A 64,301-nucleotide genomic window follows, 5' to 3' on the forward strand; every position below is an offset into this window, starting at 1 on the left:
AATTATGTCCGTTATGGCGGTGTTATGATTCCAAGTAAGGAGTCAGTAAAATTCCTAGGTGTCATTTTAGATCACAAAATGTCTGGCATTTCACATCACAAGTATATAATAGGTAAGTGTGAAAAAAATATCAATATTCTGCGAGCATTGTCAGGTGTTTGGTGGGGCTCACATCCATACTGTCAGAAGCTACTCTACAATGCCATCATACGCAGTCATATAGACTATGGGTCATTTTTAATGGAACCTTGCAATAAGGATGGACTAGGTAAATTAGATCTCATACAAGCTAAATGTTTGAGGATCATACTCGGAGCTATGCGTTCTTCTCCCAAGAACGCCATGCAGGTGGAAGGTGTTGAGCCTCCTTTGCCTCTCCGCAGACAATATCTTGCCGATAGATTTTTAATCAAAGCCAGTTCTTACTACAATCATTTGCTGCTTCCACGTTTGCGGTCACTTGCACTGGAACTCACTGAAAACCAATATTGGACACATAAAACTTCTCCTAAAATAATGATATCTTTTTCAAAATTAATTAATATTTACCCAAGTTTATATACATATAAGACAATTCTCAGGACTTATTAGGAATCAACCAAAATAAACGTATTGTGTTGCTCTGTAAACAAAGAAACGACATTTAAAGTCTATTAATTGGCATGTCGATTCCCACGTCACGATACAAAATAATAATTTAGATTTATCTCTGGCTTCATAACATAACCACAACACTTTCCGCCATCTTTAATGAACAAGTCCTGTTTTACCGACACAGTCCGGCAATGGAGGTGACAGCGCCATCTGTGGATCTTGTTAAGTGAACTTCTGCTTTACCGACAGAGTCATAGACTGTACAATAATAGATAGTCCATTCAAAGAAATCTTATTTCTTTATATCTCCCCTCCACGGGAAGAAAATTTTCTATCACTGAAAATTTTCAAACACGCTAGGATTCGTATCCTGACTCTTCACTTATGCAGAAACTGGAATGAGTTTCGTGATATGAAAAAGATTTGACTCCAACTTCTTGTGGCCTGTATTAATTCTATATATAGAATTTGATATTTTTTCCTTAATTTCAAAAGGTCCAATCTTCAACTCATCCAGTTTTCTTCTATTTAATTTGTGTCCGTTTTCTACATATACCATATCACCTGTATTGAATTCATGATATTTTCTAGCTTTATCATATATCATTTTGTTATAGTTGTGAGACTTGATTGAATTTTCGAATGCAGTTTTTTTATTTTTAATCCAGTCATCTATTGCTTTATCTGGTTTTAATTCGTTTGGCAGTAATGGATCATCTGAGCCATCCAAGAGATATCTTGGTGTGAAACCAGTGACTGAGTGTTCAGTGTTGTTATATTTATTCACACAGTCATGAGCAATTGTTGTCCACGCAGTCATATTGACTTTTTCATTTATTTTACATCTTATTTTGTTCACAAGATTTTGATTAAGTCTTTCATTCAAACCGTTCGAGAATGGTGCATTTACTGCAGTGAAAACCAGCTGTATTGATTTTTCATTTAAAAAATCTTTGAATTCCTTGGAGTTTATTCCTGGATATTGGTCAGACAGAACCATATTAATTTCATAATCCTTTGTTACCTTATTGATTAGTCTTATGAAGTCCTTTGCACTCTGCGTCTTCGAGGTTATTATATACGCATATCGCGTGAAATGGTCCACTAAAAGGTGAAGGTATCTTTTTGTCGATCGCGATCCACCAAATCCGCCAATTGTGTCTATAGAGACGATTTCTAATGGCTTAGTGGCGGGACCTAAATGCGACATTAAACCATATTTAACATGTCCTCTTGTTTTATTTTTTATACATACCTCGCAGTTTTTACATATATTAATGATATTTTTAGTCATATTTCTTGCCGTATATTGTTTTCCGATTTTCATTTGCATTTGTTTTATACCGATGTGACACATATTTTCATGTACTTTTTGAATTAGTTTTATACTGAATTCTTCTGACAATACGATTTTTTCTCGTTTTCTGTTTTTTTTATAATATATATTGTCTCTATGTATTAATTTTTTTTTATAGTAATGAATGTCCTTATTTTTTTCTTGATCTGTGAGTATATCCTGTAATTGTATTAAATTTACTATTTTTAATTGTTCGACTAAATCTTCATTGGCTTCTATTACTGGATTCCTGCTTAAGCAGTCTGCCTCTAAATTATCCTTACCCGGTGCATATTTTATTCTGAAATCGTATTGTGATAAATAATAAGTTAATTCTCCCAAGTCTTCATCGGGTCTAGATTTGATATTCAAATTTTCTAACGGCTTATGGTCAGAATATACTATGAATGACTTGTCTATTAGCCAATATTGCCAATATTTTATGGCTTCTTTAATGGCCAAGCATTCCAAATATATCGCTTTTTTTCTTCTTTGAACATCATTCAATTTTTTTGAAAAGTAAGCTACCGGCTTTTCTTCTCCGTTTGGCTGTGTTTGTTTCAAGACCGCACCGATTCCCTCTAGTGATGCATCTGTGTATATTTTTATTGGTAAATCTTTATCAAAAATTTCCAGGATTGGTTGTGAACACATTTTCTTTTTTATTTCTTCAAATGAATTTTGGCAGTCAGCCGACCAAACAAATTTTTGATTTTTCCTTAGTAGGTTATGAAGTGGTTCTAAAATTATAGAGCTGTTCGGTATGTATTCCCGATAAAAATTAATTTTTCCTAAAAACTGTCGAATGTTTTTCTGAGTTTTCGGTATTGGGAATTCTCTTATTGAAACTAAGTTATCTGTCACTGGTCGAACTGTGTTATTCTGTATTACATGACCAAGATATTTTACTGAACTTGATGCAAATGTACACTTAGTGAACTTTAGCCTGAAACCTTCTTTTTTTATTGCCTCTAATAACTGCGTCAAATGGTTGATATGTTCAGTATAAGAATTAGAAAATACCAAGATATCATCTATATAGTTAACGGTAAAGTCAGTTAATCTATGCTTTCTTAGTATGTTGCTCAATATTCTTTGAAATATCGCAGGCGAGGTCTTCAATCCATACGGTAAGCAGGTCCATTGAAAATGGCCTTCTTGTGTGACAAAGCCAGTCTTCTTTCTGTCTTCAATCCGCAGTGGTATAGACCAGAATGCCGAATTAATATCCAATGTTGAGAAATATTTGCAGTTCCTTGTCTTTATTACTAAGTCCTCAATTAATGGAAATGGCTGTGCTTGCGGAACAACTATTTTATTTAGATCTCTAAAGTCAATGCACAATCTGGATCTTCTTTTATCCTCTTTTTTAAAAGCTAAGGTCACTGGTGCCGCAAAAGGACTGTATGATTCCTCTATGAGATTCTTCTGAAGTAATTTTCCTATTTGTTCTTCTATTTCTTTTTTATCTTGTATACAACATTTGTAAGGACGTTTGCTACAATATTTATCCACAAGCAGGTCTATTCGCGCTTCATAGTCTCTCACTGTTCCAATATCATATTTATCTTTGGCAAAGCTTGATTTATACTTTTCAATTAGTCTATTTATTTCAGATTTTTGCTGTTCACTTAAATGACTCATATTTGTGTTAAAATTTTCCTTCATGTGTTCATTGAAATTCACAGTATGTACCTTTATTTCAGTATTGAGCACTTTAGAAGTAGCTTTTTCATGTTTTTCCTTTTCCATTGACCGTTTTTCTGTTTTTTGACTGATTTCCAAATGTTCATCCTGAGCCAACTTAAATTCTTTTATTATGTCCAGTCCTATTAGGAAATCATACTTAAATTCTTTTCCATCCACTATGTACACATCCATGTGTTCTTCTATTTCCATAATTTTTATTTTTAAGTTTGTCAAACCTTTTGTTCTTTTTACACCATTAATTGTTACTAACTTTGCATTTTTATCATAATTTTTTTCTGATTTCTTTAGCTTTAATAATTTGGAATTAACTAGGGATACATTAGAGCCTGGATCATATATACCCAATACTTCCAATTTTTCGTTTAATATTAGTTTGACTTTAATCAATGGTGTAATTACTCGTTTTTTTGGTCATCATCACTCAATTCAACATCTAGCACAACATTGTTCACATTCTTGTAATTTTTCTTGTTGTCACGATCCCCTGTCTGCTTAAACCAGCATTTTTCCTCAGGGTGGAAACGGGTACCTTTGTTTAATTTCTCACAGATTTTGCAGGGTTTGATCTTATCGGCTGCACCTTTAGCGTCAAAGGTGTTTCTTTTTGTTTTATTGTAAGTCTTTTTATTTATTATATGCTCATATTTCCCAAGTTCATTGTAAAGACTTGTGGTGGATGTTATTTTTCCCTTATCGATCTTGTCCATTATGAAATCTGGTAGACCCATTACGATGAGATGAATCATTGTCTGCGAGTCAGTCTGTTTATTTACTTCTAGTAGTAGCCTTTCCTTCTTTGTGGCATATTCTATTAATGAGCCCGCTTGGTATTTAAATGTAAATGCATATTTAATCTGAGACCAGCCTTTATTTCCATATGACTCACATAGATTATTTTTCCAAATCATCCAGTCTGAATCTATGGTAAATTTTATTACCATGCTGTTGTACCAATCTAAGCATTGTTTATCCATTAAATGTTTTAACATTTCAATTTTTTTTGTATCCTGTACCATTTCAAATCTTTTACATTCACTCTCAAATTCCTTGATCCACTGCTCAACGTTTGTCGTTTTTCCTGAAAATTTCTCCAGTAAAAACCGTTCAGCTATTTTCCCCAAATTTTTACTTACAGGTTCTGTGTTATTACTATTATTAGTTGATTGTGTTGTTTCACTTATAATTTCGTCTAGATATTGGTCACCGAACTGTACATTTTCACCTTCGTCCAAGTAGATTTTTCTCAACCCTTCAGTTAATGGGATCCATAATTTTCGTGTTTGATGTCTTTTTTTCAGAGAATTTTTGACTTTCGTAAATACTTCCGTAGTAGTTATACCCGTGTGTTTACTGGCAGGTTTCAGATCGTCCGGAACTTCAAAAACACGACCATCAGGTACCTCGATTGAGGTTATGCACATTGTATTTGTTTTTCCTTCCGGGCCCGTCGCTAATATTGCGAACGTAAATCTTAATTTTTCCATCTTCTTTTTTTACTAGAAATGTCGTTTTATAAGACAATTCTCAGGACTTATTAGGAATCAACCAAAATAAACGTATTGTGTTGCTCTGTAAACAAAGAAACGACATTTAAAGTCTATTAATTGGCATGTCGATTCCCACGTCACGATACAAAATAATAATTTAGATTTATCTCTGGCTTCATAACATAACCACAACACTTTCCGCCATCTTTAATGAACAAGTCCTGTTTTACCGACACAGTCCGGCAATGGAGGTGACAGCGCCATCTGTGGATCTTGTTAAGTGAACTTCTGCTTTACCGACAGAGTCATAGACTGTACAATAATAGATAGTCCATTCAAAGAAATCTTATTTCTTTATATACATCCGGCACTAATCCTTTATTTGAAGCGGCATTTGAAACCCTAATATATACCCCTAAAGTTATATTAGACATAGGAATTTTCAAAAATGATCCTGCAGCAAACAACAAATTTAATAAATTTTTAGATAAATGGCAAGATTATTTACCGGTTTATACTGACGCTTCAAAGGTAGATCCTGCAAGATGTGTGGGAGCAGCAGTGTGGATTCCTCGGTACAATATTGTCCTCTCATTTAGGTGTCCTCCTCAAGCGTCGATTTTCACAGGTGAAGCAGTTGCTATTCTTGAAGCTGCCAAATATGCAGAGACCCATAGTATTAAAAAAACTATTATCTTCTCTGATAGTAGAAGCTGCCTACAGGCTATTGTAGGCAACCAATTCAAACTTAGAGCCAAATTTCCTTTGATTTTAGAAATCAAAGCTGTACTGCGTAGGTGTGAATTAGGGGGCCTAAATATTGTTCTCGGATGGGTTCCAAGCCACTGTGGTATTAGCGGCAATGAGATGGCTGATACATGGGCAAAACGAGCTATTGACATTGGATTAATAAAAGAGGATATTTACAGTACAGACCTTCTGAGTGGTTCACTGTCGGATCTATTTAATACATGGCAGGAGCAATGGGATACCTCGAGATTAGTGACAGGTAGACATTATGGCTGTATACAACCTCGTATATCTCGAAAACCGTGGTTCTATCGATTCCGTACGTCTCCGAAATGGGTAATATCCACCATCTGTCGCTTACGTTTGGGCAAAGTATGTACTCCGTTATTTCTGGCTATGATAGGTGTTCGTGCGAACTCATTGTGTGATTGTGGGCTTGATGAGGGCAACTTGGACCACATTTTCTTTGCATGCTCAAAGTGTAGCTACTCACTGTACGATGTATTGCCCGATAATGTTCCACGACCTATATGCTTCAGCTCGCTACTTTGTTACATGGATCCTATTCTAACTTCTATCCTAATTAAATATTTACAAGCAAATAACATTAAACTATAAATAAAGTATTATCTTTTCAGACCTAATTATATATCTTTAATTTTATACATACTCTACATTATACATTTATATGGTTTTCTTCTCTCTCACTTCCTTCATGTTGGCACCATTAACGTTCTGTCATCCGCTTCCCGCTTATTTGCTAACAATTGTATACGTCATGTGTTCGTTTGTGATGTCCATAACAATTATTTGTTTTTTAGGTTCTCCCTACCACATCCTTCCACAAGCTCAAAATATTACCGAACACTCTCCTCTCGTGTGAAAGTCAACACCGACATTGGCGAATTCACCCTGTGCAAATTGGCAGGGAGTAAAAGCCAGAAGAATAAAAAAAAAAAAAAAAAAAAAAGTGCCATTTGTCTTTGTGACAGCTATGCTAACATAGATATAAACTAAAAAGATATCTTAACGCCTCTAGATATGTAAAAATAACAACTGAAACCGTAATAATCATTAAGCTGTGAAAATGTTACTTTCAAATTTTATTGAATTAAATGAAATAATAATATCCGGCTGCTTTTAATACGCGTTCGGCTAATCTTCTACCAAAACTAACGCGTTTAGTCTATGGATGCCAACAAGAGAGTTCGTATACTTCGGAATTTGACAACCAGCCAGTCACAATCACTTCAACTGCAGCTGGGGCCTACCGAGAGTCGAGACTCCGGTTCGGGACCGTTTCGAAGTTTCTCGTCAAGCTGAAGGTATCCAAGACGTCGGACCAGATGGCGTCGCCTCAAACACGACGCCGTTTAAACCTCATCCGCTCTCAAGACAACAACCATGTAAGTAAAAACCCCGTAATATTATTACGAGTATTTATTCGCGGCAGTCAGCATGTTTTCTTGGGTTTCAGAAATGTTTCGAGTGCGACACTTCGAATCCCCAATGGGTGTCGGTGACGTACGGAATTTGGATCTGCCTGGAGTGCTCGGGTGTGCATCGCAGCCTCGGCGTGCACATATCCTTCGTGCGATCAGTGACCATGGACAAGTGGAAGGAAAACGAGATTGAAAAAATGCAAGTGAGTGCACCCCATTACAGCACGATTGCGAAATTGGCCATGGTATTTTTTTTTAACTCTGGCTGCTTGTTTTTAAGTGAATGGTTTTATTGCGAAATGAAACAGGAAATAGGTGATTAGGATATATCAAACATTTATTTTTATATGCTATCAAAGAAGTTTCATAAGTACATGTTTAAGAGATGTTCTCTAAGGCACAAATGCACAGCGAAATTAGCATTAGCAATATTTCAGAACAAATTATTATTTGTCAAGATTTAAAATGAGTACAATGTTGACCAAGGGTCTGGGGTATGGTAATTATAGCTATCCTAATACATCCGTCATGGAATACCACATAATATTATATTACAGAAACTACACATTGATCATTATTTCAGAAACTACACATAAAAATTACTAGCCTTTTTGCCATAATTTTTTTCCCTCAGTATTGAGTACACTTGTGTTTATGAATTTGCTATTTAATTTCGTTTATTTAATCTAAAACCAGTTGTTTTTGTCTAAATTCATTGTTAATTGTGTTGTTTGAGTCTGAGTCTTGGGACATTGTTATCTCTGCGAACTAACAAGTGACTTTTCGGATAGTGATAAATTAGAACTTAACCTATAAACATTCAAAATGGCATCCTGCTTCCAGTGTAGTGTGGTCGTAGCCGTTGATGAAAAGAACCCTTAAATAATTTGCCATGATTGTGAAAGACAAATATGTGTCACGTGTAGTGGGTTGCTAGCTGCCGAGTTGAGAGTTAAACAGTAGCAGTCTTCTACACTGAAATACTTGTGCCTAGAATGTGTCTTGGGGGTTAGTCAGCTCCATTAGTGTCCGAAAATGAAAATAAAAAAATTGTATTGAAAACTTAATTTGCTTAACAAACATAACGAAGACAACAAATCACCAAGCGGGAACTATGCATCATAATAATTACAATTTCACAGATGTAGGCCTCGTATCGTATCATTTCTCACAGCCGTCCATCGCCACGCATACAGGTCGCACTCGGGTGCTGATTCCAAGAAACCACTTAAAATTGCGCAAAATAAAATCATCAAAACGCTTTTTCATTACGACTATTAACTTGGTCAGGTCGTAAGTTCTGTCAAAAAGGTTTTGACTGATTAAATAGCTATAGGTTAAGATCCCTTAATATTCATATATATGGGTTAAAAGCTAACGCTGAATTACTTACATTATAATTAAACTTAGTTTGCTGATTCAGTTTTGCACAATTCTATGTAATATTCAGAAATGTGTTCAAGGTGATTTTGATCCCTAGTTATTTATTTTTCTTGTTTACATGGTCGAAACTTATATAAAATAAAAGTTGTATCTTTTACCTTTCTTAAAATATATAATTCATGTGTATTGGTATTGCCAACCTGCAACTGTACGTCTTTTACCAAACGTACTCAAAATTTTGCGTATCATTAAAAAATATCCTATGTTTAAAGGGTATTAGCTGAAGTACAGACTTGTCGGAAAACTAATTGCAGGTGATAAAATAACGTTCTAATAAAGTTGGTTCATACAAATAAACGATTGTACCTATTTATTAATGCGCCACCGATTTTTACTCCCTTTGGTAAAGTATAATTTTTCACAATCTAGCCGCGCATTTGCGTCTAACGTCAATCCCAAAGTAAATAAGTAGTAAAACAAGACGCCATCTAAATTTTAAACTTATTATATTGCGTTTTGATCAGTACCCCTAGTGTACATTTTATCGACATCATAACGTGACGAACGCGTTTGCGTTAAGTCTCATTTTGTATAGGATTTTGAGTTTCCAAAACGTCCCGCTTGGCGTGCTGTTTCTAAATCCAATACAAAATGAGACTAAACGCAAACGCGTACGTCACGTTTCGAAATCGAATTTATTTACACTAGGGGTACAGTATAAAACAAGCTTTCAATTCATGACAAACTTTTTTTTATTAAAAGCTTTGTATTACCTTGTATCAGTCAAAACCTTTGTGGCAGAACTTATGACACAACTAAGTATCACCCATTAAACAAATTTAAAAGGAAACAAAACTTATGAATATTAAACAACTACAGTACAGTCAGCATCAAAAGTAGCGGATGAAACAACGCGCCAAAAGTATCTGATATTCCGGATAACTTTTCCAAATATAGATTAATTTCTAAAATTCGTACTCAAAAGTATATCTTTTACAGTCTTAGTTGTTCTATATTAAGGACATCACTTTTTGTTAAGCTGTTACAGAATGGTAGATACTTATGAAACGTTATTTGATCCGCTACTTTTGATGCTGACTGTACATGTATACTAATAAAAAAAATCTAAGCTATATGATTCATAGTCAAATCAAATTTATTAAAAAACCGGACAAGTGCGAGTCGGTCTCGCCCACCGAGGGTTCCGTACTTTTTAGTATTTGTTGTTATAGCGGCATCAGAAATACATCATCTGTGAAAATTTCAACTAGCTATCACGGATCATGAGATACAGCTTGGTGACAGACGGACGGACAGCGGAGTCTTAGTAATAGGGTCCCGTTTTACCCTTTGGGTACGGAACCCTAAAAACACCTAATATCCAAACGCAATAGCCGAAGAAAGAATCACATTGTTTTGCCACAAATAAAAAGCGCTCAGGATAAACGAATAGTAACTTTTGCAGGAGTACAGTTATATAATAAATTACCTGATACTATAAAAAACCGGCCAAGAGCATGTCGGGCCACGCTCAGTGTAGGGTTCCGTAGTATTCCGGGTTCCGTATCGAAATCAATATTAAATTCATAAATTGTTAACCAAGGGATGAAACGAAAAAAAAATTGACCCCCAATTTACGTGTAGGGGAGGTACCCTAAAAGAAATTAAATTTGTAGATTTTATTGTACGACTTTGTCGGCTTTATTGATTTATATATCCATGCCAAATTTCAGCTTTCTAGCACTAACGACCACGGAGCAAAGCCTCGGACAGACAGACAGACAGACAGACGGACATGGCGAAACTATAAGGGTTCCTAGTTGACTACGGAACCCTAAAAATGCACACACTTTTAAAATATTTAAAAATAACTTAAAACACTATATCCTAAATGACGAAAGCCTACTGAGTTATAACTGTTTTACTGTTTCACTATGTACACCTTGTTTGTGCAACTTGCCCGTTGAAATTCTACGTCTACCTCATTATTAATGTGTAATTTCTGTATCTCTCGATCTTATATATTTTTATTATATTACTTACAAACCATGTAATTTTAGTGATACTGCATGCTTTAGTACTTAAACGATAAACGTAAACAATAAATCTATAATATTATTGTTTACGTTTATCGTATTATATTAATGCATGTTTGTTGAACCAAACATTTGTAAAACTTAAATAATTTATCTACGCAATGTATAAATAATAATTATGAATTTTATGTACAGTCAGCGTCAAATACTTCGTAGCAGTCAAAGTGGCCAAATAGTTCGGTACACCATACTAAATATATGGTGTACCGAACTATTTGGCTACTTTGACTGCTACGAAGTATTTGACGCTGACTGTACCTATTCACCAAATTTATAGAAAAATGTTTCTCATATAAGTGAAATATAAATAATTTTTGAGAAAATAAGAATATTCTTTAACCCGAAAACGTTCGCGTTCTTATAAAATTTCGGAGGAAAACCGAAATAAACCGGTGTTTTAAAAACCGGTTCCGAATCTGGCTCTAGTTTAGTTTTCATGTGTCATTGGCCTTTTATTAAAACGTGTAAAAACTCAAAGTTTAAATCCTGACCAGTAATATATGATCGCGCGCCATATTGCGGAATTTCATAGGAACTAAAAATTTCATACATAACTGAACTGTCACTCTCTCACTCTATACATGAGAATAACAGCGCCCTCTTGACAATGATCATATATTTCTGGTCGGGCTTTATATCACGACATAAAAATATTCCGACTATTTTATATTTTTAAAATAGATATTTTTACATTTAGTATTTTTTCCTTTATTTTAGTGTTTTTTTTTTAATTTTTTTTATTTAGTGTTTTTTTTGTGTATTTTTGTTTTTTTTTTTAAGTTGACTAATTCTCCAGGACTTGTACAGTCAGCGTCAAATACTTCGTAGCAGTCAAAGTAGCCAAATAGTTCGGTACACCATATATTTAGTATGGTGTACCGAACTATAAGTATTTGACGCTGACTGTATCTGACCATGACCACTCTGTCACGCGCTTGTATTTTTGTCATCTATCAAGATGAGATATCTTTATTTTATAAAATACATTATAAATTTGCCTTAAATCAAACCTAAAACGCATTACAATAATTATCGTCAGAGTCAATGTGTTTCTAGCTGTAGAGAATAATTTATATAAGAAAAATTAAATAAATAAATTTCATTTCATACAAAAAGCTACACTCCGTCACATTTTTGGGGGGCAATAAGTAACAATTTCAATTTCAATTATTTATTTAATTCGAATCCATAAATAGATCCATAAGTAACAGAACGAAAATCATTTTAACCCATTTTTATTGTTAGTAGGTATTTCGTTTAACCATTAACTTCACTCACGTGAATTTTATTTTCGATTGTTGATTGCGATATTGTTTTCGCCTACATTGCACCCCCTATTAGGGTGGGGGTGGCCGCCCCACGCCTACGGCCAAATTGGAGCTATTGTTTTTTTTTTTTGGTACGGGCATTGCGAATGTGCGTAGGCAAGGCTTAAAAAAACATGCTTTCATTGGTTGTCTTTCAGATGTGTAAACCGAAAGTTGAGGGTTCCATTTTTAATTATTATAAAAGTAAGGAGTATTTAAAATTTTGCATGAAAACTTTTCGCTCCAAATTATTATACTAATCAAAATGAGGATTTATGAGGTTATTAATTCGCATCCAAATTCAAGGGTTCTTTTAAAAGTCCTTTCGGTGAAGGAAAACATCGTGAGGAAACCGGACTAATCTCAACAAGGCCTAGTTTATCCTCTGGGTTGGAAGGTCAGATGGCAGTCGCTTTCGTAAAAACTAGTGCCTACGCCAAATCTTGGGATTAGTTGCCAAGCGGACCCCAGGCTCCTATGAGCCGTTGCAAAATAATATGATATGATGTTATAAATATATATAAATGCCGGGACAACGCGAGGAAGAAGACAACATTTATACTAACACCATATAATCTCCTCGATGATGAAACGTGTGCGCGGCTCCACGAACACCATCCTACAAACGCTGGCCGAGAGGTGGGACTCCCCGATACTTAGTGTAAGGCCTGAGTGGACGCTCGGAGCGGAGCGAGCGCGGCGTGCAGCGGGGCGGGCGAGCGTGAGATAGAGCGTCCAGCGAGTGGCCTCAGTGCACGCTCACCGCTCGTGTGAATCGGTCGCATTCACCATGGCATCGACGTAGGACTACATTCTTGATTTCTTTTTAGAAGAGACTTCATGGCTGAAAATGTGTCGTTTTTCTACAAAGCAAGGTCCTAGTGTCGTAGTGAAGCAAAGAAGACGGTTTGGAGAATTTCCCACTTTATACGAAACCTTAAGAAGCAATGGATTAAAAGTGAAAATAAATACTTTAATTTACCTTCCATTTATTTAAACAGTCTATTTTTGTAATGATAGCCAAAATGCTGGTTTATATTGTATTTCAATAATTATTTGTTTGCAGGACATGACTGCACGGTCTTATCGCCGCTGCAAATCACAAACAGGTTTGAACCTCTCCGCGACGCCCCGCTCGACGCCGCATTGCCCGCAAACTTGCCCGCTCGGCATTCGCTTTGAGCAGCGTCCACTCAGGACACCAGTATGAGTTTCATTTGTTTAACATGCACGCCGCACGCCCCGCCCCGCTGCACGCCCGACTCGAGCGTCTACTCAGGCCTTACACTTAGGCGATGGATGCAGCTCCATACCACAGCGGGGAAATAATTTTTTTTTTTTTTTTTTTGTTTAGGCCAATTTATTACTAACATAGTTCTTAAGGATTTACCCATTGTTACTAACATATTTAATTATAATTTTAATTTTTATCTTAATTTATATTGTATTTTAATGTATGGAATTTATTTTCTGAATTAAAATTATTGAATTGAATTGAATATAAATAATAAAGAAATATGTAGTTGTCAATGTCAAGTAATTTATTTAATGTTTATTTATAAACACAGCTCAGCTTATTTTTTTATACCGCGTGGGAGTTTTCTAAGACTTTCGATAATTAGAATAACAATGCAGCTTTGCTAATCCGCGAAATAATAATTTGCCAGCTAATTAGTCCTTACCTGTTAAGTCCCACACAGAATGCTATAATATCACCACTTTTTTTTTTCTTTATTTAGAAACAAACAGTCTCTTATATTGATAAATTGTTACAATATAGGGTAATAGACTTATAGACCTACAGTTTCCTTAAATATAGTATGAAAACCATATAACCTAAATACATATAATTACTATTGATAGCCTGCTCGTGTAGTCAGGCACAGTGCAACTGACGTTTGAGAGCCTGCTCGTGTAGTCGGGCACACTGCAACTGACGTTTGATAGCCTGCTTGTGTAGTCCGGCACATTGCAACTGACGTTTGATAGCCTGCTCGTGTAGTCAGGCACACTGCAACTAACGTTTTCCGTTCAAAGGTTAAAAGCTAGTTCGTGATATCCTCGATGATGCGCAGATTTGTCAAAACTCACCTTTAAAACCATGGTAATTTATTTATTTATTTATTTATTTATTTATTTATTGTTCGGAGAACCAACAGCTATAAATTGTACAATAGTTATATATATAGATAACAAAGAGCCAATTATAGGTTCCCACCGGTAGCAACAGGTTAACAGATAATTGGTGGTTAGCACTAGATTTTTTTTTTTTTTTTTTACAACGTGTTACCACTAATATTTTTAAATATTAATACTAAACTTATTATATTATATACTGAACAAAGAAACCAAAACTTATTAGTAATCTTAATACGTTAATCGATACAATAATATGCCAACACATACGACTCGCTCACTCAAGTAATTTGTCTGTTAGAATCCGTCTTATAGTTGTGATGTTGCTATTAAAAACGTCTATATCCCGCTCCTTCGTTAGTTCATTTAGACTTTTACCAGCTCGTAGTAGAAAGCTATTCTTTCTGTAATATGAGTCAAGGCATGCGGCATCGTGAATGACGCGATTTATACAGCTTTAACGTCCAAGCTCTTGCATATCAATAAAATATGTTTGCAGTTGGCGTTTCATGGTGGAACTTGATGTTTCGATTCACAGGAATCGGATGCTATGATTTTTAGGAACCCCAACAGGCACGAAATCGATATGCATGTCAGTATTTCCTTTCCTGTACTACGAGTATTATAATAATAGTAATTCAGCAGGCAAAGGCTTCTCTCATGTGCGATAGTCCCCACGCTGGCCCGTCCTGATTCCGTACTTAAACTCATAATTTCTTACTTGTATCGTAATGTACTATTACAATACATATGGTGCTACTTCATCGCACGCAGGCTCAGAATGGTGCTCTGCAGGGCTAAGATCGGCTCTTTATCATTTGTCACCAATTCACCATGTCTGTCACGTTCTGACAAGTATATAAGCGCGAAAGTGACGGGCATAGTGAACTGATAAAAATGGAACCATGCTGCCACCGCTGTCCGATATTAGAATCTATAATGAACAATATGAGGTTATCTATTACCAAGCAAAACTGTTAAATATGACAAAATTGACAATGATTGATACTAACTCCTATATTTGTTCCTGAGTCATTGGTGTTTTCTATGTTTAAGTATTTATACATATTTATATATTATATATATCGTTGTCTAAGTACCCTCAACACAAGCCTTATTGAGCTTACTGTGGGACTTAGTCAATTTGTGTAATAATGTCGTATAATATTTATTTATTTATTATTTATTTATTTAATGAACTCTCGCCCCAAACATGCTATTGAAGCTGTAGTGTAATAGCTGGTGATATAGTTGCCTCTGGCGTCGGCTTTCAACGAAAACCAAGCTCCACAGACCACTCACGGATTAGACACCGCATAGCCGTGGTGGTCGTTATAAACGGTATTTTTTTTAACATCAGTTTTTTTTTTATATTTACACAAATTGACTAAGTCCCACAGTAAGCTCAATAAGGCTTGTGTTGAGAGTACTTAGCCAAGGATATATATAATATACAAATACTTAAATACATAGAAAACATCTATGACTCAGGAACAAATATGTGTGCTCATCACACAAATAAATGCCCTTACCGGAATTTGAACACAGGACCATCGGCTTCATAGGCAGGGTCACTATACCGACTAGCCCAGACCGATCGACAAAACTGTTGACACTATTTATTCATGACTGCAATAAATAGTGACCGACCGAAACTGGTTTTTTTTTTTTGGCGAAGTCGAGATAGAAATCTGCTGCTAAACATGATTTTACCGAGACCTGTTCCGAAACCGAAATTCGGTAGTGTCCTACCGAAGTTTCGGCTCCATGAAATTAAAAAATCATTCATGAGTAATTGTGTAAGATTTTACAATAAACTTCCTAATATTATAACTGAATTGTCTGTTAGTAAATTTAAAAATTATGTAAAACGTAAGCTTATCTCTAAAGCCTATTATAGCACACAAGACTACATGAATGATGAAACACCGTGGGATTAAGTGTGATTGTAAATAATGAATTATTTATTGTTATGTTAATAATGATGAAATTGATAATATATATACCGTATTTTTTGACATTTAGATTTTATTCTAGAAAGTTTCTAGACTAGTATTTTTATACAATTTTGGTGTTTGATGATCCTTTTGTAATTTCTTATTATTAAGTTTACCATATCTATAATAATTCAATGTTTTTTTTTAGAACAATAATAACTGCATCAATAAATTGCTCTGATATTTAGATTAAGATGATATTTGTAAAATGTGAAGATTTAAAAGTGCTTGTTGCTAGGCCTATTTGAATAAAGAATATATTGACTTGACTCGGCGCGGCCGAAAGTTTCAGCAATTTTTTGACCGAAACCGAACCGTCGGCCGAAAATTGATTTTTATGCCGAAATCTGCCATTTGTTGTTTGGCTATACGAAGCGTTTTCGCTACATACTTACCATCCAATATAACCGGAGTCGTAGCAGAAATTACCAAAGTTATAAATAGTGTTTAATAATCATGGCAGTCGAGAGCACACCCAGTTACACCGTAACGATGTTTGTGGAACCAGGTCGGTGTCTGCGGGCAAGTTTGTCGTACCGAGGGTCTCTAATTATTACGGCGATAGGTGCCTCCATAAACGCCTACCCTATATATTTAACAGCCTGCCCTCTGACATCAGACAGGAAGCCAATAAAGTTAAGTTTGGTAAAAAGCTGCGTAGTTACCTTGTAAACTGCATAAAATAATTAGTAAGCATATGGAAATGAATCTCATTGTAATATAAATATAAATATAAGAGAGTAGAGACTGCACGATCCCACAGTGAAACCGTGTAAACTGTTTTGTGGGACTCCGTACCTGTTTGAGATGTATGATTTTATGTTAATAATAAATAAATAATAATAAATAATAGACTGCTTGTGGCTGAAATATACAATAACAATTAAGTTAACAAAGTCTACGCCAGCTCTGAAACAAATTAAGTTTTGGTTCAGTCTTGCCTAAATATATAAGCAATGTATTTTTTTTCTTCCCTTCTTTTTAATCCAGTTCTGAACCCCTAGTGTAAATTTATTCGATAGTTTGACGTGACGTACGCATTTGCGTTACGTCTCATTTTGTATAGGATTTAGAAACAGCGCGCCAAGTGGGACGTTTTGGAAACTCAAAATCCCATACAAAATGAGATTTAACGCAAACGTAAATTTACACTAGGGGTACAGTACCCCTAGTGTAAATTTGATCGACATCATAACGTGACGAACGCGTTTACGTTAAGTCTCATTTTGTATAGGATTTTGAGTTTCCAAAACGTCCCGCTTGGCGCGCTCTTTCTAAATCCAATACAAAATGAGACTAAACGCAAACGCGTACGTCACGTTTCGAAATCGAATTTATTTACACTAGGGGTACTGTTCGCGCTTGAACTTAACTTGTGTGAGCGCGTTAACGAAAAATAGTATAAGCGTTGCTAACAAGCGCAGACGCGTGCGACGGATTTTATCTAAAATGCCACCCGCTTGCGTGCACCCGCGGCAGCTAGCGGCCGCCCAAATAAATAGTATAGGCTTTGTACATTCGCTACCAGGATACCCATGTTATCGGTTACAACAGCGGATCATTAGACTCTCTTACCAATATATTTGGCCACAGATCACCGCGCTCTCCGAAGGACGCGAGTGGAGCCCCTCGGACTACCAGCCGGACCGGCCGGCGCCCAAGCCGCAACCCTGGTGCCTCCAAGCTCCAAGAACTCCAACGACTTCCAAGGACAGGGAGTAGGAACTCTAATGACCAGGAGTTCGACAACAGCGACTGTCAGTAAGTACTCGCTGGCTGTATGCTCCAGCAATTGAAAAAGACATGTTTTTTTTTTGTTTTGACCGCCAAAGACTGACGCACGCGGCATCAAAAATGTACACTAACTTATTTAAATAAGTTCGTGTACATATATGTACATACTTAGTCCGGTCATAACTTCTGTCACAAAGGTTTCGACTGATAAAATATAATAAAAAACTTTTAAGAAAAAAGAGTTAGCCATGATTTGAAAGCTTGATTTATACTGATCAGAACGTAATTTTAATTAAGCTTAGAATAAATTTAAAAGTAGAAAAACTACTGTCTTATAGGCCGTGAGTTCAAGTCTCGAACTCACGGCCTCTGGTTCGATACTCCAGCGCTCTGCCATCTGAGCCACCAAGTCCTCATCCATAGGCAGGAAATTTTCCACCATATGGGTCTAGTGACATCTACCGTAAGAACGTTACACTTCTTAGACGGCTACCGGAGTTCCAAGTCATATTGGAAATTCACCACTAACGATGTGCTACCCATACTAAATTAATTTAATTGCATCGTTCGCAGACGTTATTTAGTAAGAATCCTCTGGAGTTGCAGGCGTACCTAGGCTACGGAGACTGCTTACCAGCAGGCGGGCCGTATGCTTGATTGCCACCGACGTAGTATAAAAAAAAAAACTTGCAATGGTTTACAAATTGTCAGTTAACATTACTACCATACCATTAACTCCGCTTCGTTTTGCAGCAGCGAGTACGGAAGCGGTCGCTACACGGGCTTCGGTAACCAACAGCAGACGCGGTCAACCCCCATGTCGCCCACGCAAACCGGCAACGAAGTGGTGGACAACAGTCTTGCTGCGCTTGCTTCGGTATTTATAACACTCTTGTAGTCGCTTCGGTAACAATCACTTCGGCAACCAGCAGCAGACGCGGTCAACCCCCATGTCGCCCACACATACCGGTAACGAAGTGGTGGACAACAGTCTTGCTACGTTTTCTACGGTATTTGTAACACTCTTGTAGTCCCTTCGGTAACAATCACTTCGGCAACCAGCAGCAGACGCGGTCAACCCCCATGTCGCCCACGCAAACCGGCAACGAAGTTGTGGACAACAGTCTTGCTGCGCTTGCTTCGGTATTTATAACACTCTTGTAGTCGCTTCGGTAACAATCACTTCGGCAACCAGAAGCAGACGCGGTCAACCCCCATGTCGCCCACACACACCGACAACGTAACATGATAAGACAATAACCTCATAAAGGTCTTCGCACACTATACCAATTCCACACCAACTCAACTCACTTTTGGTTCACCTTAGTGGACGACGAGTGGACGACGCGTAGACCACTCGACAGTTACCTAATTTTAAACATTGTACTATAGGACATACAAGATAAGGCTTTAATTTAATTTTGATTTTGATATTTAATTTTGAGTCGAGTGGCTGTTGAGTTGTAACAATGTGCTAAGACCTTAAATTGGACATTCGGTAATACTATAGTTAATCAAGTTGACAGTTAGTTTTACCATTGATTGAGAAATTAACGTTATTTATTTCCGTGACAGGGATGGTCGCTGTTCACGTCGACAGTGTCAAAATGCGCGCGCACCGCCACCGAGTCCGCAGTCCGCTACGGCGGCATGGCCTCGCAGCGGGTCTCCGAGATGGCCACCACCGTCACTGAGAAGGTAACAGCCCGCGTCGACTCGAACTGTACTAAAATGTTCATTATAAAACGATTTAGTCAACTGTTATATTCATTATGTAACACCCATTTATATATAATAAAAGACATCAACGCGCATTTCACCCAACAATCCTGCCCTTCATTCAGCGGAAATTAAATTTTCAATAGCCTTCCAAATATCGTATCATTAAATTAACTTTTGACAAGCAGAAACGTCTGGGAACGATGCTATTCACTAGGGTCCCCTAGACGCATATGGTGGGTAAATTTGCTGGCTATGGATGATATCTTGGTGGCTTAGTTGGTAGAGCGCTGGAGTATTGATCCAGAGGCCGTGAGTTCAAGTCTCACTTAAGGCAGTATTTTTTCCACTATCAAATTCATCGTACCATTAAAGCCAACTTAACTTGAAAGTCTGTCTTTCAAGACGATTGTATAATATCCTATATTTAATTTGTATTTTGAATGCAGGTGAACAACCGGGGTGGATGGAGCTCGCTAGGCGGTACAACCGACACCCGTCGAGAATCCTCCAGCGGTTCCAACCAGCTCTACAAGTCCCAGTCGTATGGTGCTATGCGCAGTTCCTCCTCCGAGCCCTACTCGCAGTGGTGAGTACACACAAGATTACGTGGTCATACTATTTGTATGGCATAATTTCCTATTCGAACTGCATAAAATATGTATATAACTAAGTAACTCGGTGGCAAAAACCATTGTTTGATAATACAGGAACGAGCAGGTCCAGCCTTCAGTAGCGGCCCGTAACAACCTGGACACCCGTGACCTATCACAGGTGGGAGTGTCCAACCCGCCCCCCGACATCAAGGACCTCAAGATACGCAAGCAGGAGGACAGCTGGGACTGGCTGAACAACTAGATCTGATGTGAGTACAGTGTCCAACCTGGACACCCGTGACCTATCACAGGTAGGAGTGTCCCACCCGCCCCCCGACATCAAGGACCTCAAGATACGCAAGCAGGAGGACAGCTGGGACTGGCTGAACAACTAGATCTGATGTGAGTACAGTGTCCAACCTGGACACCCGTGACCTATCACAGGTAGGAGTGTCCCACCCGCCCCCCGACATCAAGGACCTCAAGATACGCAAGCAGGAGGACAGCTGGGACTGGCTGAACAACTAGATCTGATGTGAGTACAGTGTCCAACCTGGACACCCGTGACCTATCACAGGTAGGAGTGTCCCACCCGCCCCCCGACATCAAGGACCTCAAGATACGCAAGCAGGAGGACAGCTGGGACTGGCTGAACAACTAGATCTGATGTGAGTACAGTGTCCAACCTGGACACCCGTGACCTATCACAGGTAGGAGTGTCCCACCCGCCCCCCGACATCAAGGACCTCAAGATACGCAAGCAGGAGGACAGCTGGGACTGGCTGAACAACTAGATCTGATGTGAGTACAGTGTCCAACCTGGACACCCGTGACCTATCACAGGTAGGAGTGTCCCACCCGCCCCCCGACATCAAGGACCTCAAGATACGCAAGCAGGAGGACAGCTGGGACTGGCTGAACAACTAGATCTGATGTGAGTACAGTGTCCAACCTGGACACCCGTGACCTATCACAGGTAGGAGTGTCCCACCCGCCCCCCGACATCAAGGACCTCAAGATACGCAAGCAGGAGGACAGCTGGGACTGGCTGAACAACTAGATCTGATGTGAGTACAGTGTCCAACCTGGACACCCGTGACCTATCACAGGTAGGAGTGTCCCACCCGCCCCCCCGACATCAAGGACCTCAAGATACGCAAGCAGGAGGACAGCTGGGACTGGCTGAACAACTAGATCTGATGTGAGTACAGTGTCCAACCTGGACACCCGTGACCTATCACAGGTAGGAGTGTCCCACCCGCCCCCCGACATCAAGGACCTCAAGATACGCAAGCAGGAGGACAGCTGGGACTGGCTGAACAACTAGATCTGATGTGAGTACAGTGTCCAACCTGGACACCCGTGACCTATCACAGGTAGGAGTGTCCCACCCGCCCCCCGACATCAAGGACCTCAAGATACGCAAGCAGGAGGACAGCTGGGACTGGCTGAACAACTAGATCTGATGTGAGTACAGTGTCCAACCTGGACACCCGTGACCTATCACAGGTAGGAGTGTCCCACCCGCCCCCCGACATCAAGGACCTCAAGATACGCAAGCAGGAGGACAGCTGGGACTGGCTGAACAACTAGATCTGATGTGAGTACAGTGTCCAACCTGGACACCCGTGACCTATCACAGGTAGGAGTGTCCCACCCGCCCCCCGACATCAAGGACCTCAAGATACGCAAGCAGGAGGACAGCTGGGACTGGCTGAACAACTAGATCTGATGTGAGTACAGTGTCCAACCTGGACACCCGTGACCTATCACAGGTAGGAGTGTCCCACCCGCCCCCCGACATCAAGGACCTCAAGATACGCAAGCAGGAGGACAGCTGGGACTGGCTGAACAACTAGATCTGATGTGAGTACAGTGTCCAACCTGGACACCCGTGACCTATCACAGGTAGGAGTGTCCCACCCGCCCCCCGACATCAAGGACCTCAAGATACGCAAGCAGGAGGACAGCTGGGACTGGCTGAACAACTAGATCTGATGTGAGTACAGTGTCCAACCTGGACACCCGTGACCTATCACAGGTAGGAGTGTCCCACCCGCCCCCCGACATCAAGGACCTCAAGATACGCAAGCAGGAGGACAGCTGGGACTGGCTGAACAACTAGATCTGATGTGAGTACAGTGTCCAACCTGGACACCCGTGACCTATCACAGGTAGGAGTGTCCCACCCGCCCCCCGACATCAAGGACCTCAAGATACGCAAGCAGGAGGACAGCTGGGACTGGCTGAACAACTAGATCTGATGTGAGTACAGTGTCCAACCTGGACACCCGTGACCTATCACAGGTAGGAGTGTCCCACCCGCCCCCCGACATCAAGGACCTCAAGATACGCAAGCAGGAGGACAGCTGGGACTGGCTGAACAACTAGATCTGATGTGAGTACAGTGTCCAACCTGGACACCCGTGACCTATCACAGGTAGGAGTGTCCCACCCGCCCCCCGACATCAAGGACCTCAAGATACGCAAGCAGGAGGACAGCTGGGACTGGCTGAACAACTAGATCTGATGTGAGTACAGTGTCCAACCTGGACACCCGTGACCTATCACAGGTAGGAGTGTCCCACCCGCCCCCCGACATCAAGGACCTCAAGATACGCAAGCAGGAGGACAGCTGGGACTGGCTGAACAACTAGATCTGATGTGAGTACAGTGTCCAACCTGGACACCCGTGACCTATCACAGGTAGGAGTGTCCCACCCGCCCCCCGACATCAAGGACCTCAAGATACGCAAGCAGGAGGACAGCTGGGACTGGCTGAACAACTAGATCTGATGTGAGTACAGTGTCCAACCTGGACACCCGTGACCTATCACAGGTAGGAGTGTCCCACCCGCCCCCCGACATCAAGGACCTCAAGATACGCAAGCAGGAGGACAGCTGGGACTGGCTGAACAACTAGATCTGATGTGAGTACAGTGTCCAACCTGGACACCCGTGACCTATCACAGGTAGGAGTGTCCCACCCGCCCCCCGACATCAAGGACCTCAAGATACGCAAGCAGGAGGACAGCTGGGACTGGCTGAACAACTAGATCTGATGTGAGTACAGTGTCCAACCTGGACACCCGTGACCTATCACAGGTAGGAGTGTCCCACCCGCCCCCCGACATCAAGGACCTCAAGATACGCAAGCAGGAGGACAGCTGGGACTGGCTGAACAACTAGATCTGATGTGAGTACAGTGTCCAACCTGGACACCCGTGACCTATCACAGGTAGGAGTGTCCCACCCGCCCCCCGACATCAAGGACCTCAAGATACGCAAGCAGGAGGACAGCTGGGACTGGCTGAACAACTAGATCTGATGTGAGTACAGTGTCCAACCTGGACACCCGTGACCTATCACAGGTAGGAGTGTCCCACCCGCCCCCCGACATCAAGGACCTCAAGATACGCAAGCAGGAGGACAGCTGGGACTGGCTGAACAACTAGATCTGATGTGAGTACAGTGTCCAACCTGGACACCCGTGACCTATCACAGGTAGGAGTGTCCCACCCGCCCCCCGACATCAAGGACCTCAAGATACGCAAGCAGGAGGACAGCTGGGACTGGCTGAACAACTAGATCTGATGTGAGTACAGTGTCCAACCTGGACACCCGTGACCTATCACAGGTAGGAGTGTCCCACCCGCCCCCCGACATCAAGGACCTCAAGATACGCAAGCAGGAGGACAGCTGGGACTGGCTGAACAACTAGATCTGATGTGAGTACAGTGTCCAACCTGGACACCCGTGACCTATCACAGGTAGGAGTGTCCCACCCGCCCCCCGACATCAAGGACCTCAAGATACGCAAGCAGGAGGACAGCTGGGACTGGCTGAACAACTAGATCTGATGTGAGTACAGTGTCCAACCTGGACACCCGTGACCTATCACAGGTAGGAGTGTCCCACCCGCCCCCCGACATCAAGGACCTCAAGATACGCAAGCAGGAGGACAGCTGGGACTGGCTGAACAACTAGATCTGATGTGAGTACAGTGTCCAACCTGGACACCCGTGACCTATCACAGGTAGGAGTGTCCCACCCGCCCCCCGACATCAAGGACCTCAAGATACGCAAGCAGGAGGACAGCTGGGACTGGCTGAACAACTAGATCTGATGTGAGTACAGTGTCCAACCTGGACACCCGTGACCTATCACAGGTAGGAGTGTCCCACCCGCCCCCCGACATCAAGGACCTCAAGATACGCAAGCAGGAGGACAGCTGGGACTGGCTGAACAACTAGATCTGATGTGAGTACAGTGTCCAACCTGGACACCCGTGACCTATCACAGGTAGGAGTGTCCCACCCGCCCCCCGACATCAAGGACCTCAAGATACGCAAGCAGGAGGACAGCTGGGACTGGCTGAACAACTAGATCTGATGTGAGTACAGTGTCCAACCTGGACACCCGTGACCTATCACAGGTAGGAGTGTCCCACCCGCCCCCCGACATCAAGGACCTCAAGATACGCAAGCAGGAGGACAGCTGGGACTGGCTGAACAACTAGATCTGATGTGAGTACAGTGTCCAACCTGGACACCCGTGACCTATCACAGGTAGGAGTGTCCCACCCGCCCCCCGACATCAAGGACCTCAAGATACGCAAGCAGGAGGACAGCTGGGACTGGCTGAACAACTAGATCTGATGTGAGTACAGTGTCCAACCTGGACACCCGTGACCTATCACAGGTAGGAGTGTCCCACCCGCCCCCCGACATCAAGGACCTCAAGATACGCAAGCAGGAGGACAGCTGGGACTGGCTGAACAACTAGATCTGATGTGAGTACAGTGTCCAACCTGGACACCCGTGACCTATCACAGGTAGGAGTGTCCCACCCGCCCCCCGACATCAAGGACCTCAAGATACGCAAGCAGGAGGACAGCTGGGACTGGCTGAACAACTAGATCTGATGTGAGTACAGTGTCCAACCTGGACACCCGTGACCTATCACAGGTAGGAGTGTCCCACCCGCCCCCCGACATCAAGGACCTCAAGATACGCAAGCAGGAGGACAGCTGGGACTGGCTGAACAACTAGATCTGATGTGAGTACAGTGTCCAACCTGGACACCCGTGACCTATCACAGGTAGGAGTGTCCCACCCGCCCCCCGACATCAAGGACCTCAAGATACGCAAGCAGGAGGACAGCTGGGACTGGCTGAACAACTAGATCTGATGTGAGTACAGTGTCCAACCTGGACACCCGTGACCTATCACAGGTAGGAGTGTCCCACCCGCCCCCCGACATCAAGGACCTCAAGATACGCAAGCAGGAGGACAGCTGGGACTGGCTGAACAACTAGATCTGATGTGAGTACAGTGTCCAACCTGGACACCCGTGACCTATCACAGGTAGGAGTGTCCCACCCGCCCCCCCGACATCAAGGACCTCAAGATACGCAAGCAGGAGGACAGCTGGGACTGGCTGAACAACTAGATCTGATGTGAGTACAGTGTCCAACCTGGACACCCGTGACCTATCACAGGTAGGAGTGTCCCACCCGCCCCCCCGACATCAAGGACCTCAAGATACGCAAGCAGGAGGACAGCTGGGACTGGCTGAACAACTAGATCTGATGTGAGTACAGTGTCCAACCTGGACACCCGTGACCTATCACAGGTAGGAGTGTCCCACCCCCCCCCCCACATCAAGGACCTCAAGATACGCAAGCAGGAGGACAGCTGGGACTGGCTGAACAACTAGATCTGATGTGAGTACAGTGTCCAACCTGGACACCCGTGACCTATCACAGGTAGGAGTGTCCCACCCGCCCCCCGACATCAAGGACCTCAAGATACGCAAGCAGGAGGACAGCTGGGACTGGCTGAACAACTAGATCTGATGTGAGTACAGTGTCCAACCTGGACGCCTGTGACCTATCACATGTGCCAGGTCTAGAGGCCTTAGACCGGAAGGCCAGGAACAGGCCACCATTCTTCATTGACGGTCTCATCGGAAGATCAGCACCGGAAGACGCTAGCAACATGCCATTATTTCGTGGCAATTTTATCTTTCATAGTTTTTTATACATGTAGATTATCTCGTTTGTCATATTTGTATTCTATTTCATTCGATGAATGTGCCACGATATAGTTTCGCCACTGCATAGATTACCTTTACTAAAAGATATAAGACAACTCGCGCTCACCACACATAGGCGCTTCCGTACTCATTTAATAAATCTAGGTGTCTAGGTTAGGAGACTTGGGTATTTTTCTAGTGCTGTTTTGTTTCATGACTAGTGATCGGAACTATGGGAGTAAAACTTTAACAAAACTTATCAAGCGGACGTAAAAAGAGTGCTTATAGCCTTAAAAATATTCGAATATCTATGAATGTAAATATTTTTATGGCTGTAAGTACTATACTATTCCTATCCTATGAATATTTTTAGGGCTGTATGCACTATTTTATGTCCGCTTAACAAGTTTTGTTAAAGTTTTACTCCCATAGTTCCGATCACTGTTCATGACATTGGAAATTAAAATAAATATCATCCACATTTAAAGTCTCTATAATAATAATATTAATTAAAAGCTTAAAATTCTCTAAGCATTTATAACACTTGCACCAACAGAAATATAAGTAGCACTTTTTTCCCACAGAAAGACAAACACCGATGGAACCAGATGGCCAAATGATCATGAGATTAGATTATTTCCACTCTCCCTGCACCCTGCTAGGTCCACATATTTAATATTACCCCATAGTGTCCCTGCCAACATAAGTGTACCTTGACACCATTACCCCATAGTACTACGCCGTAATGGATCAAGCCATGAAAATACCCGTAATACTTTACATTTACCGTGGAAAATTTCATGGTGAAACTTTAGAAAACTATGTTGCTGATGAAAAAAAATCTGTCCGTTCGTTTATGGTGCATGCTTTCAAATGTTGATGTGTATAGCTGTTATTGAAAGATATATTATGTATAGTATAAGTTTTCTCGTAAATGTAATGTTGAGATAAGACGTTATTTACATTATGCCATTTTATATTTTGTTCTGAATGCAAAAATAATATTTTATTTGTGAAAAATATATTTCAGTTGAATTTTAAAATTATTTTCAAGCTCAATAATATACACACTATATCTTAGATCATTTTAAACTTGATTTGTTAAAACTAGGTTTTTTGGCGTGAGCATTTAAAACACGATATATTCCATTATTGTTGTGTAATTATTATAAAATTAAAATAGTTATTATAATTATGTATGTTTAACACATTCACTGCCGGGAACCCACCTGGTGGGCGCTCGTGAACTTTGTTCAGATGCCGGACAACCCGCTGGGCGGGTTGTTTTGTACGCAGCTATAGACCGCCGGTTTCTGGGGTAGTGCGCCGTCTTTTGTCTGGCAGTGAATGTTTAAGTTAACTGAATCAACTTAGAAAATAATATTTTTTTGGTGGCGTCATGTTAAAATAGTACATTACGATACAAGTGCGAAAAATAGGAAATTCGAAACAAGTGGCGATAAATTAAAACACGACCGAAGGGAGTGTTTTAAATCGACGCGAGTTGCGAATTACCTATTCGCACATGTAACGTACAACGTTTTACAGTACATATGGCCGTTTAAATGTTCGACACAGTAACGTAATATGCTAATTTTCGCACTAGTGCGATAAAGTAGCACCATATGTACTGTAAACTATAATTTATTTCTTCTCTTCGTAACCGCGCACTTTATGCGGACAATCATCATTTTATGAACAGTGTATATACTTAAACCTTTTATCTATATCAATTACTAGGTAAAATGTTATTTATATTTCAATTTAACCATTGTATACCTTTTAAGTTATATGTCAAATAAATAACCAAATCTGTCATAATTGTTTACATTATTTTTAACTTCTATTGGGAGCGTGCACGACTGTCACGCAACCTAGTGTCCGCAATTCTAGGGGAAAACGTCAATTCACTACATCTTATAAAACTACTCCAAAACTAAAAACTACTGAACGGATTTTCATACGACTTTCATCTATCAATAGAGTGATTCTTGAGGAAGGCTTAAGTATATAACTTGTTAAGGTTTTGTGTAAATTGTTTGAAATATAACGATGTTGTCGGAAAAAATCACACTGGCTAGGAGCTTTAATCGAAAACGCTGCCTAATCCGTTTGAGCTATAACAACACAATGTATGGTGGGGTTGTTTCTCATTCATAGGTCTACAAAAAAGTCCGCGATGTGAAATGTCTATCTTTTAAGGATAACTTACTACCTCTATATCCATTCTTAACTTCTAGAAAAAGATCACTTAATATGTGGCATTTTCAAAGCTATTTACATGGATACATTATTAACAATTATCAAAATAAATACGTTAGTTATATTAAGCATTTCATACAGATTACAATGGTCCCTTACACCATACAATTTAAATGAATATTTCAGGAGTAATCGTAAATCAAAGTTTCATTTCGAGCCATATAATTGTACGAAATGTTAAAGACGCTATCCGCAGTTAGTTCAAATTTTTACCACCTTATGCGCTGGGATCGCTTTACCTACCCCCACCACGCACTTCGCACGGTCCCAATTGAACCTCACATAAAACCTGTGATGCTCGCTTTCAAGTAACCTTCGAATCAAATCTGAATAATTTTGATTACTTTAACAGTCAGTTGATTATGCATGTATTGTATGTGTTAGGCTTGTTACCACTGAGACAAGAAGCATTCGTAAAGCCGGCTCAGGACCGCTTCGGCCTCAGTTTCATTTCGTCAACTTCTTAAGTAGTTCTCATTCGCATTTGGTCTACTGTTCCGATTCGCCAGCATTCCTATATCGTCACTTTCTTATCTCGCCCGCTTTCTTACGTGGGCCACTGTAGTAACTTGGTTATATTCCTACAGTGCCGATTCGTCAACACTCCTAATTCGTCCATAGTGCTTACTCGTCAACATTCCTATTTAGACCACAGTGCCAACTCGTCAACTACATAGCATAATAGTTAGGCTTGGGACTTTTGGATGCTCGCTATGGTTTTAGAATCGATGGTTTTATTTTTATGGTTTTATCCTAGGTCGATAAAAGAACGCGGACGAGTTGGCACTTTGGTCGAAATAGGAACGTAGACAAAAATGGTATATTGACGATATCAGATATTGGACGAGTTGGCACTATGGTCAAAATAGGAATTTAGACAAAATGGGGTATTGACGATATAAGAAAGTGGACGAGTTAGGAAGGTTACGAATTAGGAATTGTAGGGTGACGACATAACACTGCGGACGATTTATGGAGATGACGAAATGAAACTGGGGCCGAAGCGTTCCTGAGCCGTAAAGCCAATAGACAATAATATTATGCGTGTCTTTGGTGGTAAGTTTTTATGAAATGTTAGGAAAATTATGTCCGCGGCCCATATATGCGGGGCGACATATTAGCTAATTTTTAATTTAATTATATTATTTTAAGTATTAACTAAAATTGGTAAATGTCATTACATATGGCTGGTAAAATAGTTTTTTATTTATACGCGTAATTTATGGTTAGTTAAGTAATGGTTTAAGAGAATGGCAAGTAGCCATTTATTTACGCTCTACAGTTACTCTATATGTACACAATAGGGAATATTACGCGAAACTCTGCTTAGGGGGCGCCACTACCACAATCCATCACAATCTGAGGGTCTATAGGGACCGTGCGCGTTGGAGGGTCTGCCATCTTGTGGTCTGAATCGGAACCATAAACAGGCACATTTACACGTCAAGTGTTTTCTTGTGCATAGTAGGTTCTGCCATCTTGTGGGCTACATCGGAACAAAAAACATCACATTTACGCCTCGCGCCAAAAATCTGACGGCTCCTGTGCTGCCTCCTATAGTTCATGCACGCTCCCTATCGCAAAACATGAAACACGAAATTTCGTTATCTAACCTCTCTATCACTTGCATATTCGAGCGATAAAGAGGCAGATAACATAATTTTGTAAACAAACCGCCTTGATGCATCAATGTCATATTTTATTATCTGTGAAAACTTGTCAAAAAACCGTTGGCATAGTACGTATAAGTTACTCTATGGTTTACGATTGCTAGTGCTGCACTCTGGCGGCAGAACATTGCAGTAATACTCCCTATTGTATGTTACTTTAAGGCGTGGTGTACATACAGTAAAATGCGGTATTTTGAAACCGTTTTTACAGACTTGCATTGCACAAGGATTTCATCGATTATTTTATTACGTTGCTGCAAATAAACCTTTTCTTGTTAGTAAAAAGACGTACAGTCAGTTGCAGAGATGTGACTACTACTATAGTCTGTATCTTTAGGTATTTAAAAAAAGGTAAACAAAATCTACCCTCAAATGGCTCCTTAAGGCAGCTGAGGGTAGATGAAAACATTACATGATCAAATAATGTAGGTTTAAAATCAGGTCGTTCAGTGACAGATCCAGGCGGTTTTGTATTTGGTTGGTTAACCAATAAATATTAAAACTACCCGAAAATGTACAAATTGTTTGTTTACCTTTTTTTAAATACCTAAAGATACAGACTATAACTACTAACAAGAAAAGGTTTTTTTGCAGCAACTCAAAAACTGCTGGACCTATCATGTTCGCAATAGTTTTCATTTAAAGTATTTACGTATCTTTTGTTTCGCGATATCTTCATATTTTTTGGACCCGTGATTCAAAAGTTAGCATGTACAATGTTACTTTATCAAAAAATGATTTTTGAGATCCATATTCGTTTTGAAAGACGTATCCAACGATACCCCACCCTAATGGGTCAAAGAAAATCGAATCGAATAGTCGCCGTGTGGACGTAGCCGTCGGTAAAATAAATGTAAACAATGTGTTTTTACATTTTCGGGTTCTTGAAACATTCATCAGTTAACCAACCAAATAGAAAACTGCCTGGATCTGTTCCTTCATCGTTCTGGCTTTAACCTATTTAATTTAATCGTGTAATGTTTTCATCTACCCTCAAATGGCTAATTATTCAATCTCGTTTTAGATTCTTTACTAGGGCGAAGTAATAGCAAATATTACAAAACTAAATTACTACTAACAGATTAATCTAATCATCCCGATATATTTCTGTTAACAAAATAGAGTTTAAAGAATTGACTTGAAGAATTTTCTTGCCCAATAAAGTACCTAATTGTGGTTTGTTTACTTTTAAATATCTAAAGATACAGCCTTATTTGCTTCACGCGTCGAATGATCACTGACTGTTCCTCCAAGTCGCTTTTGGGTGGGCTTAATTTATAAAAATATGTATTGAAGAAATACTCAGCATCATTGGCCTCGCGAGGTACCTACCTATAAACTTGTTTTTATATTTGGTTGGTTAACCAATAAATGTTATATCTACCTGAAAATGTACAAATTGTTTGTTTTCTTTTATTGAAATACATAAAGATACAGAGTATAGTTCGTAGTGCCCCTTATGGTTAAATTAAAGTTTCGTATACTAAACTATAATTGCGTACTTTTCATGTGTCCCAACTCAACTATAAAATTTATTTCGATACACTGTACAAAAAAACTAAATTAAAACTGAACTATAAATATATACCCATAGTACGGGGGACAGGCGGGCGGGGGCACGCGCTTTTATGTCTTTTTTTCTAAGTAGATACTGACCAATTTCAAACCTGAGTCTGGGGCGTGGCTCCACGCGCTTCCCTCTCCACACTTCGGTACACTGCTTGACAACTCGACGCGGATTGCAGTTGCTCTTCGCCTGGGCTGTGCTGTGTGTGAACCCCACGCACGGCACTATGGTGGAGAGCAGCGGTCATCACGCGTTGTTGTCGATGTGCGGGGAGGTTCCCACGGCACCACGCGCTTAAGAGGCTGTCAACACCCAATGTCCTTGAAATTGATGTTACTTAAACAGTTTTTTAAGAAAGATTATTTGTTTTAGTCAAATAAGAAAAATATATATTCATATTAATTATATTTCAAAGACCGTGGTCGTACCCGATACACGATTGAACGAAATCGGCTCGATAGAAAATAATTGCAAAGATTGGTCTTAAAATCACAATTAAACGGTTTTATGTCTTTATTGTTTTGACTTATGGGTCTGCAATTAAAATAACAATTTCAAAACATTTATATCTAAACCTTGGTCGAGTTAAATATTACACTAATAATCCACTTTTTTTTATTTAAATATTTTTCTTATTATTCCCTTGCCCAGGCCCAGTAACATGCGACAGTGCTATCTCATTTACTCCGATACAAATAGACAGTGTGCGCGCTTTAGGTATTGACAGCCTCTTAATGATATAGGAGGGCGCTGGCTTCTGCGAATATCCCGTGCGTGCTGGAGCCTCCTGGTCTCAGTCGCTCTGACGGGAAAAGGCCTGATGGGTTGACTTTGGTTCCCTGGGATAGGACAAAATTAAAAAAAATATATATATTTCCATTTTACGCTGCAGCCACAGGATATTCCTTTTACAGTAAAGGTTTAAAATCTTAATGTTAAAGCCTAAGATTAACGATGGTCTCCACACTAGGCAAAGCCTGTATCGTGGTTACCGTGGTTACAAACATTTTTTTTTTGTTACATGCATGTTTTATTTTTTTAGATCCATTTAAATTGCTTGAGCATAAAGGTGCACAAGTTAAGTGCTTAGTTTGGGACGCGACGTGTGTCTGCCTTCGCGTCGCATATTGGCCGTACCGTGAGCGGCAGGGGCAGCGGCTGAGTTGGCTGCGGTGCGCAATGGGGAGAAATGCGAAGTTCTTGCGAACTATTTGTTTGTCCATCTTGCAGAGGAAACCACCGGTTGCTGGTGTGCAGGCCAAGGCCTTTTTCTGGGAAGTGGGGAGACGGATGCGGGAGAGGTTTGGACCCTCGTTCTGGGACCTTCTTGATCCAAAGGTTATCCATCGCCGTTCAACGTGGCGACGCGCGAGTGTCATGGGTACCTTTTCATCGGGGGGGTTTGCGGGGGTAGTCAAGCTGTCGGTATTTAGGTCAGAAGTAATTTAGGACTATGTTTTGTTTATCTGTATATTTGTTGTATTTTTGTAAAATGTTTTATTTTATTTTACATTTTTTAAATTGGTATTGTATTTTATTGTAGCTTAGATAAGGATAATTTATTTTGTAAAACAATATTGATTTCTGTTATTCCTATAAGTTTTTAATTTCCATTCCTTATTTAGGTTTTATAGTAAAAAAAAAATATTTTCGATGAACACAGTTACTATTTTTTTAACACGTTTTTAGTATTTCATTATACCAAACTTCACAACATTAATGTAAATTTAAAACTTAATCATAATTTACAGTGTATATACGTTATTATTATTATTTATTTTAAAATGAACTTATGTACAAAGTATTTATTTGTATAATTCGTGTATTTTTATCATAATACAGGTAGGTAGTATAAGTATATTTTATTTTCCAGATAAGCGTTGGTAACCAGTCGCTTTTCTATGAAGGAAAACATCGTGAGGAAACCGGACAATAAGGCCCGTTCGCCGCTGGTTTGGAAGGTCAGATGGCAGTCGGGAGTGTATAGATCTGTTGCCCAAAATCGTTAATTCCGCGTAGCAAATTTTCCATTCGCATTTTTCCCATCCGAATGAGTATAGATCTGTTGCCCAAAATCGTTAATTCCGCGTAGCAAATTTTCCATTCGCATTTTCCCCATCCGAATGAGTATAGATCTGTTGCCCAAAATCGTTAATTCCGCGTAGCAAATTTTCTCCTTATGGTCGTAGAACGCCTGCTCGACTAACCAAGTTTTTAATTTGTGTTTAAATACTGCTACGCTTTTAGTAACTACTATTGAATCGGCGACTCCGTGATCCGGTGACCTAAGTGTTTGAATCTTTGAACTCTGTTTAGTGAGGAAGCGTCCAGCATTACTGGTGAAACATAGTCATAAGTTTTATGACTATGTTCTATGTTGTATGATGAATGTTGATTGAAGGTTGTCTGGAAGAGATCGCTGTTTAGCGATAAGTCCGCCTGTTGCTACCTACATATTTATTCCTTTACATACTTTGTACCATTTTTTTTGTAGTGTGCAATAAAGCATTTTATTATTATTATTCCCTTTATTTTTGGTCTTAGGTTATTATTATTATTATTATGATGGTACAAAATGATGGTAAATACTAGTTTTAGGGCTCCTCTACACGATGGCCCAGCGTAGGCCAGTCCAAGGGACGCAGCTATGCGGTGAAATGAGATAGCAATATCACTTGCTCCCTCTAACGCATAAATGCGTCCCTAGGACTGGCCTACGCTGGGCCATCATGTAGAGGAGCCATTACAGGATTTGTCTATACCATCCCATTACTGGTGCCTGTTCCATTAGAGGGGTGTTTACTATAAGCATGCTTATGTATAATGTTGTGTGAAATATATAGATATATTCGGGGATCTCGGAATCGGTGAACTCGATGTATTTGCTATAAGGGGGTTTTCGGGGACGTAAAATTGATCGAGGTCTTATCTCTGGGGAAACGCGCATTGAGTTTTTTATATGTTTTCCGAGCTCTCCCAGTACCCCTAGTGTAAATAAATTCCATTTCGAAACGTGACGTACGCGTTTGCGTTTAGTCTCATTTTGTATTGGATTTAGAAAGAGCGCGCCAAGCGGGACGTTTTGGAAACTCAAAATCCTATACAAAATGAGACTTAACGCAAACGCGTTCGTCACGTTATGATGTCGATGAAAGTTACACTAGGGGTACTGCTACCTACTTTCTAGCAATACGTGTATAATATACAATTATTATTAATTTGCAATAGACAAATATGAAACAAAGAGGTGGTCTGTCACATATACTTTTTAAAACTATATTACCATAGATAATGGCTAACCGGAAAAAAAATACTTCCTTTTTAAAAAATCTTTAATTTGTATGGAATGAAAATGTTCTTTAAAATATGCGTAAAACGTCCTTAGCCCACGCCGACGTTTTCAAAGTTAAAATCTATTTTTTAATAAGTAAATTTAATAATAAAGTAAATGTTTTCCCGCCAAACTTTGTCTATGGAAACATAGTTTAAAATATATTCGATATGCCACCTCATTGTTTCATATTTGTTGCAAAACTTATCTAATGACCTACGTATTATTCCTTCATTTCAGTCTATCAACAGCTAATAGTTCTAATTGAAATACTTGTATCTTAGTCAATGTCTGATTTGAATAAGATGTTAATGTAGCCATGATTGAATAAAATAGTTTGTGAATGTGGCGTTTCATTTGGTTCTCTCCTACCTGTATGATTCTCTTATCCGTCCACATACATCTCTATACTTTATTATCATTAAATATTATAAAATATAGACATGTATGTTTTATTATTAAATATAGACATGTTGCCGTGGACACCCGGTCCGCAGGTGGCGGCGGTAATCGGCGGTAAAATTAAGTTTGACGACCTGTCTGGCCTAGTGGGTAGTGACTCTGCCTATAAAGCCGATGGTCCCGGGTACATGTCCTGGTAAGGGCATTTATTTGTGTGATGACCACGGATATTTGTTCCTGAGTCATGGGTGTTTTCTATGTATTTAAGTAGTTATTCGACGACCGGTTTGGCCTAGTGGGTAGTGACCCTGCCTACGAAGCAGATAGTCCCGGGTTCAAATCCTGGTAAGGGCATGTATTTGTGTGATGAGCACGGATATTTGTTCCTGAGTCATGGGTGTTTTCTATGTATTTAAGTAGTTATATATTATATATATAGTTGTCTAGGTACCCACAACACAAGCCTTATTGAGCTTACTGTGGGACTTAGTCAATTTGTGTAATAATTTACAGCCACTACAACAATAAACATCACATTTACGCCTCGCGCCAAAAATCTGACGGCTCCTGTGCTGCCTCCTACAGTTCATGCACGCTCCCTATCGATAGGCGTTTTCTATCACTCACTGTCACTTTGGCTAAGCTGCCTGTTATGGAAGGTGGAGGTAAGTAATACAATCTCCATGTACCAAAGTGTCCGTCAAAAATCCTTAAATAGGTGGCGCTACAATACCTAGAATATTTGAAGAAAAAATTTAAATCTTAGACATCGCACTTCACTCCGTCAATAACCCTAGATTCTTAGCTACTCTAGCGAGATTTGGAACTATTATTTATAGCTGACAGCTGGACACTTGCAACAGTTCTGCCTATGGAGATTGTATTCCTTACCCCCACTACTACATTACATTTCCTTACAGAAAACAGCAGCCAAATAACACTAGACCCTACTCATCGTGTTGTGTTCCTGCTGGTGAGTAAGGTTGCCAGAGCTCAACGGGGGGGGGGGGGGGGGGGGGGGGGTTTAGGGTTGGCAACGCGCATGTAACTCCTCTGGAGTGGCAGGCGTACATGGGCTGCTTACCATCAGGCGGGCCGTATGCTTGTTTGCCACCGACGTAGTATAAAAAAAAAACTAGTACCTGTATTCCATACTGCCTGTCACAGATTGCAGAGCCAATACTTAAACCAAAGAGAATTGATTGTAATAGAGGGGTAGTTAAAGAAATATACGTGGCCCTTAGTTTGTCATCTAAAACAGATGGCGCTGTACTGCGCCATCTCTTTTGCGGTCACTGAATCGTCAAACGTCAACTTTGGACAATCGATTACCGCAATGTATGGAGCTGTAGCGCCATCTCTGCCAAATTCGAAGCACGAGAAATTATCTTAGATTTTACACATCTTAATCTATGTACCTTTGCTCAAAGGAACTTAATCCTTACGGGGTATAAATAAAAGCTTGTAAAAAGTTTTATTATTTTATTAATATTATTATGCATCTTCCTCGCGTTGTCCCGGCATTTTTGCCACGGCTCTTGGGAGCCTGGGGTCCGCTTGACAACTAATCCCCAAGATTGGCGTAGTCACTAGTTTTTACGAGAGCGACTGCCATCTAACCTTCCAACCCACAGGGTAAACTAGGCCTTATTGGGATTAGTCCGGTTTCCTCACGATGTTTTCCTTTACAGAAAAGCGACTGGTAAATATCAATAATATTTCGTACATAAGTTCCTAAAAACTCATTGGTGCGAGCCGGGGTTTGAACCCGCGACCGCCGGATTGAAAGTCGCACGCTCTTACCGCTAGGCCACCAGCGTTTTTATTTTATTTTTTAATATTATTGCAACACATAAATAAATACAAATACCACTTAATTCTATTTAAAATATACAACAATGTCAATCAACAGTTTAGTATTCGTTTGATCTAAATTAAGCCGCGTTTTTTACAATCTTTTATCAAAGAGAATGTGAAATAGAGGTGGATTGTCAAAGAAAACTTTGTAGCCCTAGTAAATTTACTGCCATCTTTCGACACATAATTAAAACTTTTAGAACGCCACTCGACTTTGATCCTTATTCTTTCACTGATATGTGTTAAATTTGTTAAATATCAAAAGTGGCGCACTCTAATAGATCAAAGGTATAGCGGCATCGTTTCGAGCGTTGGCTTTAATCATGTGTCAAAAGATGGCAGTAAATTTACTGTGGCTACAAAGTTTTCTTTGACAATCCACCACTATTTCAAATTCTCTTTGCTTCAGAAATGACAAATCGAGCGATATGTCATGCCATTTCGCTGTTTAACGGCTAGTCCCTACATTAAAAACTAAAAATAGTTTTTATTACTGATCATATCATAATATATACTTTACAGTACATATGGGGCTACTTTATAGCACTAGTGCGAGAAGTAGCATATTACGTTACTGTGTCGAACATTTAAAGGGCCATATGTACTGTAAAACGTTGTACGATACATGTGCGAATAGGTAATTCGCAACTCGTGTCGATTTAAAACACTCCCTTCGGTCGTGTTTTAATTTATCGCCGCTCGTTTCGAATTTCCTATTTTTCGCATTTGTATCGTAATGTACTATATTTTATCTAAAATATCTACTAGGAAACCGAAAATTTTAATATATTTGTACATAACGTACAAATAGTCATACATTTGACGTGCCCAACCCCGCAAAAATCGGCAGAATGTTTTGTACAGAAAATTAGAATCCCGGTAAGGGCATTTATTTGTGATGAGCACAGATATTTGTTTATCAGTCATGGATTTTTTCTATGTATTGGGTCATTACCTATGAAATTGGCGCTTTTATTCATAAGTATTAGTCATGTCATAGTTTATTTATTTTAATAGTAACTTCTAAGTATTTTTTAATTCCATTAGTGCGCTACATAACGATTTTACATACAATAATTGGCTACTTTTATTGTTTTATGTATTCAGAATACCGCCCTGAAAACAGCTCTTTTCATGTGCTGCCGGCTCCAGTATTTAAATGACTTATATTTTTCTGACGGGACAGATTTAAAAAAATATATGAGATAGAAAATGTGCCTTAAAAATGTCTCAGATTACTGGCAAAAATTTTTTTGGTTTGAAAATGCCATCACAAAACAATTCGCAAATTTGATTGTATGAAAAATAGAATTTCTTTAAGTTCTCCATACAAAACGACAATTTCATAGGTAATGACCTAATATTTAGGTATTTTTATATTATATATATCGTTGCCTGATGCCCACAACACAAGCCTTCTTGAGCTTACCGAGGGACTTAGTCTATTTGTGTAAGAATGTCCCTATAACATTTATTTATTTATGCCCTTATAAAATTGATTTATTTTGTGATTTGATTTTCATAAACGCTTCATAATGCGGTGTTTTTACTGGACTATAGATCGTGTCACTCACGAAGACGCGTTGCTGGACGCATAATGTCATGTTATTGTAGGTTAGATTTGACAAGTCTGCGCGTCATCGTGTATGACAAGAAATATACCTACTAAAATGGTCCACTGGACCTGGAAAAAAGTCAACTATTTCAAGAACAACGTAATTAGACTTACAGAAGTTGCGAAATCTTTCAAAAAACTCGGAAATATTAGGATATATATTATATATCATAGGAAACTTTCATTTTGGAAACGGAAAATTTCCATCCACATAATACGAAAATACACCGAAAATTTTTCAATGTGAAAAATTGGCATATTTCGATTTCCCAAAATCAGTGCCGGATTAAGACATTTTGGTGCCCTAAGCATTTCTAGACCATGGTGCCCCCTCATCAAGATTACATTGAATTTTATTGGTAAATTGAGTGACGTTTATTGCCGCATTACTGCTGAGAATAGAATTTTCAATGCGTCACATCATTTTATCACGGAAATTGACAGTATTGCAGCAGTATTGTTCCAAGAGTAGGTAAGGTCAAGTGTAAGCAAATTCGAAGACCGTGTTTTGCATAAGTCCGGAGGCCAAGCCAACCATTGTCCAAGTGTAAGCGAAGACGTAAGACATAGGCCGTTCTCCGCAGGGTTTTGCAACCTCTAGAGCTTTCCTGCGAAGCTCATTCATGTGAGGGCAAAGGCCGAGCTTCAGTAGAGGCTTAGCCATTGGCCATTGGTTCTTGTCAGAACCAGTACCAATGGCAACAAATGTCTTAAATAGCAAATTATTGTTTACGAAAACGGGACTTAATAGGGTACGGTTAAAAAATAACCTCTGACCAGACGTTTCAAGGACGGCGTTGTCCCCATGGTCTCGGAGAAGACTGTGTAAAGTCGACATCATTATTTTGACGTTGGAGGTAATTTTAGAACTTAATCAAACGCAATTAAGTCCCGTTTTTTTAAATAATAATGTGTCATAATTAGGCCAATACAATTAGATTTTATCGACTTAAAAATACGTGTAATCCAAGTTTGCTCCATTCCAGGAGGTATGCATAAATGTTTCCTTATTTTCAGTTTTTTTGCTTGTACCTAAATCGAAAACGGTACGGCCGACGGAAAATCTGTTCTAATTACGAGTATTATTAAAATTGATATCTGAGGATCCGAAATGTAATTTAACTATGTTCTTGCAATAAAATATATTGATTGATTGATTTAAGGTAAGTACCTTCGTAGTAAATTGTAAAAAAAGGTCGACATTTTTTATTTTTTATAAAATCATGTTAATGATCCGAAAACGCTTTCTTAACAGTGTCTGATCCACCAAGTGCTATTGTAATTGATAGTGGGTTCCTTCTACATCGAGTGGTTTGGCAATCCAAAGGAAAAAATTATCTCCTAAGGATCCCAAAATGTTTGCACACCTCCTGGGATAGAGCAAACTCGGATTACACGCATTTAGGATCAAATAAATGTATTAAAACAATTTCCAGCTTGCTGGGAATTAATTCCTCAAAACGCTATTTTAGGATCTAATTAAATTGGCCATTTAGGCCATCAGTGTTTTTAAAGGCAACTTCTAAGGCTGAATGCGCGGAGCGTTCGATCGGCGCTTACGGATGAGGCCAAAGGTCGAGCTGGAAGAAAACAAGGCTTGAATTTGACCAATGGCGAGGTATGAATAGCTGGACGTCCGGAGCAGGGATCGGAACCGGTTTTTTGCAAAAAGATCGAAATAACCATATATTTCGGTTTATTTTATACTCTAAATGTAGGACTCAGTTGTGTTTTCAGATAACGACTTCGTATTATTAGATTGCCTAATTAGAAATGAAGTAATTAACAAAGAACGAAAAAATACCGTTTTCGTTCCCATACAAAAAATACCGGTTTCCGATCCCTGGTCCGGAGCCTCCGATCGCGGCGCGTTATCGTATAATAGGTACAACCAATGGCGAAGTGTGAGCAAGGCAGCTCAGCTGCGAAAGAGGACAGCATGGATTTGGATCCGTGGCCAAGCAAAAGTGAGGCAGTTGGCATAAAGTAGAAGGCCTGGCGTCGCATAAGACCTAACGCCGAACTGCAAAGGAGTGGCTTGAAATCGAACCTATGTAATCCTACTGCTCGGCCTTTGGCTTAACTCGAAAGCGCAACTTGATAAGATGCTTTTGTTTTTCGGCCTTCGCAGGGCCCTTTATTACACTTTGACAATTAGGTCGCAGGATCGCGGCTCTGCAGCACTCTGCCTGGCCGATACATCTGGTGTGTAAGAGAGCAAAATACGCTACAAAATCGTCTCTACGTCGAGAAAATCGGGTGGCCACAAGCCCGACGGTAAAATTTTTTGGCCATGAACTTTGATTGCCTCCGCGTAAGGTTGGAGATGTGCTTACGTGTTCTCACTGTCTTACGACCCTTCGTTATTAGATGGGTACTTGCACACGTATAAAAAAGTTTCGTGTACATAAGTACTACACTACGACTGCGATGCTGATGCAGCCTGCGCGTTTTTTTTTCCTAAGATTTTGGTGCCCCCCTAGACGTGGTGCCCTAAGCAAGTGCTTATTTTGCTTAATGGTTAATCCGGCACTGCCCAAAATGTTCAATGTGCTGTTTACAATTTGAGTAACTTTCCGATAGCGCATCTGTAATTAGACTAGTTCGCGTGCGCGCCTGGCAGCTGTTTATTGGTGGAAGTCTAGTTTGGCTACTTGTCCTCGAGTTCCTTGAAGCGCTGTTTGAGCTGCTTGGTGTAGGCGTCGAGGCGGTACGCGCTGGCTTCGAACTTGGATACCTGCGCGTCGATGGCGTCTATCTGCTGCAACAGCGGCCGGATTTGAGTGTTGTCTGAGAAAAGGTAAACATACAATTAAAAAAATATTAGAATATAAATATTTATTTGCCATAATACGTCAATATAGAAAATCGCAGCCAAATAACACTAGACCCTACTCATAGTGTTGTGTTCCTGCTGGTGAGTGAGGTTGCCAGAGCTCAACGAGAGGTGGGAGGGGGTTAGGGTCGGCAACGCGCATGTAACTCCTCTGGAGTTGCAGGCGTACATAGGCTACGGATACTGCTTACCATCAGGCGGGCCGTATGCTTGTTTGCCACAACGCTCAACGCGTAAACGAGCTACGGCTTTGGGGTTCTACAGAACTACTTAACGCATTTTACGGCTTGATCGGAAATTTATAATTCATCTTTAATTCCAAATATATTAACACAGAAATAGATTATTATATCCATTATTTAAATAGAATTTATTATTGGCCCAGTTTTATAATAGTTTTGCAATGATTTTACCACAATCTATCCAAGCTAATCGTTCAATTAACAATATTGATATTGTTATCCAAAACATGGTTGAAGAGACTTACAGATTTCATTATACTCATTAAGCGTTTTGCCCAGGTTCACTGCCAGGTTGCGGAGGTCAGCATACTTAGTTATTGTGAGTCGGTTGATCTGCTCGAGCAGATTATAATGGTCCTGAAATATAATCAAATAGTCAACTTTTCAATAAAAAACAACAATAAACATATTTGACATGTTAAAAGTTTTGATTTTATTCCAGTTTTAGGGTTCCGTACCCAATTACTAAGACTCCGCTGTCCGTCTGTCCGTCTGTCACCAGGCTGTATCTCATGAACCGTGATAGCCAGACAGTTGAAATTTTCACAGATGATGTATTTCTGTTGCCACTATAACAACAAATACTAAAAAGTATGGAACCCTCTGTGTGCGAGTCCGACTCACCTTGTCCGGTTTTTCAACCTATGATTAGCATGGTATGACATATAGCAAGTTTACAGTATTATTTTACCAACCTGTCCCGCAGACATTTCTCCTTGTAGGTAGTCATTGGTGCGCTTGAAGAGCTGCGTGGCGAGCCGGCTGATCACCGGATCGTGCGGGTCCAGCACCTCGAAGCTCGAGCAGCTGGTTGACACCTGTAAATCTGACAAGTTACATGCCTTAGGAAACATCTACCTTTTTACCCTTGAGTCCTATATAAGCAACTAGGCCATAGGAACAGTTTAGCTATGTCAGCTCATATTTAAGCGCGCGTGTACCACGATATGAGCTGACTAGCCAAAAGCTTTATTAGCTTTACGTATCAACGGAACGCCAGTCCCGCCCGAACCATTGTACAGTTCTTTAGCCCTTTTCTACCCTTCGGGTGTAGGCCTCCTTCATTTTATACCACTCGTCACGGTTCTGTGCGACCTGGAGCCACTTCTTCCCCGCAGTCCTTTTGATGTCGTCGTCCCAACGCATCTGGGGTCTACTTTGAGGACGTTTCTCCCCCCACGGTCTCCACTCCAGTAGACGTTTGCTCCACGAATCGGTTTTTCGTGCTATATGACCGGCCCATTCCCACTTCAGTCTGGCTACGCGTTTTACAACATCGGTGACCTTGCTCTTCTATCTCAGCCACTCATTCGTTTTACGGTCTCTCAATGTGATCCCAACTAGTTTTCTCACTAGCGTCCGTTGGACAACGCTTAACTTATGTAGTATGTCCTTGGTGAAGACCCAGGTTTCGGCTCCATAAGTGAGAACTGGCAGGATACATTGGTCAAATATGCGGGCTTTTTGTTCGGCCTTAAATCTCATTTTGAAGGCAAACTCTAAATTCGAATAGGCTGCCCAGGCTAGTCGTACGCGTCTGTTGATCTCATTGGTTTGGTTACTCTTCCCGGTCACTATCTCTTGTCCCAAATATACGTATTTATCGACAGTTTCGATGGCGGTATTGTCAACTGTGATATTCGCCTTGATCGTACAGTTAACTAGTATTATTCAATATACGGAGTCAGATATAAAAGTGATTATTATTCCAACACCAAATAGATCACCTAGCCACTATATATAGCAGCCCGATATACTTCTAAAAGGCAAAAGCGTATTTCTTACACTCACTAGATCAAAAAGTACAACATTTCTTCAAACTAATGTATAATATAATAGTCACCTTTGTTCCGGCCATCTTTCATCCATTTCTCGATGTCTTCGTCTGACATTCTGCTTAGAATTAAAAGTTCTTTTAGTTTTTATAACAAAACTTAATTCCTAGTTCCACAACCAATAAATTATATTTATGAATTGTTGTGTGTTGTGAGTTGTCACATGAGATGTGACAGAATGACATTTCATTTCTATAGACAATATTGGTATTTTTGAAATGTTTCCAGTGTCGCCACATCGTAAAGAATTTTGGACATCCTATTCACTATCCTGCCATTTAACTAAAATTATGCAAGCATTGTGTCTATCTCTCTTTAGTCAATATGTCTGTCCCGCTCTTGTCTTCACATCGAAAATACTGGCATATTTTTTTTTTTTAATAAATTTTCAAATCTCAGCTGTTTAATTTGAATTAGATTCCATATGACCGTCTATTTTGTTTAGTTCGTATTTTGGAGTGAAACCAGAAGGAACCCATAGCAAAAGAATAAGTTTTTTTTAGTTTAAGTTAATAACTAGTAATCACATATAATCAAGAATGCGTGAGTGTATATCTATTCACGGTGGACAGGCCGGCGTTCAAATCGGCAACGCCTGCTGGGAGTTGTACTGCCTAGAGCATGGCATCCAGCCGGACGGGCAGATGCCGTCGGACAAGACCGTGGGCGGCGGTGACGACTCGTTTAATACGTTTTTCAGCGAGACGGGTGCGGGCAAGCACGTGCCGCGTGCCGTGTTCATCGACCTGGAGCCCACGGTGGTGGACGAGGTGCGCACGGGCACGTACCGCCAGCTGTTCCACCCCGAGCAGCTCATCACCGGCAAGGAGGACGCCGCCAACAACTACGCGCGCGGACACTACACCATCGGCAAGGAGATCGTGGACCTAGTGCTTGACAGGGTGCGCAAGCTGGCCGACCAATGCACGGGCCTGCAAGGCTTCCTCATCTTCCACTCGTTCGGCGGCGGCACCGGCTCCGGCTTCGCCTCGCTCCTCATGGAGCGGCTCTCCGTCGACTACGGGAAAAAGTCCAAGCTAGAGTTCGCCATCTACCCCCGCGCCACAGATCTCCACCGCGGTCGTGGAGCCTTACAATTCTATCCTAACCACGCACACGACGCTGGAGCACTCCGACGCCGCCTTCATGGTTGACAACGAAGCTATCTACGACATCTGCAGGAGAAACTTGGATATCGAGCGGCCGACCTACACCAACTTGAACCGCTTGATCGGACAGATCGTATCCTCCATCACTGCCTCGCTACGATTCGACGGCGCGCTAAACGTGGACTTGACCGAGTTCCAGACCAACTTGGTGCCGTATCCTCGTATCCACTTCCCGCTAGTCACGTACGCGCCCGTCATCTCCGCCGAGAAGGCGTACCACGAGCAGCTGTCCGTCGCGGAGATCACCAACGCGTGCTTCGAGCCGGCAAATCAGATGGTGAAATGCGATCCGCGGCACGGGAAGTACATGGCGTGCTGCATGTTGTACCGCGGGGACGTGGTGCCGAAGGACGTAAACGCGGCGATAGGCACGATAAAGACGAAGCGCACAATCCAATTCGTAGATTGGTGCCCGACCGGATTTAAAGTTGGGATCAACTACCAGCCGCCGACAGTTGTTCCGGGCGGGGATCTGGCTAAAGTACAGAGAGCCGTGTGCATGTTGTCTAATACGACAGCCATCGCTGAAGCGTGGTCACGCCTCAACCACAAGTTTGACCTCATGTACGCAAAGCGAGCGTTCGTCCACTGGTACGTAGGTGAAGGTATGGAGGAGGGAGAGTTCTCGGAAGCGCGTGAGGACCTGGCGGCGCTCGAGAAGGACTACGAGGAGGTCGGCATGGACTCCGGGGAAGGCGAGGGCGAAGGCGGCGAGGAATATTAGGAAGGAACAATATATTTTATATTTTATGTTAGGACGTTTTTGGTTCTCTTAGGTCTAAAACTACGTGATTTTACTTTTCATGTGTGCACATATTGACTTTTTGATCTATATTTATTAAATTTGGGCGTTGCTTTTACCTGTACTTGCTAGTTTTGATGATACCCCATGACGAATTAACCTTTTGAATGCCAAGAACACCTAAAGTCGTCGTTACTAGTCGTGCCCACGCCAAGGACTTGTGTCCTTGCTACGTTCGACGTGCTGCCTCTGTCATACTTACGTACGAATTTACAAGTGCGACAGAGGCAATACGTCGAACGTGGTTCGCGGTAGGCCCTCTGTTATGGCGGACGCTGTCAAAGTAACCTTCACTTTCGAGTAAGGTTTACTTGACTTGCGCACGGGACCTCGACGTTTGAGTGATGCTTGTGTTTATTAAAAAGCTAATTAGGGTTCGGCTCGTAACAGCACTTGCCGCCATCGCCAGCGATATCGGGAGATGATTTGCATATGATATGATATGATTTACTTATCTCACAATATACAATTTCATTTAAAACTACGCGTGGTAAATTCTTAGGAATTTAAATTGTGATGGTCAGTTTGTCTTACTTTATATAAATAGGAAAAACATGGAAACGTTGCCGATTTCGCTATCATCCTGGTGATGGTTCCCCGGGAACGACTCAAATCACGTGGCATTTGGTCGTCCTTGGCGTTCAAGGAAGTACCCGCAAGTATAGTATCTAGGTTTGAAAGGATCTAAGTCATATTCATCCGATTCCTTTTTCGTCAGAATAAATTAGCCATTTTTTCGGACGAAAACAGACTTTGTCTCCGCTTTCGTCAACATCTTTTCTAAAAACATTTCCCTCACAACTACACGCGGGGCTCCTATTTCCGGGCGGTTTGCCCGTCGGGCATCTGAAGCTACCTAATGAACCGAACCTACTTACCTACGCTTTTTTCCGTGCAATGTTTTATGAACGTCATACTAAATCAATAGGTAGGTAGGTTAGGTTGCGTTGTTTTATCACAGAGTTCCTAAGGCCACTTCCTGTCTCCATCATCAGATCAGCTCGATGGTAGGGGAAACTGAGGAGGGTTGATCACCCCTTTTGATTTTAGACTAAATTTTTTAAACTATTAGCAGTATTGAAAAGCTTTATAGACCATACGATTCAGAATTTATCTATTTATGAATACTTTGAATTAGAACAGAATTGTGCAACAATTTAGACCATTATTTAAAGAAATGCCATAATGTAGACTTTTACCATGTGTCCCCTGTATAAGGGAGACATGTTTACCCCTGGTTGGGAGCCTTGATCCTGGGGGATCAAGTCTCCCAGGTTCTGGGGACACATGGTAAACAGATTTTTACCGTGTCTCCCCATACCAGATTCTCACAGATTATATAGCCCGAATCGGAACTAGCAATGCATCTAGAATTAGGTAAACACACAAAGAACATACATATACTGTATCTTCCATACTTAGCAGTTATATTTCCGCCAATAAGATGTCTTGATGCGAAAGGGATCAAGTCTCCCATGCTTGGGGACACAAGGTAAATAGATTTTAAGTGACAATGCCATACTTTGAGGGTTGATTTCACGTTAATTTATTGAGTTGATCAACAGGAATTTAATCTATTAAGAAATCAAACACATAATGAACCGTATCTTTCAATTTTTAAGAAGAAACTAGTTATATTTTCGAAAAAAGAACACTAAACTGGTAATCAATTTTACAGTACATATGGTGCTACTTTTCCCCCGTAGAGCGTAAATTAGCACATTATGTAACTATGTCGAAAATTTAAAGGGTTATATGTACTGTAAAACGTTGTAGGATACATGTGCGAATAGGTAATTCGTAACTCGTGCAAAATTTCCTATTTTTCGCACTTGTATCGTAAATAACTATTGCGCCATCAAAAAATCAAAAAGAAGTAGCAAACATAAAAATTCTTCTAACAAGTACACTTGTCTGTAGAATAATAATTAAAAAAAGTTTAATTGTTTATAAACAAACTTCCAAACAATCATAATGATTACTGTAAATTGCTCTTATTTATCATTACCACATTTGGAGACTCAAGTAACAAGCTAACTATAATCTCAGAAGTTTTAACAGTCTAGAAATACCTAATTTGCGAAATTAAACATCTAAGTAATAATCAACAACAATAGCTAATACTTAGCTATATTATATTAATCAGTCTTCATCAAAAATAAGTTACTATTTGGCTTTAAACACTTTAATGGTAATACCAGCTAATACTTCTGATACAGCATTTTTTAATCTTTCCTTGTCTATCAGTATTCTTTGTTTTCAACCTTCTCTGGTCGTATATTTTCGACGCATGATTTCCTAAAACAATAAAAAATTACAGCATTATGAAACGTTTTGTTCATTACTAAGTAGACTTGATCCCTTTAGGGGTGACATGATCCCGGGATCATGTCTCCCCCAAAGAAAAAGTCGAAGTCTCCCCATACATACTCAGGTTATAAAACATGGCGTGATCGAAACTTACGTTCGCGTATTTCAATGAAATCAAAGTTAATTAACACTTCAATAAACAACAAATAGAATAACCATACTCACTAAGAGCTTTTCTATCACATTTTACTTAATAAATCCAGTTAAAACTTACCGAAAATTAAATACAGCACGCAGCAAATTTTTCATAGTCCGCCACTTGCAAACCACTGACTTGTTCCAAACGGCGCCATGACAGAACGTGAAGTTAGGAACGAATTAATGAGTGTTGCTAGCGTAAAAAACTGTATGTCGTCTGGTTAAACTTGAAATGAAGATTACCAAGTGTCCCCTAGGGATCGACCCTCCCCACCTTCCCCTACAGTCACGTCTGAAAATATCGATACGAAAAAAGTGCCAAAATTAGTATACCTACATACATATTTTGGCACTTTTCGTATCAATATTTTCAGACGTGACTACCATAATATTGCATTGTCATCCGACATAAAAATGCATATGTATGTCAATTTTCAGATTCATCGGAACCAGGAAGTGGGTCAAATTTAACTTGCAAGATTTTACTCGTACAAACATACGTACATACATCCGCTGAAAGTCAATCGAATAAATTTTTTGTCGCTCAAGTTTCCTATAGGTGTTTAATTATTTATAATATAACAGACTGAAAGAGGACGGCTTTTACAATTAAAATCAATAGTCGAGTTAAACAATTACAAAATTCAAGTTAAAGTCAGACCAAGCTAACTCGGCAGCGATTTTAATCTGTGCAAGTGTTATTTTAAACGTCAAAATTTCATAGAAGTTTGACGTTTAAAATAACACTTGCACAGTCTGGGCTATCAAAATCGCTGCAAATTTATCTTTCCCTGAGTCTTTAAAATCTTTAGTTATGATTACGTAGTAAATGAAACAAAAATCAACATCGCATCTCTTTATTAATAAAGTACAATAATAAACATGTATCCATTATGATAACTAAACATACAACCAAAGAATTGATTGTAATAGAGAGGTAAAGTCTAAGAAAAAAACGTGCCCCTTATTTTGATTACCAAAAAAGATGGCGCTGTACTGCGCCATATGTTTTGCGGTCACTGAATTGGGTACTTGACACATGTTGAATATTATAACAAAATTTAGTTACATGGATAGAAAATGAGCCATCCATTATAAAATATAGGAATTTAAAAAAGTATATTGAGATTATAAAAAAATACAAGGCTCCGAAATCTCATCATATTTTTTTTTGTCTTTCAAAAATAGAAAAGAAAATGGTACCATTCGATTCCTTACATTTTATTGAAAAATAAATTGTATGACAACTATACACAAACGCAATATTTCAGGGTCAAAATGGCAATTTCCTTGATCTTCCATACATTTAGGACAGACTTATATGATGTGACGTCACATCACCTTATCATTTTGTTAGAGGCGTTTCAATCGTCGAGTGCGAGCGTCAGACTTCAACTCTCATTTCTGACCTTTGTGTTGCTTAAATGCAATGAGTCCTATATAGACATTTGATCCTCAGGAAAATCAAGATCGTTTGACATTATTTCCATAAAACAGTCAAGTAGCCAGTTGTCAAACGTCAACTTTTGACAGTCAGAGTTACCGCAAAATGTATGGCGCTGTACAGCGCCATCTCGTTTACCTGTCAAAATCTAAGTACGAAATTGTCTTAGACTTTACACATCTTACTAAGACTATGCCAGGTGATTCAGGAGACGTGAGCAGGATCAAGCCTGCGCATTCACTAAGTTATAACTGTTCCTAATCAGCATTTGTGAGATTAACGTTAATTTATTTTTTACCGTAATTTTTTTTTTGTTTTGCGAAATTCATGGTCAACCTACAATTAGAATACTTCTGTTAGTTTTTGTTTAATCCATGACAAGTGTCAAATTGGTTACTTTAGAAAAATCGTATCTAAGCCAATTGTGACATTTTTATTTCTTCATAATCTTTATCCTGTTAACGGTTGAACAGGTTTTATCTTTATTAACGATAACGGGTGACGATAAAAAAAAATTAACATAAAAAAACAGGAAAAAAATGTGACTGTTTTACTTTAATATCATGGTGAGCGCCGTGAGCGATCCATTAACATTTACTCAGTAAGTTGGCCTAGTCCTGCTCACGTCTCGTGAATCACCCTGTGTACAAGGTGCCCGCGAGGAAACGGAAAAAAAATAAACACGTATTCCTAAGGAAAAAATGTTATACAAATTTTTGTCAATTAAGCCAAAAAAAAATATTTTTTTTCTTAGGTTTTTTTTTACTTTTTGTATGTTTTTATACATAGTAAGTTCATGTGCTTCGAAAATTTATGGATTAATATGAATTGTTAACATTTTTTTTCGTAAAAACTAGTGTATTCAAAGTGTTTCATGTAATTTTCACATCTGTTAATAAGGACGACTAAGACCCATAGTGGCGACATCGTCATCAAAAAGGCGTTATGCACTGAAACACAATAAAAAAAAAAGTTTTTTTTTTATTGGTATTAACGCTGAAACTAGGCGAATTAAAAATAAGATCATATGACATTTTTGTCTCCAAATACGATCCGGAATATACTGTTCTTTCCGTCTCACGGGCACCGTGTATATGACTTTGATCTTACCGACTAAGTTAGATATAGTTCAGTTTAGATATTCCATGATTCGTTGACTAGAGATTAAAATATGGCATAGAACTATTTTTGTTGCTGCAGTACAGACGACACCAATATCTTGGAGTTACTTTCGACCATTTGAACAAATAAACAACAAGGGCTTGTAGATAATTTAGAACACCTCGCCCGTTTAGCTACTTCTGAAGCAACATTACCTAAAGTTCCTTCTATCATAAATAAAGTCGAGTGCTATTGTATGTCTTTCTAGCTATAGATAATATTTTACATGAAAAAATTTAAAATCATACAAAAAGCTATACTCGGTCACTTTTTCTGAGGACTAAAAAAAAGAACACAGAATACCCCAATTGCATATTGCAAGTTTGCCTGATTTGCAAAATGTCCCTTAATCAAAATCACGGTTTTGCAAAATACTTTTGTCACAAATGTGGCGTTCACAATAAAATTGCGTACAGATTATATAAAATTACATGTTTTTTTTTTCACCTTCCTAAAGTAATATTTTCGCGGATGGGACATTTCGCTAAAATGATATGCCGGGTGGAAACAAGGAGGAAGTCTAATGGGATTTAATTTTGTTAAAGATCATTTTGCAAACATTTTCATTTTGTCCCAAAGATAGGTTCGTAAAGGTATTCAGAAATTCTCCGGGTAGATACATTTACTACTAACTGCGCCTTCCCACGTTCTCTACGCAGACGCAACACAAACATGGAAGTAAGAGACACATTATCAAACTGCGCGCCCTTCCCACGGCCTCTACGTAGACACACAAACATGGAAAAAATACAGTCTTCTGTTGTGTTCGTATGCGTGTTGTGTTCTGTTATGTTCGTGTTGTGTTTGTGTGCGTGTTGTGTTCTGTTATGTTGTGTTCGTGTGCGTCTTAGATGTGAATATTAGAGCTTTGATGGGCACGTAGTTTATAAATGGTTTATCTCCACTATGTAATATGAATACAAACTACTTTGTTTGATATCAATCCGAAAGCTTAAATCGCTTATAGCTATTATAATATTTGTTGTTATAAAAATATACACGGACGGCGATTTCACAAAGCGCTGATATTGAAAAACAATCAATTTTAATATTAATGTGATATGTTAACGACGTGACGTGGCATGTTGCGCCAAAATAAGCAGAAACATATATACTTCCTCGTTTCTTATTATTAACTGTACTTTAAAAAACATGTAAATATAAAATGATGTTAATTGTTCAAAATAAGACTTTGAATTATTCTAATGATTAAATATAACATGAAAAAAATACATACAAGTTTTTGTGGCACAAACTAGTGTTTGAGAAAATGAAACATCTGTTAGGTATCGATAAGTGAGCCATAAATTAATAATTCAAAAGATGTAATTTCTACTTGCTGTAAATCACCAAATCAATTATAAAACATTACATAATTTCTCTATTATATTATATATTTAGGTAAACTGTAGTATACAGTGCCAGAAGCATATAAAACTACCAATATATCAAAGAAGATATCGTATTTGTTATGTATTTCGCGGTAGCCATCTTCTTATACAATGTTAAAAATATCTATAACGCTAAGGTAACATCGATAACAGACATGTCAATATTTGATTTTGTCAATTATTTTATTTAGGCATAAAAACTTCTACGCCTGAAGACGAACAATTTCTTACGGTATTATTTAATAAGTTAAAAACGTATGAGTATGTAAAATATCGGATTTTTGGCAACATGATTTAAAGTAAATACAGCTATTAAAAATATGACGAAATGTTGTTTCTAACCTCATTTGGTCAAAGAGAATTAAGAAGACCAAGACTGCTCACTCTATACAACGGTTTTGTTACCAAACATACTATTATTTTCGTAGTCGACATCTAGCGTCAAGTAGCCGAACTCTCAGTACTGCTACTCGACAATAGATGTCGCGGAAAACAAAACGGCGTTTTTAAGGGGCTTCCTGGCACCAATTATCTTCGATTTGAATCTCTTAGTTTTCTAATGCTTTCTGTGGCTTATCATATTAACAGCAACTATTTTAAGCAATATGCTATCCCATATTTACTTCAAAGTTCATTGTCTTAGAGATGGGTCTCTATTGTTTCCCATAAAGTTTTAAGTCATAATGTATTGTTTGTCCGCATTTTCGTTAGCCATAATTTGGTTTTTCTCAGAAACGCGTAACTTTTCAGAATTGCCATAAAACAAACCTAACCTAACCTAACCTATCTATAGGATAACCTGAGGAAATTCCTGAAAAGTTAACGGTTTCAGAGTTATGACTAATGATAATATGACTATCATTACATTATGACTTTCAATAATTATGTCAAACAAAGGGATCCGCTTAGAGATATTTGGCATCAAAGTTGAACAACTACAGACCAAATACCTGGTTATCTGGCCATAACTTTTGTGTATGGCGTTCGTATATATATATATATATATATATCCGTTCAAAAATGGCTATCAAATTAATTACAATTGGAAGAAACGTATATATTTTAATATATTTTATTTATATACGTAGTTATGTATTTATAAGATTAAAGGCACTGCAGGGATATTTCCTTCCTTTGGATCATCCATCCTTCGATTTTATTAAATGTGGGTAATTGGGCGAGGAGATAAAACGACGTACAAATGATTCACAATTTTAATTACACATCCAAATCACTAAATACAGTCTTCAATTTAACCACTATACTTTAAATCATCAATTTCACATGACGTTCTGCAGAACACGTGGTACTGTGACCAGATTCAAAACGATTCTACTCGAGCTGTCCTTTTTGCCCACTTTTCCACCGCCATGACACCCACGTAGTATTGCCAGGCCTATAAAAACTGACAACCGCCATGACACCCAGCCCTGTGTTGCCAGGCCTATTAAACTGTCAGATATCACGGCCGTTGCGTCCGGTCCGAATTGTACCAGTGTTCTGCATTACGTCAGAGCGTGTAAGACGACCCGACCGATCTGTCAAATACAAGTACGTCCAACACAATCGAACATGCTGAAACGTCTATCGCCTTCTTTACAATTTTACGTCTAACACGCTCTTAAGTTATCTTTTTAGTCGATGCGCCGTCACGGCCTGACTGACACGTCGCTCGTCCTCGGGCGACTCTCGATTACTCTGAAAAGAAAGAAGTACACCGCCTTAAAGCTTCTCGTATTCACGCTCGTCTATTCCTGACTTAAAATATCACACACACACATTCCTCTAGTCACACCGTTTTTATAATCGGACCGGGCTAACGCTTAGCCCCTGCGATCGCTGACCGGACCGGGTAACTACTCGTTAGCACCCCTACGATCATACTTTGTTGCAGATCGGACCGGGTGACCACTCATTGATCACCCCTACGACCAACGACCAACGACCTCATACACAACTCACCAGACCGGGCCTTCACTCATTGATGCCCTTCGCTGCCTATATTCACTACGGGGACATCGATCCACATGGACCAGTCCCATCATTAAGACAGCCTTTGGCATTGACACGCTCGCCGCGGCAAAGGAACAAAATACCAAATTGCAGATCACGTATAATTCAGAGTTACATTGATTACCGCGACAAGTATGTCAGAGCCATGAACATGAGTACTTCACCAATGAATCACACGAGTAATCACATTTACTTACGAGTCAACTCATGTTCGTCGTTCTCTGAAGCAGAGAGGGTGGCAGAGCTGGCGGTCGATGTGCGAGAGCTAGCCACGGAAATCATGTCACTGTCATCATCAGTAGAAACCTCACCTCTCTCCTGACCATGGACCGCCGTCTCGGCCTCCCCGTCGCTATTTAAACTAGCACTTACTTCGACTAAGCCCTCAAAGCCTCCAGGTACAGCGCGCAGGTTTTCGTGGGAATATTTATAAACGCGGTTTGTACCACTAATTGAACGAAGTTCGTAACGATCATTATCTAGAACACGCGTGATAACAAAGGGGCCCTTAAACTTTCGTTGCAATTTCGTTTGATTGCGCTCACTCGACTTAATGAAAACGAAATCACCTTGCGCGAAGGGTTTTACACTTGCTTTACCATGATTAAAGCGTTTTTCTTCTGCTAGGGCTGCCTTCGTAATATTGCTTGATGCGTCTGTACGAATTACTTCAAGATCTAGACGGGATTCCGGTTCGGCATTTGACGCTATTTGTGCTAACCCTAACGATTTTGAACGTATTCCAAGCATCAACTCTAACGGTGTATAACCAGTTATCCTAGAGCGCGTACTATTAATTGCTAACTGGACATTGGCAAGTTCATCACGCCATGCCTTATTGGGGTTATTTTCTATTATGGTAAGTAAGCTTTTAAGCGTGCGCATCACGCGTTCTACTTGGCCGTTCGCTCTACTTGAACCAGTTGCAATTAGGTGGAGTTCAATATTATGGTATGCGCAAAACTGCTTAAATTCTGTACTAACATAGCATCGTCCTTGATCGGCAATAATCCTTTTGGGTGCTCCGAATAGGCACACTGCCGATTCAAGTGCTTTTATCGCACACACAGTGTCAAGGGAGGGAGTGTATTCGAGGAGGACAAATTTTGTGAAGGCGTCAATAATTACTGATGCGTACTCCTTCCTATCGCTTTTTCCGCTTAGTTTCCCTGTAATGTCAATGTGTATGGTATGCCAGGGCGTAGATACCTTGGGGATTGGATGAAGCCTGGCCTGTTGTGCTCCCGAGCTGCCTTTGGACGCTTTGCACACTATGCATGAGTCCACAAATTTACGAACCTGCTTAGCCATCTGAGGAAACCAATATTGCTCATATATTTTGTCGAGGGTCTTTTCGGCACCTAAATGTTGAATTTCTGTGTGCACATGGTTAATCAGAGTCCACGTTAGGGAACGCGGCACCACAGGCAACCAATAGCTAGACTTATTGCGCTCAATCTTTCTGTAGAGGATCCCATTGCGCACATCGTACGTATGCGCTGTCGCCTCTGGAAGCTCACCGTTATTGTGTTTTGTAATTATGTCCTGTACTTCGGCATCGCGTTTTTGTTCAACACTTAGCCAGCCTTGGTGAAGCTCTACGAAATGCACATCTCTGTACTTATGGGGTGCTCTTACTGGCCTGGGTTGATGTTCATTCGCTACAGGACCGGGGATCGGATTTCTAGACAAAAAGTCAGCATGTTCCATATTACTTCCCTGTTTGTGCACGATATCAAAATCGTATGCTTGTAAAAAGGCCCACCACCTGTGAACTCTTGGGGTCAAGTCTATTTTAGATTTCGAGGCTTTCAGGGAATTACAGTCTGTAAAGACCGTGAAATGCTGCCCGTATAAATAGTGACGGAAGAATTCTACCGCTCGAACGACGGCCATAGTTTCCAACTCATAGGAGTGGTATCGGGATTCTGTGTCGCTCGTTCGACGGCTGAAATAGGAAACTACGTGGGGCACATTGTTCTTTCTCTGAATAAGAATGGCACCATACCCTTCAGAGCTCGCATCCGTATGGAGCTCTATGGGTGCTTTGGGGTCAAATATCGTCAGTACTGGTTCTGATGTAAGGATTTTCACAATCTTTTTATGAATATTGTCATGAACTTCAGTCCAGTTTATGGGGCCTTTCAATTTTGTGAGGGGGTAAAGGGGTCCGACAATGCGGGTATAGCTGGGAATAAAACGCCTGAAGTACGAGGCCAGGCCCAGGAACTGCCTAACTTGAGATGCTGTCTTGGGTGTGGGGGCATCTACGAGAGCTTTTATTTTTCGTGGGTTTGGTGCGACTTCACCTCCTTTAACAACGTAACCTAGATATTGGACCTCATTTTTCAAGAATTTGCATTTACGCACATTAAACGAGAATCCGGCTTCCGACAAGACTTTTAATGTGAGGTCGAGTCTACGTAAACCTTCAGCTACATCTTTGGAAAAACAGAGGACGTCATCCATGTATGCCAATGCTATTTGATCTTTGAACTTGCCTAGGGCCTTGTTAATACACCTTTGGTATACAGAGGCTGAATTGCGCAGCCCGAATGGCATAGCCAAGTACTCATAGTGGCCATTGGGGGTTACAAAAGCCGTCCGCGATATACTGTCTCCATTAGGATCTACTAAAATCTGGTGATACCCGGACGCCATATCGAGGGAAGAGAAATAGCAAGCGCCATGTAGACGGTCTATCTGTTCGTCAATTCTTGGTAACGGATAATGCTCAGGTTTTGTGTTACTATTCAACTCCCTGTAGTCTACACACAGCCTATCCGTGTCATCCTTTTTCTTTACAAGAAGAATAGGACTAGCAAAAGGTGACGTGCTTTCACGGATGACACCAGCATCTAAAAGGGACTGAACTTTCTCGTTTACTATTTCTTTTTCAGCAGGTGACAGTCTGTACGGGCGCCTTTGTACAGTTTTGTGTGGATCAATAGGGTCAATGTGAAGCATGCCTGTGGTTACGCGGCGAGTGGGTATACCATCAATAAAGAAATCCGTGTATTTCCGTAACACATTGATAAGTGCGATCTTTTCGTCTCCCTCTAAATCAGTATCAATGTCCGTAAAACTAAACGTGTTGACCGCATTAACTTCTTTGTCCCACGAGAATGCAAGATTCTTCTTATCAATATACACAGCTACCCCCAATTGCAATAGATCTCTACCTATAAGTATCGGGTCGGTGATAACATCGTCTGGGACAACGTGAAATAAAAGTGATACTTTAATGCCTTGCAGGTCTACTTCGCTAAGAATTTGCGAGACACATTCAGTACTATCTTTACCTACGCCTACTAAATCAAATATGTCTTTGTGCACTGTACCCGGTAGCTTCTCAGACACACTATGTTTGACTAGAGAACAAGCGGCTCCAGTGTCAAGAAGAAAGGAAACGGTCTCACCCAGTGATGTGGTCAGCGTCCCCCTGGCTATTCTGCGCTCGCAGATCTGCACTTCTTTGGTTGCCGCCGTAGCCCCGCCGCCGCCCTTCCGCTGTGAGCACGTTGACGCAAGATGTCCTGGTTGTCCGCATAAAAAGCAGGTGATATTCGCTGGAACAGCCTTGTCTGGACCTTTGCTCGACGGTTTGTCGATTGTTTTTCTTAGCAGCAGCAGGATCTTCGCGTCGTTTACGGCAATCAATCGCTTTATGTCCCGCGATACCGCAGCGATGACAGTTTCCCGCAAAACGCTGGTCTTGAATGCGTGGCTTCTTTGTTTCTGTTTCTAAGGTATCGCCGCCTTCATTGCGCCTTTTCAGGGAGATGCTATTCAGCACTCTACAAAGCTGAGCTCGGGTCTGCAAGACGTGAGAATGGAGCTCCCTTCGTATAATGCTATCTTTTTGTGATAAAACGGATGTCACTAAACCGGTTATCATGTCTTCAGCCATTTCTACGCGTGGTATTCTTTCTATGTATCCCCATAAACGCACAGCCGCTTCACACGCGGTCTCCTTTGTTCCGATGTGAAAGCGCAGGATCTCGTCAAAATAATCTTGAGGTAGCATGGGCTTTGCAAACTTAGCGATGAGCAGTTCTTTAATATGAGGCCAAGTAAGCTGTGTAGCTTGCAATTTTGTAAGGCATGCGGCAGCCCTGCCTTTAAGGGCATGTGTCAGAACTAGCAATAACTCAGCACCTTCAAGCTGTCGACTCTTTATTATGAATTCAGATATGTTGCACCAACCTTCGATGTCTGCTTCGGCCTCATCAGGATCAAATTTAACCAGTCTCGCCATCATTACACTAGAAGTTGCCGCTGAAGGCTGCGGTGTAGCCAATACACGAGTTAGAAGCGCCTCCATATTTTGCAGCAAATTTGGCGTTGCCGTTGTTGTAGCAGCGTCGTTGTTCTCCTCAGGAGCAAGCCCTTTAGATCCCACTTCTGATAAAGGCACTGCAGGGATATTTCCTTCCTTTGGATCATCCATCCTTCGATTTTATTAAATGTGGGTAATTGGGCGAGGAGATAAAACGACGTACAAATGATTCACAATTTTAATTACACATCCAAATCACTAAATACAGTCTTCAATTTAACCACTATACTTTAAATCATCAATTTCACATGACGTTCTGCAGAACACGTGGTACTGTGACCAGATTCAAAACGATTCTACTCGAGCTGTCCTTTTTGCCCACTTTTCCACCGCCATGACACCCACGTAGTATTGCCAGGCCTATAAAAACTGACAACCGCCATGACACCCAGCCCTGTGTTGCCAGGCCTATTAAACTGTCAGATATCACGGCCGTTGCGTCCGGTCCGAATTGTACCAGTGTTCTGCATTACGTCAGAGCGTGTAAGACGACCCGACCGATCTGTCAAATACAAGTACGTCCAACACAATCGAACATGCTGAAACGTCTATCGCCTTCTTTACAATTTTACGTCTAACACGCTCTTAAGTTATCTTTTTAGTCGATGCGCCGTCACGGCCTGACTGACACGTCGCTCGTCCTCGGGCGACTCTCGATTACTCTGAAAAGAAAGAAGTACACCGCCTTAAAGCTTCTCGTATTCACGCTCGTCTATTCCTGACTTAAAATATCACACACACACATTCCTCTAGTCACACCGTTTTTATAATCGGACCGGGCTAACGCTTAGCCCCTGCGATCGCTGACCGGACCGGGTAACTACTCGTTAGCACCCCTACGATCATACTTTGTTGCAGATCGGACCGGGTGACCACTCATTGATCACCCCTACGACCAACGACCAACGACCTCATACACAACTCACCAGACCGGGCCTTCACTCATTGATGCCCTTCGCTGCCTATATTCACTACGGGGACATCGATCCACATGGACCAGTCCCATCATTAAGACAGCCTTTGGCATTGACACGCTCGCCGCGGCAAAGGAACAAAATACCAAATTGCAGATCACGTATAATTCAGAGTTACATTGATTACCGCGACAAGTATGTCAGAGCCATGAACATGAGTACTTCACCAATGAATCACACGAGTAATCACATTTACTTACGAGTCAACTCATGTTCGTCGTTCTCTGAAGCAGAGAGGGTGGCAGAGCTGGCGGTCGATGTGCGAGAGCTAGCCACGGAAATCATGTCACTGTCATCATCAGTAGAAACCTCACCTCTCTCCTGACCATGGACCGCCGTCTCGGCCTCCCCGTCGCTATTTAAACTAGCACTTACTTCGACTAAGCCCTCAAAGCCTCCAGGTACAGCGCGCAGGTTTTCGTGGGAATATTTATAAACGCGGTTTGTACCACTAATTGAACGAAGTTCGTAACGATCATTATCTAGAACACGCGTGATAACAAAGGGGCCCTTAAACTTTCGTTGCAATTTCGTTTGATTGCGCTCACTCGACTTAATGAAAACGAAATCACCTTGCGCGAAGGGTTTTACACTTGCTTTACCATGATTAAAGCGTTTTTCTTCTGCTAGGGCTGCCTTCGTAATATTGCTTGATGCGTCTGTACGAATTACTTCAAGATCTAGACGGGATTCCGGTTCGGCATTTGACGCTATTTGTGCTAACCCTAACGATTTTGAACGTATTCCAAGCATCAACTCTAACGGTGTATAACCAGTTATCCTAGAGCGCGTACTATTAATTGCTAACTGGACATTGGCAAGTTCATCACGCCATGCCTTATTGGGGTTATTTTCTATTATGGTAAGTAAGCTTTTAAGCGTGCGCATCACGCGTTCTACTTGGCCGTTCGCTCTACTTGAACCAGTTGCAATTAGGTGGAGTTCAATATTATGGTATGCGCAAAACTGCTTAAATTCTGTACTAACATAGCATCGTCCTTGATCGGCAATAATCCTTTTGGGTGCTCCGAATAGGCACACTGCCGATTCAAGTGCTTTTATCGCACACACAGTGTCAAGGGAGGGAGTGTATTCGAGGAGGACAAATTTTGTGAAGGCGTCAATAATTACTGATGCGTACTCCTTCCTATCGCTTTTTCCGCTTAGTTTCCCTGTAATGTCAATGTGTATGGTATGCCAGGGCGTAGATACCTTGGGGATTGGATGAAGCCTGGCCTGTTGTGCTCCCGAGCTGCCTTTGGACGCTTTGCACACTATGCATGAGTCCACAAATTTACGAACCTGCTTAGCCATCTGAGGAAACCAATATTGCTCATATATTTTGTCGAGGGTCTTTTCGGCACCTAAATGTTGAATTTCTGTGTGCACATGGTTAATCAGAGTCCACGTTAGGGAACGCGGCACCACAGGCAACCAATAGCTAGACTTATTGCGCTCAATCTTTCTGTAGAGGATCCCATTGCGCACATCGTACGTATGCGCTGTCGCCTCTGGAAGCTCACCGTTATTGTGTTTTGTAATTATGTCCTGTACTTCGGCATCGCGTTTTTGTTCAACACTTAGCCAGCCTTGGTGAAGCTCTACGAAATGCACATCTCTGTACTTATGGGGTGCTCTTACTGGCCTGGGTTGATGTTCATTCGCTACAGGACCGGGGATCGGATTTCTAGACAAAAAGTCAGCATGTTCCATATTACTTCCCTGTTTGTGCACGATATCAAAATCGTATGCTTGTAAAAAGGCCCACCACCTGTGAACTCTTGGGGTCAAGTCTATTTTAGATTTCGAGGCTTTCAGGGAATTACAGTCTGTAAAGACCGTGAAATGCTGCCCGTATAAATAGTGACGGAAGAATTCTACCGCTCGAACGACGGCCATAGTTTCCAACTCATAGGAGTGGTATCGGGATTCTGTGTCGCTCGTTCGACGGCTGAAATAGGAAACTACGTGGGGCACATTGTTCTTTCTCTGAATAAGAATGGCACCATACCCTTCAGAGCTCGCATCCGTATGGAGCTCTATGGGTGCTTTGGGGTCAAATATCGTCAGTACTGGTTCTGATGTAAGGATTTTCACAATCTTTTTATGAATATTGTCATGAACTTCAGTCCAGTTTATGGGGCCTTTCAATTTTGTGAGGGGGTAAAGGGGTCCGACAATGCGGGTATAGCTGGGAATAAAACGCCTGAAGTACGAGGCCAGGCCCAGGAACTGCCTAACTTGAGATGCTGTCTTGGGTGTGGGGGCATCTACGAGAGCTTTTATTTTTCGTGGGTTTGGTGCGACTTCACCTCCTTTAACAACGTAACCTAGATATTGGACCTCATTTTTCAAGAATTTGCATTTACGCACATTAAACGAGAATCCGGCTTCCGACAAGACTTTTAATGTGAGGTCGAGTCTACGTAAACCTTCAGCTACATCTTTGGAAAAACAGAGGACGTCATCCATGTATGCCAATGCTATTTGATCTTTGAACTTGCCTAGGGCCTTGTTAATACACCTTTGGTATACAGAGGCTGAATTGCGCAGCCCGAATGGCATAGCCAAGTACTCATAGTGGCCATTGGGGGTTACAAAAGCCGTCCGCGATATACTGTCTCCATTAGGATCTACTAAAATCTGGTGATACCCGGACGCCATATCGAGGGAAGAGAAATAGCAAGCGCCATGTAGACGGTCTATCTGTTCGTCAATTCTTGGTAACGGATAATGCTCAGGTTTTGTGTTACTATTCAACTCCCTGTAGTCTACACACAGCCTATCCGTGTCATCCTTTTTCTTTACAAGAAGAATAGGACTAGCAAAAGGTGACGTGCTTTCACGGATGACACCAGCATCTAAAAGGGACTGAACTTTCTCGTTTACTATTTCTTTTTCAGCAGGTGACAGTCTGTACGGGCGCCTTTGTACAGTTTTGTGTGGATCAATAGGGTCAATGTGAAGCATGCCTGTGGTTACGCGGCGAGTGGGTATACCATCAATAAAGAAATCCGTGTATTTCCGTAACACATTGATAAGTGCGATCTTTTCGTCTCCCTCTAAATCAGTATCAATGTCCGTAAAACTAAACGTGTTGACCGCATTAACTTCTTTGTCCCACGAGAATGCAAGATTCTTCTTATCAATATACACAGCTACCCCCAATTGCAATAGATCTCTACCTATAAGTATCGGGTCGGTGATAACATCGTCTGGGACAACGTGAAATAAAAGTGATACTTTAATGCCTTGCAGGTCTACTTCGCTAAGAATTTGCGAGACACATTCAGTACTATCTTTACCTACGCCTACTAAATCAAATATGTCTTTGTGCACTGTACCCGGTAGCTTCTCAGACACACTATGTTTGACTAGAGAACAAGCGGCTCCAGTGTCAAGAAGAAAGGAAACGGTCTCACCCAGTGATGTGGTCAGCGTCCCCCTGGCTATTCTGCGCTCGCAGATCTGCACTTCTTTGGTTGCCGCCGTAGCCCCGCCGCCGCCCTTCCGCTGTGAGCACGTTGACGCAAGATGTCCTGGTTGTCCGCATAAAAAGCAGGTGATATTCGCTGGAACAGCCTTGTCTGGACCTTTGCTCGACGGTTTGTCGATTGTTTTCTTAGCAGCAGCAGGATCTTCGCGTCGTTTACGGCAATCAATCGCTTTATGTCCCGCGATACCGCAGCGATGACAGTTTCCCGCAAAACGCTGGTCTTGAATGCGTGGCTTCTTTGTTTCTGTTTCTAAGGTATCGCCGCCTTCATTGCGCCTTTTCAGGGAGATGCTATTCAGCACTCTACAAAGCTGAGCTCGGGTCTGCAAGACGTGAGAATGGAGCTCCCTTCGTATAATGCTATCTTTTTGTGATAAAACGGATGTCACTAAACCGGTTATCATGTCTTCAGCCATTTCTACGCGTGGTATTCTTTCTATGTATCCCCATAAACGCACAGCCGCTTCACACGCGGTCTCCTTTGTTCCGATGTGAAAGCGCAGGATCTCGTCAAAATAATCTTGAGGTAGCATGGGCTTTGCAAACTTAGCGATGAGCAGTTCTTTAATATGAGGCCAAGTAAGCTGTGTAGCTTGCAATTTTGTAAGGCATGCGGCAGCCCTGCCTTTAAGGGCATGTGTCAGAACTAGCAATAACTCAGCACCTTCAAGCTGTCGACTCTTTATTATGAATTCAGATATGTTGCACCAACCTTCGATGTCTGCTTCGGCCTCATCAGGATCAAATTTAACCAGTCTCGCCATCATTACACTAGAAGTTGCCGCTGAAGGCTGCGGTGTAGCCAATACACGAGTTAGAAGCGCCTCCATATTTTGCAGCAAATTTGGCGTTGCCGTTGTTGTAGCAGCGTCGTTGTTCTCCTCAGGAGCAAGCCCTTTAGATCCCACTTCTGATAAAGGCACTGCAGGGATATTTCCTTCCTTTGGATCATCCATCCTTCGATTTTATTAAATGTGGGTAATTGGGCGAGGAGATAAAACGACGTACAAATGATTCACAATTTTAATTACACATCCAAATCACTAAATACAGTCTTCAATTTA

The 64,301-nt window shown here is 40.5% G+C and overlaps 2 protein-coding genes, 1 long non-coding RNA gene, 1 other non-coding gene and 1 pseudogene across 4 annotated transcripts; 4 read left to right on the plus strand and 1 right to left on the minus strand.

Moving 5' to 3' along the window:
* Positions 1 to 7,079: 7,079 nt before the first annotated feature.
* Positions 7,080 to 20,619, plus strand: LOC133534063 (ADP-ribosylation factor GTPase-activating protein 1-like). The gene is made up of 8 exons (XM_061873158.1): positions 7,080 to 7,283; positions 7,355 to 7,634; positions 13,172 to 13,257; positions 17,832 to 17,956; positions 18,690 to 18,849; positions 19,548 to 19,670; positions 20,141 to 20,280; positions 20,402 to 20,619. Exons 1-8 carry the CDS (start codon positions 7,224 to 7,226, stop codon positions 20,547 to 20,549), a joined length of 1,122 nt encoding a protein of 373 aa, XP_061729142.1. The 5' UTR covers positions 7,080 to 7,223; the 3' UTR covers positions 20,550 to 20,619.
* Positions 19,956 to 20,028, plus strand: Trnan-auu (transfer RNA asparagine (anticodon AUU)). Its single transcript has one exon. It is a non-coding gene; the product is annotated as a tRNA-Asn (tRNA).
* Positions 20,620 to 26,043: 5,424 nt separating the features above from the next.
* On the plus strand, positions 26,044 to 28,144 carry LOC133534065 (uncharacterized). The gene is made up of 2 exons (XR_009801969.1): positions 26,044 to 26,145; positions 26,908 to 28,144. It is a non-coding gene; the product is annotated as an uncharacterized LOC133534065 (long non-coding RNA).
* Positions 28,145 to 41,634: 13,490 nt separating this feature from the next.
* On the minus strand, positions 41,635 to 44,122 carry LOC133534048 (biogenesis of lysosome-related organelles complex 1 subunit 2-like). The gene is made up of 4 exons (XM_061873143.1): positions 43,949 to 44,122; positions 42,801 to 42,931; positions 42,351 to 42,462; positions 41,635 to 41,817 (listed from the first exon to the last, which is right to left on the minus strand). Exons 1-4 carry the CDS (start codon positions 43,995 to 43,997, stop codon positions 41,678 to 41,680), a joined length of 432 nt encoding a protein of 143 aa, XP_061729127.1. The 5' UTR covers positions 43,998 to 44,122; the 3' UTR covers positions 41,635 to 41,677.
* A 258-nt stretch (positions 44,123 to 44,380) lies between these two features.
* LOC133534047 (tubulin alpha-1 chain-like) lies at positions 44,381 to 45,975 on the plus strand (annotated as a pseudogene).
* The last annotated feature ends 18,326 nt before the right edge of the window (positions 45,976 to 64,301 follow it).

This window comes from Cydia pomonella, unplaced genomic scaffold (genome assembly GCF_033807575.1).
Source record: "Cydia pomonella isolate Wapato2018A unplaced genomic scaffold, ilCydPomo1 PGA_scaffold_46, whole genome shotgun sequence".
In the NCBI taxonomy this organism is placed as follows: domain Eukaryota; kingdom Metazoa; phylum Arthropoda; class Insecta; order Lepidoptera; family Tortricidae; genus Cydia; species Cydia pomonella.

Excerpts from the sequence above, each read along its gene's own strand:
- LOC133534063 (XM_061873158.1), top strand. The coding sequence starts at position 7,224 with ATGGCGTCGCCTCAAACACGACGCCGTTTAAACCTCATCCGCTCTCAA. Across the intron at positions 7,635-13,171 it reads CGAAATGAAACAGGAAATAG|GACATGACTGCACGGTCTTA; the intron begins GTGATTAGGATA and ends ATTTGTTTGCAG. Across the intron at positions 17,957-18,689 it reads ACGACTTCCAAGGACAGGGA|TTACTACCATACCATTAACT; the intron begins GTAGGAACTCTA and ends TGTCAGTTAACA.
- LOC133534048 (XM_061873143.1), bottom strand. The coding sequence starts at position 43,997 with ATGTCAGACGAAGACATCGAGAAATGGATGAAAGATGGCCGGAACAAA. Across the intron at positions 42,463-42,800 it reads GAGAAATGTCTGCGGGACAG|GACCATTATAATCTGCTCGA; the intron begins GTTGGTAAAATA and ends ATTATATTTCAG. Across the intron at positions 41,818-42,350 it reads TAATGAGTATAATGAAATCT|ACAACACTCAAATCCGGCCG; the intron begins GTAAGTCTCTTC and ends ACCTTTTCTCAG.